The following is a 72,089-nucleotide window of genomic DNA, read 5'->3' as shown; positions in this document are numbered from 1 at the left end:
TGTCTGCAGGCTTTCTCAAAGGCTCGCAGAAACGTGTCCAAGACCCTGTCCTTTTCTATCACGGGAAAATGCTCTGGCTGGGGCTTCGGACTCTGGGCGCTGTGGGACTCACTGCTCTGGGCTGTGGGGGCATCCCCCCCCGCTGGAGCATCTCCAGTTCATGGGCCCTCTGCGCTTGGGCCTCAGCTCTCTGGGCCTGGCGCTCGGCTCTCTCTATAGCTTGCTGGATCAGCAGCAGACGTCTGTCCGTATCTGCAGCGGGGCAGTGCTGTAGGGCCAGTTCCAGATAGTGGTCCCCTACTTCCTGGCTGCAGGTAAGGCCGGCCTGCACCAGCTGGACCTCCGCAGCTGCACTATCAGCACTGGTGCTGCCTCCTACATCCACTGGGCCCAGGCTCGCCTCCCATTGCACCAGATCCACGATCAACTGGTCTCTGGTTTTGTCGGCAGCGTCAATCTGGTTTGCAGTGCACAGGGCCATAAGGGCATCCTTGTTCAGCCGCTTATAATAGGCTTCTTCCCGCGTAGCTATGGTTGCCAAATAAAAGATAGGATAGAAAAACAAAGAGAAGAGAGGGGATACTTGCAAGTACACACAGTTGTCTCAGGACTAGTAAACACTGAGTCTATTCTCCAAAACCTATGACGCAGGATCCCTGCAGGAATAGTGCAGGTTTTTAGTGAAAAGAATGATTGCTCAAACCAGATCACTAATGACCTATTATTATCCCACCGCTGCCACCAATATGTCACAATCCCGCTGCTGACACCGGTATCTCACGGACGGAGGGATGTGACGCACTGCCGACACACGGCTATCACAGGCACAGGGGGGGCTTATCTTAGTTATCCCACCGCTGGCACCATGTGATAAAAACAGCAAGCTAGTCTTGCCCTAACAATTTATCGCAGGGGGTTATTTTGGATGTCCCACCACTGCTAACAATCTTCCACGAACTGCGGGGATTTATGTATATCCCACTTTTTCAGTTCCACTTTGGAACTCGCAGCTCTCCAGCGCCCCCCTTACTCTCAGGTCAGTCAGGGAACTACACCAGGGATAATGGGTCGCCGGCCGGCTGCTTCAATGAGGTCTGGCCACCCGGCACGCTGCAGTGAGGGAATTATAAAACGCTCTGGCCGCAGCCACCCCAATTTAGCTTATAAAACCACTTCTGTCACTCTCAGCAGTGCCCAGGGCCCAGACCACACGTTGCCGCCACCAGCTCCAGATTTCTCTGCTTAAGTTATAAATAGAGTTGAGCGATACCGTCCGATACTTCAAAGTATCGGATCGGAATGGATCGGCCGATCTTTAAAAAAAGTATCGGTATCGCCGATTCCGATACCGGAAGTCCCATTCAAGTCTATGGGACTTCCGGTATCGGAATAAGAAAAACCCTGTTTTTGCCTTGTACAGCCTCTCTGGGGTCTGTACGGGCCTTTCGGGGGGCTGTGCCGGCCTGCCAGGGGGTCTGTGCAGGCTCCGGTGGTCTGTGCCGGCCTGCCGGGGGGCTGTGCCGGCCTGCCGGTGGTCTGTGCAGGCTCCGGTGGGCTGTGCCGGCCTGCCGGGGGGCTGTGCCGGCCTGCCGGTGGTCTGTGCAGGCTCCGGGGGGCTGTGCCGGCCTGCCGGGGGGCTGTGCCGGCCTGCCGGGGGGCTGTGCAGGCTTCGGGGGTCTGTGCAGGCATCGTCCGATGGGACTACAAGTCCCATCGGGCGATGCCTGCTACCATGACAGTGATTGACACATTAGCCAATGATGGGACAGTAGTAGTCCCATCATCCGGCTAATGTGTTGAATGTAAAAAAAAAAAAAAAAAAAAAAATTACATGCTACATACATACAACATGCATACTACATACATGCTACATTCATACTACATACTACATACATGCTACATTCATACTACATAAATACTACATGCAACATACATGCTACATATATACTACATACATACTACATATATACTACATGCATGCTACATACATACTGCATGCTACATACATACTACATGCTACATACATACCACATATATACTACATACATACTACATGCATGCTACATACATACCACATACATACTACATACATACTACATACTACATACATACTACATGCATGCTACATGCATGCTACATGCTACATACATAACACATATATACTACATGCATGCTACATACATACTACATACATACCACATACATACTACATGCATGCTACATACATACTACATGCATGCTACATACATACTACATGCTACATACATACTACATATATACTACATGCATGCTACATACATACTACATGCTACATACATACTACATATATACTACATGCATGCTACATACATACTACATGCTACATACATACTACATATATACTACATGCATGCTACATACATACTACATGCTACATACATACTACATATATACTACATGCATGCTACATACATACTACATGCTACATACATACTACATATATACTACATGCATGCTACATACATACTACATGCTACATACATACTACATATATACTACATGCATGCTACATACATACTACATGCTACATACATACTACATATATACTACATGCATGCTACATACTACATGCTACATACATACTACATATATACTACATGCATGCTACATACTACATGCTACATACATACTACATATATACTACATGCATGCTACATACATACTACATACATACTACATGCATGCTACATACATACTACATGCTACATACATACCACATACATACTACATATATACTACATGCATGCTACATACATACTGCATGCTACATGCATGCTACATACATACTACATACATACTGCATGCTACATACATACCACATATATACTACATACATACAATACATTCATACAATACATACATAGACATACAGTACATATAACATAGAGTAACATACTTACCAATACTTGTCACATTGTTCCCCGAAGCCATTGTCTTTTCCGCAATAAATATTAACATAACAAACCACAAAAATACTCACCCACGATCCGAAGCAGTCCACGAGTGTGTCCCACGACGATCTTGGGTAGAGAACTGCAGCATCAGCTGATGCTGCCGTTCTCTACGGGCTGCAGGAATCCAATGACGGAAGGTAGGTATCCTTCCGCACTGTATTCCTCCGCCACTTAAAAAAAAAAAAAGTCCCTAGTCTCACTTTATGCCATTGCTGTGTGGGAATTTCCCACGCAGCAATGGCATAAAGTGAGACTAGGGACTTTTTTTTTTTTAAGTGGCGGAGGAATACAGTGCGGAAGGATACCTACCTTCCGTCATTGGATTCCTGCAGCCCGTAGAGAACGGCAGCATCATCTGATGCTGCAGTTCTCTACCCAAGATCGTCATGGGACACACTCGTGGACTGCTTCGGATCGTGGGTGAGTATTTTTGTGGTTTGTTATGTTAATATTTATTCCGGAAAAGACAATGGCTTCGGGGAACAATGTGACAAGTATTGGTAAGTATGTTACTCTATGTTATATGTACTGTATGTCTATGTATGTATTGTATGAATGTATTGTATGTAGTATATATGATGTATGTATGTAGCATGTAGTATGTATGTAGTATGTATGTAGCATGCATGTAGCATGCAGTATGTATGTAGCATGCATATAGTATATATGTAGTATGTATGTAGCATGCATGTAGTATATATGTAGTATGTATGTAGCATGTAGCATGTATGTAGTATGTATGTGGTATGTATGTAGCATGTAGTATGTATGTAGCATGCATCTAGTATATATGTAGTATGTATGTAGCATGTAGTATGTATGTAGTATGTATGTAGTATGTATGTGGTATGTATGTAGCATGTAGTATGTATGTAGCATGCATGTAGTATGTATGTAGCATGCATGTAGCATGCATGTAGTATGTATGTAGCATGTATGTAGTATGTATGTAGTATGTATGTAGCATGCATGTAGTATGTATGTAGTATGTATGTAGTATGTATGTAGTATGCAGTATGTATGTAGCATGTATGTAGCATGTATGTAGTATGTATGTAGTATATATGTAGTATGTATGTAGCATGTAGTATGTATGTAGCATGTAGTATGTATGTAGCATGCATGTAGTATATATGTAGTATGTATGTAGTATGTATGTAGCATGCATGTAGTATATATGTAGTATGTATGTAGCATGTAGTATGTATGTAGCATGTAGTATGTATGTAGCATGCATGTAGTATGTATGTAGTATGTATGTAGTATTTTTTTTTTTTTTTTTTTTTTTTACATTTAACACATTAGCCGGATGATGGGACTACTACTGTCCCATCATTGGCTAATGTGTCAATCACTGTCATGGTAGCAGGCATCGCCAGATGGGACTTGTAGTCCCATCGGACGATGCTTGCACAGACCCCCGGACATCAGCACAGCCCCCCGGCAGGCCGGCACAGCCCCCCGGCAGGCCGGTACAGACCCCCGGCAGGCCGACACAGCCCCCCGGCAGGCCGGTACAGACCCCCACAGGGTGCACAGACCACCGGCAGGCCGGCACAGCCCCCCGGCAGGCCGGTACAGACCCCGGGCAGTCCACACAGCCCCCCGGCAGGCCGGCAGAGACCCCCGGAAGGCCCAAAATGACGGCGCATCATGATGCGCACACACCGCGCATCATGATGACGTCAGGCTGTCAATCAACTTTGAACTTCCGATTCCGATGCCGAATTCCGATATTGAAAAAATATCGGAAGTCGGTATCGGAATTCCGATACAGCAAGTATCGGCCGATACCCGATACTTGCGGTATCGGAATGCTCAACACTAGTTATAAACTTAATAGAAGGGTTCGAAGCCAACCCAATTCAGTAGCGTAATTATCTTAAAGGCACGTGTACATTCGTTTTTAGAACATGAAGACAGACTAATAAATTTTATAATTTATTCCCCAAGGGGGCAGTGATTACACAGATAAAAGATGTTACAAAGTTGAGACAGTATGTATGTACAATGCAAATAAAAAATAAATAGGATTAACATAGAAAATCAACACTTACAGTTGCTTAATGGTCTTTAGGCTAGCCATGTGGGGAGGAGGCGGGGCCACACATCACCCTGCATCTGGGGTCCTTTAGGCATGAAAACCTCCAGATCGAATGACCAACCCCAGGGAGGGAATGCCTTATAGCTCTGGGTCCGTGACATCACGAAAGGGGAGGTCTAGGGATGTTCCTCCCCCTGCTCTAGGAGTTACAATTCTGACTACAAAACTTATAATGACTATATCTCGCAGAGGGTACCTCGTATAAACACGCACATGGTATCATTTTCCTTAGTTTATCGCAGACAATAATTAAAGACCAAACATGCAGTAATTATGTCACACTGTTTAGGAGAAATTCAGATCTCGGTTTCTGGGGGTGCTAGAACCGTGCAAATTATGGGCCAGAATACTGGGTCGATGCATTTTGCAGAAAAGTAATTTTCATATCTCTGCCATGTACGAGGTGCGCGCTATGGCTTCTTTTAATATTTCCCATACCTGAATTGGCCGCATGGCAGGGAACAAAGGAAATCCTTTTCCTGGCTGTGCAGGGAGGGGGAAAGCGGGAGAGAGAGAGCTGGCACAGGAAATATCTGGTGTAGGGTTACAAGCAGGCAGAGGAGACACACACAGCTGCTAAGGAGGGGAGGGGGGTCACATCTGCAGCATGTGACAAAAAGTATAATCTGTAGTGTAACAATGGGAGATTCTGGAATGTTCCAGCGAGGTCATATTTTACTTATCATTACACCAGCGATGCCTTGCGACAATAACCCCAGATGATGTAGCATCACGCGAGACCGCTACGTCATCAAAGGTCATTGTCGCAAGGCATCACTGGGAACGGGGCTTGCCGGGAGCGTCGCTGAGGCCTGGGAAGGCTGCGGGGGCCACCAGAAGGTGAGAATATCACGGTTTTTTATTTTAATTCCTTTTTTAAGAGGAATATTGTACCCAGGGCCTGGAGGAGAGTCTCCTCTCCTCCAGACCCTCGGTACCATCCACACTTTCCTTTGTGTGCGGAATCCCCGCGATTCCGCAAAAAGAATGAGCATGCTGCAGATTTTTCCGCGATGTGATTCCGCCGCGAAAAAATACGCAACATTAGCACAGCATGTGCGGAATGCCATTGAATTCAATGAGTTGCGGATTTTTAGCGTTTTCATGGCAAAAACGCTAAAAATCCGCAACGTGTGCACATAGCCTAAATATGGTTTGGAGCACTTTGAGGGGTGCAGTTTTTAGAATGGTGTCACTTTTGTTTATTTTCTGTCATGTAGACCTCTCAAAGTCATTTCAAAGATAATGTGGTCCCTAAAAAAATGGTTTTGTGGTAAAAAAGAGAAATCTCTGGTCAACTTTTAATGCTTATAACTTCCTATAGTCCAGTGAAAATACGGTTTGACCCGGAACAAATTCCAAGAAAGCGTTTTATGATTTTTTTTATTACTATTATATGTGGGGAACAACATATTAAAAGTTTTCCAAAAATTGATCACCACAAAGGTCCTAATTATGACGTCATAAGACGATGACATCCATCGCACTAAAAATAACGAATATTTCCCTATTTCAAAGCTGTAGCTTTAGGTTACAGAAGAGTTTGCATTTTGTATACTATATATTTTTATATTAACTACATGGACAGGCGAGGTCATGACGTCATCAATAACGTCATGACATATATGTACATTTCTAGAAATTATAGAATTAATACACAGTGCATTTTAAGACCTACTTCATTACTGAATAAGCGTGTCAGGTCAATAGTCACTATTTTCATCATCAGACACTGCTTCCTCACTCATATTGTCACAATGTCCTTCTTGACATGGTCCGCATACCCGTGAACAGGTAAGTCCGTGTCTTTTGCAAGTGCACCGAAGTGTACTACAACCACGAGAACAATTGCAGTGAATTATTTTCAGAAGTGTTTCTGGTGCGAGTGAAGTATCCATCATCACTGGAACTAGACTGTTGTTCTGCAATTCCCATCCCCATTCAGTAGTGTCCATGGCCTCACCATTGTCCATCCAATGCATCACTTGGAGGTAACTCCAAAGGGCATGATACTTTGTTGCAGAGGAGGTCGGTGGCAGTTGTTCAGGTGTAACAAAGATTTTGGCTGAACCAACTTTTTTGCAGACAGTAGAATACCTCATTGCAGACAGATTGTCTCCAGGTTTGCCCCCGAACAATGCCACCATCGCTTTACACCCACCGTCTTCAATCTTAGCTCTGGTTTTGTTAGGTGTGGAAAAGATTTTAGCACAGCTATTTAAGACTGAGTCTCCCTTCAAAACCTTGTGTAGACCGACTTTTTTTCCGATTCCAAAAACCGCGGAAGTGGTATCGCAACCCGTGAATGCATGAAGGAACAGAAGACTGCTGCAGACATGGTTTCCCAGGAACTTCTTCATAACCTTAATGTCATATACTGTTGCAGAACTCCCTTTATCCGAGTAGAAATAAAGCTTGTTGCCATCGCTGGTTGACGCGTGATGAAGTAACAACACCAAAAGATCTGTATCTTCGCCAGTGAGACTAGTACTTTTGTTGGATGACATTGACACTGCTGCCTTAACAATCTCCACATCTGCATCCCCCTCTGATTGTATTACGTGGCAACCTCTGTCATTCATGCGCTGGGAAATGAGATTGATAAGAGACTGTTTGTTCTCCACATTCTAAAGGAAGTCCTCCTTTTTCCAGACAAATTTCGTTCCTTCAGCAATGTTCACTTTGCTACTTGTTCGTTTTTTGCGCCGTCGCTGATGGGTAATGTCCTTAGTGTTTGGTCCTCCAATGTAACCATCAAATACTATCGTAGCCTTACCATAGTGCTTTAGTGTGAAAGATGCATAGTCTTCAGCGATTGAACAATATGTCTTTCCTTCTGACCACTTCAGTTGATGGAGAAGAGAACCTCCGTCAAGAACATAATGTTCCACTTCTGGTACATCCTTGAGTACTGCGTCATCTGAACTCTGTTCTTTTATAGCAGCCATCAGTTGTGCTTTGTTTGGTTTGCGTAAGAGATGTTTTGCCTCAAAGAGGGATGGTGGGTATGGTGAAAGTTCATAGGCCATCACCTCATCAAGGGAAAGATCAGCAGTTTCGAGACACCACAAGAAACCTTTGGAACAAAAGAGCGGGGTCTATTGTTTTGTCCTTAGCAACATCAATAGCCTCACTGGATGCCAGGGTCTTGGCTTTCATTGACCGCTTGTACTTAACTGAAAACAGTGATTGACCCTCCATTGTTGCCACTCTTTCTCTGCCAATGGTGAACAGGTTATGGACATTCACATCCTTATTTGCATTGACATCGGTGATAATGTTGCGAAGAGACACTTCATCAGAAAAGGCGAAAAGGTCTCGAGTTTATCTGCAATTTTCTCCAGGTCTTCACAATCTCTTCTCGTCCTTGACGTTCTTGCCTCCTTGTGTTGTTCACTGGTGACAAAGCTCTGGCGAGTGAAACCCTGCATTGCATCACTATAGGAAGAGGACACTGGCACAGAGTCCACAAGGCCCTCTGATGTTCGAACATTCCACGTACTCTGGTGAGTCCTTCAGTTTTTAGGGAGCGCATCAGAGCTTGCTCGATGATTAGGTCGCAACCCAGGCCTGCCCAGTACTGATCAGTCCGCCTTACAACATGCAAGCCATTCATAAATCTATGGAAGACTGATGGCATATCATCTTCCAGAGTGGTCATAGACTGGAGGTAAAGGTAGGCGGCCTTCACATAGTTCCCATGCCCAGCAGCTGCAAGGATGGGCAAACATTCGGCTACAGCATGAAGGTGCATCAGCCAGGATCCTGTACGATCGGCCTCGATAAGCTCCCTTGCAATTCCAACCATCTGTTGGTAATTCAGCCATAGTTTACTGGTGCGAGAGTGAGCGGATAATCCATTTCTTTTGGTGGACAAGAGGTGGACAATTTCACTAAGGCAGGTAGAAGTGATGACCGAATTCAAGTCACTCTCCCCGTCAGTGTCCGAGCATACAACTGCTCAAGTTCTTGCAATAGGTCTGCAAAACCGGGATGGTCGCAAAGTACTTTGTCTGCAGCTTGCTGAGTAAGACACTGATCAAGGAGGAGATGGCCACGAACTGCACGCTGAACTGCCTTTCCAGTCATGATGTGTTGCACAGCATTGTCACCGTAAATTGTTCCCAAGATCTCTTTGATTCCACTCCCATCCATCAACGTTCCTATGGCACCCATAAGATTCATCAATGTGTGGAAGCTCCCGAGCATCAGGACAACATCTCGAACCGGGATGTCTTCAGGCACCTCGTCTTTGATTTCTGATGCTTTCCAGTAGAGTGGCTGATCAAATATAACAACTGCAGTGGATCGGTGTTTATCAGCAAGGTTGCACAGATACTCAAGAGTAAAGAAGATGCATGACTTGTCTCCGGAATACATGTCAATGAGGGGCAGGAAGATTACCGAAGATGACCCTGGATGATCACAGTCTTCCATTCCAGCTCGGTGCAGGCTGTTTGAAGGGTAAAGACATCTCCCACAATACAGCAACACGATGGTCAATGGCGTCGAGAAATGGCAAGGGCTTGAATTTTATGTTTCGGTGAGTGTGTTTTGCGAAACGGTATTCCCTTACATCAACTCTGCTTTGTTCAACTATCTCCAAGTCTGCAGTCTTCCGTCTGAGAACAGTGCGACTGACCTTCCTTCCTGGAGTCACAGTGGCTACCATCCCCATGCCGTGGAAAGTCCCCTTCCCATCTAACATGATGATATTATGATCGACGTTGTCCGCAGCGAACAGCAGTGCCGTATCCAGTCTGTCTATGGTACCACTGAGTACATCCTGGCCAACAGAAGTGGCAGCGTTTTTCCTCGAATCGCTGAACTTCCGAATATGATGAACAATATCCCATGGATGAGAGACTGTCTACAAGAAATCGAGACCTGAAATGATGATGGAGCTGGACTGCTAACCCAAGCTGCAATGGAGCTACTACAGCCCTGGGACGTACAGCCTGAACAACTGATTGTCCAATGCTTGTGACCTTCCTGTGAATGTCCTTTCCAACGAAGAGGGTTTGAAGCAAGCAAAGCAAACTCAGGGGGAGATAATCTAAGGCAGACTGACATTCAAGCGAAGAAGTCTTCGGATATTCATCGGTTGAAGATGGGATCTTAGACTTGATATCGCTCTTGATTAGTTTGGCCGCAGTCTCTATGATGGCTCTCTTCTGGGCTTCTTCATCCGTTTCCTGACTACGGAAATAGTCCCTCAAGATTATTCTGGTCTTTTCACGGAACGTTACAATGTTAGGCAACCCTTCACTCTCTGCTATGAATAGCGAATTGCCATACCTCTCCTCCAGCCTATATCTCAGCCTTTTATTACTATAGGCAGCACTGTCTCCTTCTACAAGATACTCCGTCATTTTCTTTGCAAGATCTGTGACAGTCAGTTGCTCTTCATCGAAATGCACACATTCTCAAGAACGCTTGCTCTTGGTCCATGTTCATTGGCCTCCCTAGGATCCAGTAGACACCCGTGTACCTCTCTTGGCAGGTGAACGACGAACGGAAGTAGCTTTCTTATGCAAGTCTATTTGCTTCTTGTTTATGTAGTTCATACGACATCTCTTGTGCACCACTGCTCCAGCAGCTACCACAGTGCTAACGCCCCTCTCAATACTGGCTTTATTGATCCCTTCACCTCCTTTCGCACCAATCACCACTCTTTCTCCATCATCTTCTACTTCATGGCTGCATAAGGGGCAAGTTTCTTGACTTTCCATCATTCTCAGCTCTGTAAAAGAAGATAAATAAATCGCTAAATAATAAATATAATAATAGTAGTAATTGTAAAAGAAATATGACAGACACTGAAAGGCGAGTCGCATTTAACATTTTACAGCTTTGGCGGCCATATTCTTTGACGTCACATTTGGACCCTTTGTGGTAACCCTATCTTGGTAAACTTTTAGTATGTTTTTCCCTACATGTAATAATACCAAAAAAACAATAAAACGCTTTCTTGGAATTTGTTCAGGGTAAAGGATTTTTTTTTCATATTTTGACTGGACTACTAACAAAAAAAATTTGTTTAAAAAATTTACCCCTTCACGACCTTTGACGCCACGTAGGCGTCATGAAAAGTCGTGCCAGAACGACCCATGACGCCTATGTGGCGTCATGACTTTAAAGCCCCCCTGCGGGTCGGGTGACCGGGGTCACTGAAAGGTCACCCGACCCGCAGATACAGGGGGCTTTGTTCTTCGACACAGGGGGCGTGGCTTCGCCCCCACGTGGCTACGATCGCTCTGATTGGCTGTTAAAAGTGAAACAGCCAATCAGAGCGATAGTAATATTTCATCAATGAAAATTGATGAAATATTACAATCCAGCCATGGCCGATGCTGCTGAAGCATCGGTCATGGCTGGAGACACCGATTCCACCCCCCCCACCGGCGATCGCCCCCCCCGCAACTGAATGACAGCGGCGATTTGCCGCCGCTATCATCATCTGCCCCCCTCCCATTCCCTCTGCTCCACGCCAGCTTCCGATAACCCCCTCACCCCATGTCACCTCCCCCGGCACCTTCTAAGTCCCCCTGTCGCTCCCGGTGTCCGGCGGGTCCGGTTCATGGGCGCCGCCATCTTGAAAATGGCGGGCGCATGCGCAGTGCGCCCGCCCGAATCTGCCGGCTGCAGATTCCATTCTTTCATTTTGATCACTCTCACAGTGATCAAAATGAAAGAAAAAGTAAATAACCCCCCGATTATCACCCCCATAGGTAGGCACAACTAATAAAGTAAAGAAAATATTTTTATTTTTCCATTAGGGTTAGGGTTGAAACGAGGGTTAGGGTTAGGGTTGAAAAGAGGGTTAGGGTTAGGGTTGGAAAGAGGGTTAGGGTTGGAAAGAGGGTTAGGGTTAGGGTTGGAAAGAGGGTTAGGGTTGGAAAGAGGGTTAGGGTTAGGGTTGGAAAGAGGGTTAGGGTTGGAAAGAGGGTTAGGGTTAGGGTTGGAAAGAGGGTTAGGGTTAGGATTGGAAAGAGGGTTAGGGTTGGAAAGAGGGTTAGGGTTGAATTAGGGTTAGGGTTGGAATTAGGTTTAGAATTAGGGTTAGGGTTGGAATTAGGGTTAGCGTTGGAATTAGGGTTAGGCTTGTGGTTAGGGATGTGTTAGGGTTAGGGCTGTGGTTAGGGGTGTGTTGGGGTTAGGGTTGGAGTTAGAATTGAGGGGTTTCCACTGTTTAGGCACATCAGGGGGTCTCCAAACGCGACATGGTGCAACCATTGATTCCAGCCAATTTTGCGTTCAAAAAGTCAAACGGTGCACCCTCCCTTCCAAGCCCTGACATATGCCCAAACAGTGGTTTACCCCAACATATGGGGTATCAGCGTACTCAGGAAAAATTGCACAACAACTTTTGGGGACTAATTTCCCGTGTTACCCTTGGGAAAATAAAAAATTGGGGGCTAAAAAATTATTTTTGCGGAAAAAAATGATTTTTTCATTTTCACGTCTCTGCATTATAAACTTCTGTGAAGCACTTGGGGGTTCAAAGTGCTCACAACACATCTTACATACGTTCCTTGGAAGGTCTAGTTTCCAAAATGGGGTCACTTGTGGGTCCACTGTTTAGGCACATCAGGGGCTCTGCAAACGTAATTACGACCGCAGACTATTCCATCAAAGTCTGCATTTCAAAACGTCACTACTTCCATTCCGAGCCCTGACGTGTGCCCAAACAATGGTTCCCCCCCACATATGGGGTACCAGCGTACTCAGGACAAACTGGACAACAACTTTTGGGGTCCAATTTCTCCTGTTACCCTTGTGAAAATAAAAAATTGAGAGCTAAAAAATCATTTTTGAGGAAAAAAAAATTATTTTTTATTTTCATGGCTCTGCGTTATAATCTTCTGTGAAGCACTTGGGGGTTCAGTGTGCTCACTACACATCTAGGCAACTTCCTTATGGGGTATAGTTTCCAAAATGGGGTCACTTGTGGGGGGTTTCAACAGTTTAGGTACATCAAGGGCTCTGCAAATGTAACATGACGCCCGCAGACCATGCCATCAAAGTCAGCATTTCAAAATGTCACTACTTCCCTTCCGAGCCCTGACGTGTGCCCAAACAGTGGTTCCCCCCCACATATGGGGTACCAGCGTACTCAGGACAAACTGTACAACAACTTTTGTGGTCCAATTTCTCCTGTTACCCTTGTGAAAATAAAAAATAGCGTGCTAAAAAATCTTTTTTGAGGAAAAAAAATGATTTTTTATTTTCACTGCTCTACGTTATAAACTTTTGTGAAGCATTTGGGGGTTCAAAGTGCTCCCTACACATCTAAATAAGTTCCTTAAGGGGTCTAGTTTCCAAAATGGTGTCACTTGTGGGGGAGCTCCAATGTTTAGGTACACAGGGGCTCTCCAAACGCGACATGGTGTCCGATAACGATTGGAGCGAATTTTTCATTCAAAAAGTCAAATAGCGCTCCTTCACTTACGGACCCTGCCATGCGCCCAAAGAGTGGTTTATGACCACATATAAGGTATCTGTGCAATCAGGAGAAATTGCCCAACACATTTTAGGATCCATTTTATCCTGTTGTCCATGTGAAAATGAAAAAATTGAGACCAAAAGAAAATTTTTGTGAAAAAAAAGTACTTTTTTTTTTTACCGATCAATTTGTGAAGCACCTGGGGGGTTCAAAGTGATCACTATGCATGTAGATAAGTTCCTTGGGGGGTCTAGTTTCCAAAATGGGGTCACTTGTGGGGAAGCTCCAGTGCTTAGGCGCACAGCGACTCTCCAAACGCGACATGGCAAGCGCTAAATATTCCAGCATATTTTCCATTCAAAAAGTCAAATGTGCTCCTTCCCTTCCGAGCCCTGCCGTGCGCCCAAACAGTGGTTTATGACCACATATGAGGTATCAGTGTACTCAGGAGAAATTGCCCAACAAATTTTAGGATCCATTTTATCCTGTAGCCCATGAGAAAATGAAAAATATTAATGATAAAAGAAAATTTGTGGTGCAAAAAATAAAATGTCCATTTTTTCCTTCCACGTTGCTTTAGTTCCTGTGAAGCACCTGAAGGGTTAATAATCTCCTAGAATGTAGTTTTGAGTAGCTTGAGGGGTGTAGTTTTTAGAATGTTGTCACTTTTGGGTATTTTCTGCCATATAGACCCCTCAAAGTGACTTCAAATGTGAGGTGGTCCCTAAAAAAAATGGTTTTGTAAATATTGTTGTAAAAATGAGAAATCGCTGGTCAACTTTTAACCCTTATAACTTCCTAACAAAAAAAAAAATAGTTTCCAAAATTGTGCTGATGTAAAGTAGACATGTGGGAAATGTTATTTAGTAACTATTTTGTGTCACATCACTCTCTGGTTTGACAGAATAAAAATTCAAAATTTGAAAATTGCGAAATTTTCAAAATTTTCGCCAAATTTCTGTTTTTTTCACAAATAAACGCAAAAATTACATGAAGCCCAATATGTCACGAAAAAACAATCTCAGAATCGCTAAGATGCGTTGAAGTGTTCCAGAGTTATTACCTCATAAAGGGACACTGGTCAGAATTGCAAAAAATGGCCAGGTCATTAAGGTCAAAATAGGCTGGGTCATGAAGGGGTTAAATCACAAAGATATGTCACACAAAATTAACATTTCCAACATGTCTACTTTACATCAGCACAGTTTTGGAACCAAATTTTTTACTTGTTAGGAAGTTATAAGGGTTAAAACCTGACCAGCGATTTCTCATTTTTACAACACCATTTTTTTTTAGGGACCACATCACATTTGAAGTCACTTTGAGGGGTCAATATGATAGAAAATACCCAAAAGTGACACCATTCTAAAAAATGCACCCAAGAAGGTGCTCAAACCACATTCAAGAAGTTTATTAACCCTTCAGGTGCTTCACAGGAATTTTTGGAATGTTTACATAAAATGAACATTTAACTTTTTTTCGCAAACAATTTACTTCAGATCCAATTGTTTTTATTTTACCAAGGGTAACAGGAGAAATTGGACCCCAAAAGTTGTTGTGCAATTTGTCCTGAGTACACTGATACCCCATATGTGGGGGTAAACCACTGTTTTGGAGCACGGCAGAGCTCGGAAAGGAAGGAGCGCAGTTTGACTTTTCAATGTAAAATTGGCTGATATTGAGATTGGACGCCATGCCACATTTGAAGAGCCCCTGCTGTGCCTGAACAGTGGAAACCCCCCCACAAGTGACACCATTTTGGAAACTAGACCCCCTAAAGACTTTTCTAGATGTGTGGTGATCACTTTGAACCCCCAAGAGCTTCACAGAATTTTATAATGTACAGCCGCAAAAATAAAAAATCATATTTTTTTTACAAAAATGATTATTTTCACCCCCAATTTTTTGTTTTCCCAAGGGCAACAGGAGAAATTGGACCCCAAAAGTTGTTGTCCAATTTGTCCTGAGTATGCCAACGCCCCATATGTGGGGGTAAATCACTGTTTGGGCACACAGCAGAGCTCCGAAGGGAAGGCGCACCGTTTGACTTTTTCAACGCAGAATTGGCTGGAATTGAGATGGGATGCCATGTTGCGTTTGGAGAGCCCCTGATGTGCCTAAACAGTGGAAACCCCCCAATTCCAACTCCAACCCTAATCCCCACACCCCTAACCCTGATCAGAGCCCTAACCATAACCCTAACTACAAACCTAACCCTAACACACCCCTAACCCTAATCCCAACCCTAACCCCAACTCTAGCCCCAACCCTAACTTTCCCTTTCTATTCCGATTTTTGGGAGATGTAATGAGCAAAAACCAGCAATTCATGAATTTCTTTTGGGGGGTGTTTACACCGTTCCACGTGTGGTAAAATTGATAAGGCAGTTTTATTGTTCGGGTCAGTATGATTACAGGGATACCTCATTTATATCATTTTTTATGTTTTGGCACTTTCATACAATAAAAACTATTTTATATAAAAAATAATTATTTTTCCATCACTTTATTCTGAGAGCTATAACTTTTTTCTGCCGCAGTGTAACTGTATTGGCGCGCTGTGCATGCCAATACAGTGAGTGTAGAGTAGCTCTGGGTGGACCCCCTCAGAACGCGGGGCCCAGGGTGACCGCACCCTCTGCCCCACCCCGGTAGCTACACTACTGTATCAGACCTATTGACCAAATCAGGTTTTTGTGTTTGGCAAAGTTTTTTTTTTCTTATATAACAATAAGTATAACAAAATTAGAAATCTTACAATTTTCACACTGGCCACTGGGACAATTTTAGACTTGTACTTCTAGTTCATGATAGAAGACTTTCCAGCAGTCTCATTATCACCACGGGAAGAATTACATTAACAGGTAACACCTCTATACAAGGCTGACAACACAGAATCCCCCATTCACAATGGGGTATGTCACAGCTGTCACGACCTTCAAAATGATCTTTGCACACGTTCATTAAATGCTTCAATATAAAAGATAGAGTTTGAGTCAGTCTTTTGCTGCTAACAGCAAAAATGACAGTATGGCCAGTTCTCAAAGTGTCCCAGGAGCCATTTTTCAACATAACGCCTAGCAGCATATTGCTTGGGCTACTGTGAACAGCTTGTGGCCTGCAGCATCTCTGGACTTGTCTCCCATCACACACATCTATGACATCATTGGTTAGCAATTGCATAGGCCACTGCCAGCAGCGGATCTTGATGATTTTCATGCCCAAATGCATTCAGTGCAAAACATTCCTCAGACAACCATTAATACCAGACAAGGCTCTAAGTGCGGGGACTTTTGCACATGGTGCTCATGCTACATACTGGTTTAATCGAGATATTTCATAAACTTTATTTCCACTTTTTCATCATTTCTTGTGATTTCCATAATTCAACAATTTTTCCTTCATGGTGTTGTAATTTCAATGTTGAGTAGTCTCAATTGTGACACGAAAAAAAAAAATTAACATAAAAACTTGATTTAATAGAAGTTTGATTTTAACTCGCCATCTTTCTTTTGCTTCCCCCCCTTCCTTTTTTTGTAGAGAGGAGGCTCTGCTCATAACTGCAGCAAGCTTCATGTGGGCCAGGTAATCCTAGAGGTGAATGGAGTCTCCTTACAAGATAAAGAACATCGTGAGGCTGCCAGGATCATTGCTGAAGCTTTCAAGACCAAAGAAAAGAATTACATGGACTTTCTGGTCACAGAGTTCAATGTCTCACTATAGTGGCTACTTGTGATATCCAAGTAAAAGCGTGTAACCCAGCCAGGGGGCCACGAGAAACACGTACTACATGCTAATGTGTATACTGAGTAGCTGCCATTTGTGTGCCCTTGCTACATACGTGGTTCTGCTGTCCAACATGTGGCTTATATACTCCCGTTTATACTATATATGTGATGTCTGCTTACCGCTGGAGCAGACAGCAGTGAAGGAAAGCCTATATTGGAGATGAACGATGGATACCTACTACGTATACGATAAATAGAAAGTGGACGAGGCAGGTCTATGGAGCAAATCAACATCATGGTGGCAAGGGAAAACATGACACCTAGAAGAAAATATCTATATCACCTTTACAGATAACTTGTCTATTATTTCCTGGTATTGTGGAATTAGGGAAACACTGATCTAGCTCCTGATGATAATGAATAAGTGCCAGTTACTTGCTACTTATCAGTCACTTGTTCCTTATCATCAGGATGATGCCCAGCAGTGTCTTTACACCTTGATGCCACAACTACAGTAGTGCTGTCACTAAGAAGACGCTTTATGCAGCTATCCTATGAAACGCAAGCAAAGACAAGACATTTTAAATGTAATTGTGCTGATTCCTCTCTAGACTGATAGATAGCAGTTGGTCGGTGATAGCTTATGGCAGCATACAAATATGGCGGACGTTGTCTCCAGTGCTGCTCTGTGCCTGTTACTTATTAGCCTTTAATGGAGGAGAGTGACTCCCACTCCCATCCTGCTACAGTGTGTGAGTGACGTGCACCCCACGTTGTGACCATTCATGTAATATGTATGTAATTACAGAGCTTGTCACTTTACGTTTTCAATAAACCTCATATTAGAGAAATGATGTGAGCGTGTGGCCATCGCTGAAGCTGAGCACCATATAGACAATGAAGATTACATTGTACTAATGATTTATCATTTGAGGTGAAGCAATCAGAAAGTCAACAATATCGCATCTTCCATAATAGAAAATATTGCCACACATGAACTCACTGGCTAATATATACATATATATACACACATACAAACAAGGAGGCAAAATATGCCATTTTTCTACTTAAAGGCAATCTGTCAGCAAGTTTTTACTCTGTAATCTGAGACCAGCATAATGTAGAGGCAGACCGCCTGATTCCAGCGATGTGTCACTAGGCTGCTTCTTTTAGTTTTCATCAAATCAGTGTTTTATAAGCAGATTATTACTAGAGGACTAGTTGTCTCCTGTCTTGTAGTTCCCCTGCTCTGTGTAACCCCACCCCCCACCACTGATTGCACAGAAAACTGCCAATCTGCCAATCAGTGGTGAGGGCAGGGTTAACCAGGGCTCAGCATTCATAGTACTGCCTGATTATATCAAAATGGCGCCAAGCAGCCTATTAAGTCACACATCACAGGAATCCTGGTCTCTGTCCCTACGTAATGGTTCTTTCAGATTACATTCAGATTAACAAAACCTTGGTGAGAGATTCCCTTTACAGATTTCAGCACAAAGATACTATAGAAAGGGCTATCAGTCTTTGATAAATACATACTCTCACATCTAATAACCTGCACCCTTATATTTTTGAGAATTTTTTTTTTACATCATCTGCAATGCTATTTTTATAGATAGATATTGACTGTATGGGAGTATAATCAGTTGTGTGTATCTGACATCTGTCTTTCTGCCTGGAGTCTTTCTTTGTTACTCCGTTCTGTAAGGGCACATTGTTCTGTGCCTGGCTGCAAACCCTGTGATACACTGCCCCATCCCCGTTCTGTCCTCATCCCACCAGTACACCCCTCTCCTGCTGGAGCTAGGAGCTATCGATCTGATTGCAGGATGTTTTATCCTCCTACTCTTTATAGTTGTTTCCTTTGAGGCTATGTGCACATGTAGTTTTTTGGTTGTGCGGATTTTGTAGAGAAATCCGCAGGTAAATCCTGTGGTTTATCTGTGGACTAGCCTGCGGTTTTGCCCTGCGGTTTCACACCTCATAATGATAAGGTGTGAAACCGCAGCGGAAACCGCACAAAGAATTGACATGCTGCGGATTGTAACCCGCAGCAAAACCGCATGGAAAAATCCGCAGCGTGTGCACAGCGCTTTTTTTTTTTTTTACATAGGAAATAAAGGTACTGTACAACGCAGCAGAATCTGCTACGGACCCGCAGAGCCAAAACCGCTGCGAATCCGCAGCAGAATCCGCAGCGTGTGCACATACCTCAGACATGTTACCTTGGAGAAATCAATGATTTTCTAGTAGCAAAATCAATTAGATTTTTGATAAATGATTGATGCTATTTCTACCAGACAATTATCGATACGATCATTAGAAAGTAATTGCAAAGATATCTGCCCAGTGTAAAAAGTATCTGAGACCATAAGCAGCTTTACAAGGTAGGATTTCTGTCCACACAAAGCAACATAGGACTTGCTATATCGTCCCTTTTATGGCTCCATCACATTGACCGAAAATTTGCCAAACTAGTGTTAGCAAAAGTTCTAGATCTCAATCACTGGCTCTGGTAAGCATGGCAGCGATCAGATGCCGAGTGAGCTGGAGACTGATTGCATCATTTATGTAGGCCTAAAAATCATCATCGTCAGCAGTACATCTCCCCATGTTCACATCACGTCTCATCATCAGTGGCTCTGTCGAGGCTTACGGCTGAAGCCCTAAGAATCAGGATCTGGACGTTTGTGCTGACGGGGTAAATGACTTTAATGATGGAGATGGAGTCACTTTGTGTTCTGTCGAACATCACTTTCGTCAGTATCCGCCTTTTTGAAGAGGTCACCAAAGCACTGTCGACCACCACTTTACGGCACTTTTTCTCTGAAGATGCTTCGACAGGTCACCCTGAACGGTGGTCATCTGGAGTTGATTCCCTACCCCATTTAAACTGCTTTAGCCAAAACGTAGGAGGAAGCTCCATCATCACCATATACAGCAATCATCCTTTCATCGATTTCTTTAGGCTTCTTTTCTCTAACACTAACAGAACATGCTGGGGTAGATAACTTATTGAACATCACTGGTACAAGAACTTTCTACGTTCACCCTCAGGAGTCTTTGGGGCAATAATCTTTTTATCAGCCATTTTTCTGGATTTGCGTTACGCTCATAAATCTGTTTATCTGCTACATACTAGATGCTTCATGTAACTGTGATATGTCGTACTTTCTACATATCCACTGATATTTCCACTGAATCCTGGAGGCTGTAGCTTTATGATACAAAAGTGTAAATGTCCATAAAGTGAAAAGCACCGAGAATTAACCACGTTATTGACCTTCACTATAGTCTACAGGGTTTACTGTTCTGTGCACTCATCAATGAGGTGGAGGTTGTGGCAGCAGTAAAATCAGAGTATAGAAAGAGAAAGAAAGCGCTCATTGAAGTCTACATTAAGGCTGGAGTCACACACAACGTAGAAAAATACAGACCGTATTGTACGGCCGTAATACGCATAAATGGTCCCTAAACAGTGCTCCGTATGTCATCCGTTCTCAGGGTGTGGCCGCGTATTTTTCTCATGTAAGCATCCGTATGTAATCCATATGGCATCCGTATACCGTTTTTTTCTCGCAGGCTTGAAAAATGGACATATAATGGAGCCCAATGACAGGTTTTCAAACACAAACGAAAGAATAGATATAGACACATAGAATGCATATATAGAGTTGTGGCCAAAAGTATTGACACCCCTGCAATTTTGTCAGATAATACTCAGTTTCTTCCTGAAAATGATTGCAAACACAAATTCTTTGGTATTATTATCTTCATTTTAGTTTGTCTTAAATGAAAAAACACAAAAGAGAATGAAGCAAAAAGCAAAACATTGATCATTTCACACAAAACTCCAAAAATGGGCCAGACAAAAGTATTGACACCCTCAGCCTACTACTTGGTTGCACAACCTTTAGCCAAAATAACTGCGACCAACCGCTTCCGGTAACCATCAATGAGTTTCTTACAATGCTCTGCTGGAATTTTAGACCATTCATCTTTGGCAAACTGCTCCAGGTCCCTGATATTTGAAGGGTGCCTTTTCCAAACTGCCATTTTTAGATCTCTCCCCAGGTGTTCTATGGGATTCAGGTCTGGACTCATTGCTGGCCACCTTAGAAGTCTCCAGTGCTTTCTCTCAAACCATTTTCTAGTGCTTTTTGAAGTGTGTTTTGGGTCATTGTCCTGCTGGAAGGTCCATGACCTCTGAGGGAGACCCAGCTTTTTCACACTGGGCCCTACATTATGCTGCAAAATTTGTTGGTAGTCTTCAGACTTCATAATGCCATGCACACGGTCAAGCAGTCCAGTGCCAGAGGCAGCAAAGCAACCCCAAAACATCAGGGAACCTCCACCATGTTTGACTGTAGGGACCGTGTTCTTTTCTTTGAATGTCTCTTTTTTTCTCCTGTAGCTCTGTGTTGATGCCTTTGCCCAAAAAGCTCTACTTTTGTCTCATCTGACCAGAGAACATTCTTCCAAAACGTTTTAGGCTTTTTCAGGTAAGTTTTGGCAAACTCCAGCCTGGCTTTTTTATGCCTCGGGGTAAAAAGTGGGGTCTTCCTGGGTCTCCTACCATACAGTCCCTTTTCATTCAGACGCCGACGGTTAGTACAGGCTGACACTGTTGTACCCTTGGACTGCAGGGCAGCTTGAACTTGTTTGGATGTTAATCGAGGTTCTTTATCCAACATCTGCACAATCTTGCGTTGAAATCTCTTGTCAATTTTTCTTTTCCGTCCACATCTAGGGAGGTTAGCCACAGTGCCATGGGCTTTAAACTTCTTGATGACACTGCGCACGATAGACACAGGAACATTCAGGTCTTTGGAGATGGACTTGTAGCCTTGAGATTGCTCATGCTTCTCCACAATTTGGTTTTGCAAATCCTCAGACAGTTCTTTGGCCTTCTTTCTTTTCTCCATGCTCAATATGGTACACACAAGGACACAGGACAGAGGTTGAGTCAACTTTAATCCATGTCAACTGGCTGCAAGTGTGATTTAGTTATTGCCAACACCTGTTAGGTGCCACAGGTAAGTTACAGGTGCTGTTAATTACACAAATTAGAGAAGCATCACATGGTTTTTCGAACAGTGCCAATACTTTTGTCCACCCTCTTTTTTATGTTTGGTGTGGAATTATATCCAATTTGGCTTTAGGACAATTCTTTTTGTGTTTTTTCATTTAAGACAAATTAAATGAAGATAATAATAACAAAGAATTTGTGTTTGCAATCATTTTCAGGAAGAAACTGAGTATTATCTGACAAAATTGCAGGGGTGCCAATACTTTTGGCCACAACTGTAGCTAGGTCGGGTAAGGAAGATCTGTGAGATGAGGAAAGATGATCAGTTCAGATTTGTCCATATTGAGCTTAAGGAAGCGAGAGGAGAAGAAGGAGGATATGGCTGATAGACACTCTGGGATTCTGGACAGCAGAGAGGTGACGTCTGGGTCAGAGAGGTAGATCTGAGTGTCATCAGCATAAAGGTGGTACTGGAATCCGTGGGACTTTATGGTAATCCGTTTGGTCCGGTCCAATGGGCATTGCCTCTGTTCGGTCACTCCACCCCTCCTCGGCTTACTGTACGCATTCTTTGCCGTGAATATCGGAGATCGCGTACAGATTTTGCACGTGTGCATTGAAATGGTATCTCAAGCGTGCGCAGTATACTTTGCCCAACTGCGGGCAAAGCCGAAAAGCAGTAGTGCTCATGCGTGTCTGACGCCTTCTTTGGTGCCATGTCTAATCATTGGTGGCAGTGTGCTTTAAATACCATATGAAGCTATGCGCCGGATATGTGGGGGGGAGGGAGAGTGATCGCGCGTAGTAAAGCAGCCAGAACATGTTTGAGACACTGGGGTAGCGGTGCACACGCAGAAATGCCTATGTGACGGGTTCGGGCGCGTGCATAGCTGACACCGAATTAACTGATGTTTTTAGCTGGTACCCAAAAAAGTGGTGACAGGTTCCCTTTAAAGGGAACCTGTCAGTTATTTTGGCCGCTATAAGATGTGGCCGCCACCTTTCAGGGCTTAGCTACAGAATTCTATAATGCTGAAGATAAGCCCCCGACCGACGTGCAAGTGAAGAAAAATGCCGCCCTCCTGCTTGGTTCATGGCTCCCCAGCATCGCGCTCTGGCGCAGGCTTACTTATCTGCCCTGTTGAGGGCAGAGCAAAGTACTGCAGTGAGCAGGTGCTGGGAAAGGTGGAAAAGATGGGATGCACCGGACCCAGACCTACGACACCCATCGGACCGGACCGACCCCCAGGTGAGTATAATAAAACATATTTTTCTTATGTTTTAGGTTGGATCGGGGGTTTATCTACAGCATTATAAAATGCTGTAGATAAGCCCTGAGAGTATAGCGGCCAAAACAGGTGACAAGTTCCCTTTAGCACAGTCACTTAGTATGTAGTGTACTCATTTATTATGTATAACACCATCCTTAGTTACATAGTTTCCTCTTTTGTTATGTATAACACCGTCCCTTATTACATACCATCCTCTCTAGTTATATATGGTGCCATCCCTTATATAGCTTCACCCTGCTGTTATGTACAGTTCTGTCTCTTACATAATGTATTCTTGTTATTTTTGTTATTCACAGTGCCCTCTTTTATTACATAGTCCGCTCTCTTGTTAGATATAAAATGACTGCTGATGGAGGAGCCGGTGACCAGACTACCAGTCCATTATCTCCTCCATTAGAAAAGAAGCTTTCCCATGCTCTATCAGCCATCATTGCATTATATCTCTAACAAGAGAGGACGGTATGTAATAATAAACAGGGCTCTATATAATCCAATATGTAAGGGACGGTGCTGTACATAACAAGAGAGGGCACTATATAAGGGACAGCTTTATACAAAATACAGGAGACTATGTAATGTATAAACATGTATGTTGTGTGGCTATATATATATATATATGTGTGTGTCATGATCCAAGGTGGATCTGCCGACTCCATGCTGCCAGACTGCATCCTGCCGACTATGCCAAAATGTAAAGGTTCATCGTATGCAGTGAACAACAGGAGACAAAAAAGGGGTTAACAAAGTTTACGTGACCAATTAACTGATATGTATACAAGGAAACCTTCCGCGCAGGGAGGTGTTGAGACAGACAGTCAAATATACAAAATAGCACAACAAAAGAGTAAAAGTGAAGATAAAGACTTATCGATTGAAGATCTTATTGGAGAACGGTTGGAACTGTTCCTGACGGCGTCACAGTCCGTGAACAAAGTCTTTGGCTCAGTGATGTAAGAAAGAGATGCACTGTCTCCTGACTGTGCCGAAGTATCCCGATCCGTTGGTCTTGGGGTCGTTGTACTTGGAAAGGGGAACAGCCTGTAAAGGGCTAGCATCAGCGTCGGTAGCTGAGGAGAGGGAGTCAACCTTCATCCTGCTCTGAAATCGCCTTCCCGCCAAGTCTCCTGTCTTCCCATGCTCCGTTCCTTTTAAGTCCCCCATGCCCCCTTCACTCAGGTGCTCGAACTTCTCCCACCCAGTCAAGTCAGGCACGTCAGGCAAGTCATCCCCCTGTAACAGCGGTGACGGCCCTGATAGTTCCGGCTCCAGAGCGTATTTCTGTCCGATGACGTTAGTCCTGTTCACCCCCTTACAAAGTGTCAACAGGCTCTGCTGAAACTAATTTGTTTGAGTTAGAAACAGCACACCACCGCAGAGTTGTGGAAAAGTGTAACAGAGCAGACAGATCTGTGGCTATCACCACTGAACCTACAACCAGGCATGGTCATGTGTGATAATGGCCGTAACCTGGTAGAGGCACTGAAGCTTGGCAAGCTTGATGTTCATGAAGGAGTCACAAAAACATATTCTTACTAATAATATATTCTATTTCTTGCTTAAATTGTTTTATTGAACATTTTCTAATACACACATTATGAAAGCTAGCTAACTATGTTCCTTCCTATTGTGAAATGACTCTTGTGGACAGCCCATACTACATGAAGTATACAGCTATCCTGCATAGATCATGGGATGTCGGACATCCATTCCTGGCTGCCTTATAGTTGCCATTTCGTCTAAGCATTCACACAATCTTTATTACAGCACACACGCACATACATTCTTATCTATCTAATGGGATGACGACAGATGTCCACACCTGCACTATGTACCTGCTGATCCTGAAATGACTCTTGTGGACGTCCCATACTACATGAAGTAAAGAGGTAGTCTGCATAGATCAAGGGATGTCAGACATCCGGCACCTCCCATCTTCTAACAGTGACGTCCTCTTCTTTGCTTCCCGTGGCGGCACCGGTGCAGGTGCACTGTTCTGTCCTGTTGAGGGCAGAGCAGAGTACTGCGGTGCACAGGCGCCGGACCTCTCTGACCTTTCCCGAGATCTGCGCACTGCAGAACTCTGCTCTGCCCTCAACAGGGCAGAGCAGCGCGCCTGCGCAGGAGCAACGACGGGAAGCAAAGAAGAGGATGTCACCGTTAGAAGATGGGAGGCGCGGGACCGGACCACGACACCCATCGGACCAAAACCGGACCCGGACCGCCCCTGGGTGAGTATAAGCTAACTCGTTTTTCTTCTCTTTCAGGTTATATCGGGGGCTTATCTACAGCATTACAGAATGCTGTAGATATGCCCCTGATGGCGGTGCCAGCAGCTGATACTCGAAAAATGGGGTGACAGATTCCCTTTAAAGTATACACACACACACATTCATTCTTACCTATCTAATAGGATGACGACAGCTGTCCAGACCTGCATCCCTCCACCAGAACCTCCACAGTACCGTATGTACTCGTGTATAAGCAGAGTTGCATGCATACCAGGACAGCGATGGGGGAGCCCTTGCATACCAGGTCAGGGATGGGGGAGCCTGTATATACCAGGACAGAGATGAGGGGACAATGCATACCCGGCTTATACTGGAATTACTAAGTTTACCCAGTTTTCCGTGGCAAAATTAGGTGCCTCGTCTTATACTCGGGTCGGCTTATACTTGAGTATATACGGTAAACTGTTGGGGTGCAGCTGTGGAGACCCTATTTTCAGAGATGATGTCCTCCACCCAAGTCTCAAAAGGCTGAAAGGGTCTTCAGGAGAAGTGGGTAGTCGAGCGAGGCTATCAGACGGTCATCTCTGAAGCTGTAGTGTCATCCTTCCTATGGATAAAATCACAGGCGGATATACTATTGGTCCTCTTCTGTCTGTGTCAGCCAGTGATTCCAATGTATAACTCATTTCCTGCAATGAGAAACACAGCACATTAATAATTTTCAGGCAATCAAGATGAATACAATCAATCCTATCCCTACCACTATGGGCTCTAGCAAAGATAAGAGTATGTTGTTTAACCAAACTCCGATAAACTCCATCCAGGAGAAGGGATTTTTGTTGCAGCTCCTTTACCATATCCATGTTTCTCTCAATAGAATCATGTGCATCTTCAATCCAGAAGCACCTATTACAGCACAAGTTCCACCTTCAATTGCTAACAGGTAGTCAAAACCATTTCTGTCCTGAAGGGCTACCTTCCTAATCTGAGCAACCCGCTCATTAAGAGCATGAATAGAACTTATGGTTTCATTAACTATTCATTGCATTATATTATTATATTTATTTGGCTTATTTACTAGTTCTACTCCCCAACCTGTCCGGGATATTTAGAGTCCTGAGGTGACATTTGTGCCTCAGTCATCCTGTCTATATCCTCCTGTTTTATTTTTTGGAGTGATCAGGAGTTCACCATCCACTCCACAATAAACTCTCCCTCCCACAGGAGTAGATATCTCTCCCCATATACCAGGGGTAGGATGGGAAAAGACAAATTCAGGAGTGGTGGCCCTAACATGGGGTTCATTATATTTTGGATATGTTAGGAGTACTAACATTCACATTCATTCACACATACATATCCAGAGGTATTAGTGACAATTCATACCTGCTTCAGGTTCTTAGAATTTGCACTCACGACATGAAATTTGAGTAGTGAAAGCAAATGAGAAAATAGGGTTCTCACCCGTTTATGACAGAGCAATGCACCTACATGTAATGAGTGAGCACAGCACTAACCATCAGATAAGTAGCACACTTTATATAGTTAAACACAGCTAAAAATCCGACTCACCCCCTCCCAAGGAGCAACGTCAAGAATGTTCGTGAGGTGAGAAGAGAAAGTCAATTATCGTCTTTCAGCTTGGCTCAGATGGCACCTAATCATGGACCAAGAAATAAAATATTTGGTGACATCACAAGTAATAACTGATGGGGACAAAACCAACAACCAAAACATTAATGAGAAGACAAATAAGAGCCAATGCGGGTGGCACCAACAACCATAACATTCTGTGACATCACATGACGAATCTAATGGGTGGGTAATCAACAATTTCAACATTCTGTGACCTCCCAAGTGGTGGCTGTTACTACCGGCTTCCATTGAAGTGCATTGCCCAAAATACAAACAATATGAATCCTACCAATATGGGGGAATATTTGAATAGATTTTCTATATATGGAGCTAATATGTACTGTATATACATCCGGGTTTTACAAGGTTTTCACAAAATTAGTTGGATTTATATCTTTGATCTGGATTGTATATCACGATATGTCTCAATAACACCCAACAATTACATAATTATATCCAGGCTACATGCGTTCGCTTTACAGAATATGATCACGTTCATCTCCCAGATTTGTATGATTTTAAAACAATATATTGGCCAAAAATTGGGAAGGTGTTGTGTTCCAGTTATGGCTGAGGAGATTCTCTCCATTATTACTATGCTATGGATGTGATCAGCAAGAAAGTCAGAAACCAGTGAGATGTGATGGAGAGTCGGTAAATCACTGTCTTTTCTGTACTGGGATACATAGGATGTGATGGGATTTATCTCTCTTTACTATTGCAAGAAATGCTGTAAAATATGGATGTCACCTAATCTGAGGGGCTCAGTATTTTGGACCTGCTTGTATTATATACAATAAAGGCCCCTTAATGAATAAAAAGTAAGTGAGAATTAGATGATAGAAAAGAATGAAGGACACAACAAGAGGCGACATAGAGCCGACTTACCTCTCTCCCCAGTAACTGCAATCCTCAAATGGAATGTCGGCTCTGCAGTTCCTTAAACGATGAGTGTGATGTCATAAGGCTAGGTGGTGGAGCCAGAAACCACAGCATTCCGTGACATCATCAGCAGGAGCAGCAGCTGCTGTTTAAAGGGACCAGACCAAGACATGCAGCCAATTCATTAGCTTATAGATGAAATGGACCTTTTTCCCAGAGCCATAGCTTTTTTATTTTTTTTTGGTCAAAATTGCCATGTGAGGGCTTGTTTTTTGCATGACGAGTTGTTCTTTTGAACGACACCACTGGTTTTAACATATTGTGTACTGAATAACGGGAAAAAAATTCCAAGTGCGGTGAAATTGCAAAAAAAGTGCAATCCCACAGTTGGTTTTTTTTGGGTATCTTTTACCATGTTCATTAAATGCTAAAACTGACCTGCCATTATGATTCTCCAGGTGAATATGAGTTCATAGACACCAAAACATGTCTAGGTTCTTTTTTATTTAAGTGGTGGTCTCCATTTTTCGTGATATGGGGCTGATTCTGGTAAGCGCAAGTTAAATGCCGCTGTCAGAGGTTAACGGCAGCATTTAACTAATTAACAGCTGCGGTTGGATTGCGATTCCACCCATGGCTGTTGCGGGCACATGTCAGCTGTATAGATCAGCTGACACATGCCCGGAAAGGCACGAGCTCAGCACCGAAGCCCTCACCATACAAGGGGTATCCGACATTGGCATACTATTACACCTAATGTCGGAAAGGGGTTAACTAGAGGCACCCGGTTATTTATGTTCCAACCCCATGGATACAGTCAAACACCTTGGTCGCCTCAGAAAGAACTTTTTGAATCAGGGCTACCATCCAAGAACAATTTGAAACCAAATTACAAAAACCACCAGAACATCAAGGAATCATCTCCTACATTACAAAGCTAATATAGAAAATAATCAGGTGCCTCTATTAGTCACCCACAATCCAAATCTGGAAGTGCTAAGGGGACCGGCACGGAAATTACAAACTTTACTACGAAAAGATGCCCAATTACAATCCATTGTTTCAGATCCCCCACTGCTGTGTTTTAGGCAGCCCCAAATCTAAGGGTACCGTTACACCTAGCGACTCACCAGCGATCCCGACCAGCGATATGACGCTGTCAGGATCGCTGGTGAATCGCTGGGTGGTCGCTAGTGAGCTGCCACTCAGGCAGATCTCACCAGCGACATTGCAGGGGACGGGGATCGCTACTTACCTGTCAGACGCGGCGATCCTGCGTCCCCCCGCCCGGCTCCACGCGTCGCTCGTCGGCGCCACAGGAAGCGCCGCAGGAAGTGACCGACGAGGAATGGTCCAGGAGCTTCTCGCGCGATCAGCGATAACCAGCGGGGAGCCGGTCGGAGGTAAGTATCACATGCAGCGATATCGCTAGCAATATCGCTGCAACGTCACAAAATCGGTGACTTTACAGCGATATTGCTAGCGATATCGCAGTGTGTAACGGGGGCTTAAGAAGCATTATTGTCAGAAGCTCCCTGTCCTCTCCAACAGCTGCAGGAACCTTTCCTTGCAATCAGAAAAAATGTAAAACCTGTCCATTTCAAATGTGCATCATGTCAATTTATCTTGCCGCTATGCCGTTATATGTAGATTTTTCACATAAAATTGCAGTGGATGTGAGAAATCCTCAGGTAAAAAATGAATGTAATCTGCACATGACTTTATCAATAAAGTTTGTTAAAGCCAAATACCAGGAGGTATCACAAAAAGCATGACATACCAAGAACAGACAAAAAGCATAACGTCAAAAACGCAATAAAAATGCATGTAAAAAATGCAACGAAAAAATGCAAATAACCTAATTTATATAAGTTCAGAAATGCTGGAGAAAATCTGCAACATCAAAAACTCACCAAATACTCATGTAGGAACGTAGCCTTAATGCAGGCCCGGATTACTAATCTGCAAGGCCGGGCAGATGCCCGGTAGGCTGGCGGCTCTATAATACAAAGTGGACCGCCAGCCCTTTAACCCCTTCACGACCTATGACGCCTACGTAGGAGTCATGAAAAGCAGTGCCCAAACGACCTATGACGCCTACGTAGGCGTCATGCTATAAATAGCCCCCCTGCGGGTCGGGTGACCGGGGTCACTGAAAGGTCACCCGACCCGCACACAAAGGACCCTTCAGAGTTAACACCTGGGGGTGTGGCTTAGCCCCCACGTGCCTACGATCGCTCTGATTGGCTGTTAAAAGTGAAACTGCCAATCATTGCGATTGTAATATTTCACCAATGAAAATTGGTGAAATATTACAATCCAGCCATGGCCGATGCTGAAATAGCCCCTTATCACCCCCATAGGTAGGGACAAATAATAAAATATATATATTTTTTTTTCCATTAGGGTTAGGTCAAGGGCTAGGGTTAGGGCTAGGGTTAGGGCTAGGGTTAGGGTTAGGGTTGGACTAAGGGTTAGGGTTGGACTAGGGGTTAGGGTTGGACTAGGGGTTAGGGTTGGACTAGGGGTTAGGGTTGGACTAGGGGTTAGGGTTGGACTAAGGGTTAGGGTTGGACTAAGGGTTAGGGTTGGACTAAGGGTTAGGGTTGAATTTAGGGTTAGGGTTGAATTTAGGGTTAGGGTTGGAATTGGGATTAGGGTTGGGGTTGGGATTACGGTTAGGCTTGTGGTTAGGGTTAGAGTTGGGATTTCGTTAGGGCTGTGTTGGGATTAGGGTTGTGGTTAGGGTTATGATTAGGGTTGGGATTAGGGTTAGGGGTGTGTTGGCGTTAGGGTTGGAGATAGAATTGAGGGGTTTCCACTGTTTAGGCACATCAGGGGCTCTCCAAACGCGACATGGAGCCACCATTTATTCCAGCCAATTTTGCGTTCAAAAAGTCAAACGGTGCTCCCTCCATTTCAAGCCCCGACGTGTGCCCAAACAGTGGTGTGCCCCCACTTATGGGGTATCAGGGTACTCAGGAAAAATTGCACAACAACTTTGGGGGTCTAATTTCTCCTGTTACCCTTGGGAAAATAAAAATATGGGGGCTAAAATAATTATTTTTGTGGAAAAAAAAGATTTTTTATTTTCACGGTTCTGCGTTATAAACTTCTGTGAAGCACTTGGGGGTTCAACGTGCTCACCACACATCTAGATAAGTTCCTTGGGGGGTCTAGTTTCCAAAATGGGGTCACTTGTGGGGGGTTTCCACTGTTTAGGTACATCAGGGGCTCTGCAAACGTAACATGACGCCCACAGACCATTCCATCAAGTCGGCATTTCAAAACGTCACTACTTCCATTCCGAGCCCCAACGTGTCCCCGAACAGTGGTCCCCCCCATATATGGGGTACCAGCGTACTCAGGACAAACTGGACAACAACTTTTGGGGTCCAATTTATCCTGTTACCCTTGTGAAAATAAAAAATAGTGGGCTAAAAATCACTTTTTGAGGAAAAAAAAATATTTTTTTATTTTCACAGCTCTGCGTTATAAACTTCTGTGAAGCACTTGGGGGTTCAACGTGCTCACCACACATCTAGATAAGTTCCTTGGGGGGTCTAGTTTCCAAAATGGGGTCACTTGTGGGGGGTTTCCACTGTTTAGGTACATCAGGGGCTCTGCAAACATAACATGACGCCCACAGACCATTCCATCAAGTCGGCATTTCAAAACGTCACTACTTCCCTTCTGAGCCCCAACGTGTGCCCAAACAGTGGTCCCCCCCACATATGTGGTACCAGCGTACTCAGGACAAGCTGGTCCAATTTATCCTGTTACCTTTGTGAAAATAAAAAATAGCAGGCTAAAAATTTATTTTTTGAGGGAAAAAAAATATTTTTATTTTAACGGCTCTGCGTTATAAACTTCTGTGTAGCACCTGGGAGTTCAAAGTGCTCACTATGCATCTAGATAAGTTCCTTAGGGGGTCTAGTTTCCAAAATGGGGTCATTTGTGGGGGAGCTCCAAAGTTTACGCACACAGGGGCTCTGCAAACACAACATGGTGTCCGCTAACGATTGGAGCTAATTTTCCATTCAAAAAGTCAAATGACGCTCCTTCCCTTCTGAGTCATGCCGTGCGCTCAAACAGTGGTTTTCTCCCACATATGGGGTACCAGTGTACTCAGGACAAACTGGACAACAACTTTTGGGGTCCAATTTATCCTGTTACCCTTGGGAAAATAAAAAATAGCGGGCTAAAAAATCATTTTTGAGGAAAAAAAATTATTTTTTTATTTTCACTGCTTTGCGTTATAAACTTCTGTGAAGCACTTGGGGGTTCAAAGTGCTCACCACACATCTAGATAAGTTCCTTCGGGGGTCTAGTTTCCAAAATGGGGTCACTTGTGGGGGAGCTCCAATGTTTAGGCACACAGGGGCTCTCCAAATGCGACATGGTGTCCGCTAACGATTGGAGCTAATTTTCCAATCAAAAAGTCACATGGCGCTCCTTCCCTTCCGGGCCTTGCGGTGCGCCCAAACAGTGGTTTATGACCACATATGAGATATTGATGTACTCAGGAGAAATTGCCCAACAAATTTTAGGATCCATTTTATCCTGTTGCCCATGTGAAAATGAAAAAACTGAGGCCAAATAAAATTTTTGTGAAAAAAAAAAGTACTTTTTTTTTTTACAGATCAATTTGTGAAGCACCTGGGGGTTCAAAGTGCATACTATGCATCTAGATAAGTTCCTTGGAGGGTCTAGTTTCCAAAATGGGCTCACTTGTGGGGGAGCTCCAATGTTTAGGCACACAGGTACTCTTAAAACAAGACATGGCAACCGCTAAACATTCAAGCATATTTTACATTCAAAAAGTAAAATGGCGCTCCTTGCCTTCTGAGACCTGCCGTGCGCCCAAACAGTGGTTTATGACCACATATGAGGTATCAGTGGACTCAGGAGAAATTGCCCAACAAATTTTAGGATACATTTTATCCTGTTACCCATGTGAAAATGAAAAAACTGATGCTAAAATAAAATTTTGGTTGGAAAAATTAAAATGTCCATTTTTTCATTCCATGTTGCTTTAGTTCCTGTGAAGCACCTGAAGGGTTAATAATCTTCTTGAATGTAGTTTTGAGTAGCTTGAGGGGTGGAGTTTTTAGAATGGTGACACTTTTGGGTATTTTCTGCCATATAGACCCCTCAAAGTGACTTAAAATGTGTGGTGGTCCCTAAAAAAAATGGTTTTGTAAATTTTGTTGTAAAAATGAGAAATTGCTGGTCAACTTTTAACCCTTATAACTTCCTAACTTCCTAACGAAAAAAAATGTTGTTTCCAAAATTGTGCTGATGTAAAGTAGACATGTGGGAAATGTTATTTATTAACTATTTTGTGTCACATAACTCTCTGGTTTAACAGAATAAAAATTCAAAATTTGAAAATTGCAAAATTTTTCAAAATTTTCGCCAAATTTCCATTTTTTTCACAAATAAACGCAAAAATTATCGACCTAAATATACCACTATCATGAAGCCCAATATGTCACGAAAAAACAATCTCGGAATCGCTAGGATGCGTTGAAGCGTTCGTGAGTTATTACCTCATAAAGGGACATTGGTCAGAATTGCAAAAAATGGCCAGGTCATTAAGGTCAAAATAGGCTGGGTCATGAAGGGGTTAAAACAGGTTTGGGGAACCTCCGGCCTGCGGACAGGTCCCCGGAATATGCAATGCTCCGGTGGCAGCCATATCCTGCCAGCTGCCGGTCGTTTTACCAAGTGCACGCAGCGTTCATTACAGAATGCTGCCTGCACATGAATGATGACATCATCGGGGTGGGCGGGGTTAGCGTCGCGGCAGGAGGGGTTAGCGCCCAATGCTTCGATCATACGCTCTGTGGCATCATTCACATGTGGGTCTTCAAATATCTCTCTTTAGGAGAGTGAGAGGCACAACAAAGTAAAGCAAAATTCACTGATCGGGGTGAGGAGTGTTATAGTTTGTGGGCTGGTGGGGTTTGTGTGGCAGGACTGCTTTTCTGTCTCAGTCCTCCCCTGAGCAGACCTGATACATTTCTATCAGTGAAGTATGATTATTGAATTTATTAATATCAGTCAGATGGTGTAAATGTCTATGACCCCCCTTTAGTTACCCAGGCTCCATGTTGTGTCCTGTTCCCTGTCCTGCAGTCTGATGTCTATACACAGATAATGGTGAATGTTTTCGGGACTGGTTGTTACGGGACTAGCAGACGTTATTATGTTCAGCTCCTTCTGTTTGTGCCACTGTATCCCTTTCTGTATTGTGTGCTCCGTGTTAATCTCTTTTATCCGCTCATGTCACTAATCCTTTCACCTATCCCATGATGCTGACTGACAGGACGTCTTCTCTCTTGTAGCCGGGCCTGCTTGAACCTTCTGCTGCCTTAGTGCGTGTAATGAAAACTGCCCCTACCTTGGGAATAGCTATTGAAGGAGGCGCCAGGACGCGACAACCTCTGCCTCGTATTGTAACTATACAGGTATAACCATGGCTATCACCATCTGCCACTGCTCTACTAAACACTAAATTCACAGCAATAATCAAATTGAAAAATAAACAATTATTTAAAGTTTTATGAATTTCTAGTAATATCTGACTATGGCTGGTTTCACATTTGTGTCTGTGTTTGATCCGCATAGATCCGCATGCATCATGCGTACATACATTTAACAGGGTGTACGCAGGGACATGCGTTTGCATGCGTTCTCATGCTTTCGTGTACGCATGCGTTGTTTCACGGTGTGCGGTGGTGCGCAGCGAACACAACATGTTGCATTTTTTGAGGCGTCAAAAATCCATCAAATATGCGCATTCATGAGCATGCGGATGAGTGCGTCAAAAAATGCATTACTGTCTATGGGAATGTATGCATACGCAAGGACATGCGTACGCATACGTTGGATACGCATGCATTATTCAAAATACATATAGAAATCCCATGAGACACGCCCATTTTTGTCTGGTGTCATATCGAACGCATGCTCGTAAACAACGTAAACGCATGCAAAAACAAATACAAACGCATGCACACGCAGCATTTTTTCCCGTCATGTGTAAGATGATGCGCATAAAAATGCTGCGTAAACATGCGATTGCATGCGTTTGCGCATGTGGATGATACACTGCAGACTCAAACGCTAATGTGAACCTAGCCTATGCCAAAGACAATATGGCCACCATGGGCACTCCCACAGATGTTGCAACCACATTTCTGGGATGCCTTATTAGAAAACATGTGTCTATTATTTTCTCCACGACATGCACTATATATGGCAACAGAGTTGTCCTTATCTTGACCACCATACACCGTAACAACAGCTCGCTTCTCACGGTCCGAAGTACCACACACAAGTCCCAAAGATTGTATCCTGGAGTATAATAAGTAAATGGGGGGCGTAGATCTCTCAGGTCCCCAAACTGTACAGTGCCTTACCACAAGCTAAAGTATGGTACAAAAAATTGGCCGTGCACCTTGTACAGACGGCACTGTACAAGGCTTTTGTGCTGTTTGGATCTGCAGCCAATACGGGGACCTTCCTTCAGTTTCAGGAGGTAGTCATCAAGGCCCTAATGTTCGACACTCAGGAAGTTGAGGGTCCCAGTAATTCTGAGACTGATGGTGTCCAAATCGTCCCAGATCAACATTTTCCAGCAGAGGTTCCCCAAACAGCGAAGAAGGGAAGATCACAAAAAAGGTGCATAGTACGCTCATGCACAAGTAAAAGCAATATTATAATTTCTATAACTGTGCCTCTAAATAATGCCTTGGAAGGTCTAGTTTAGGCACATCAGGGGCTCTCCAAATGCGACATGGCATCCAATCTCAAATCCAGCCAATTTTGCACTGAAAAGTCAAACGGCGCTCCGTCCCTTCCAAGCTCTGCCATGCGCCCAAACAGTGGTTTAACTGCATATATGGGGTATTTGCGTACTCAGGACAAATTGGCTCTCCAAATGCGACATGGTGTGCACCACAGTCTGTGCTCCAAACCATCACTCCCTCACTTCCGAGTCCTGCTGTGCATCCAAATAGTAGTTTTCCACCACATATGGGGTATCAGTGTACTCAGGAAAAATTGCACAACAATTTTTGTGGTCTATTTTCTGCTACACTTGAAAAAATAAAAAAATGGGTCTAAAAAATACTTTTCTGCAAAAAATGTAATTTTATTTTTTTAATTTTCACAACTCAATTTTACAAATTTTGGTGAAGCACCTGGGGGTTCAAGGTGCTAACACACATCTACGTACATTCCTTGTGGGGGGGTTTCCACTGTATAGGCACATCAGGGGCTCTCCAAGCGCGACATGGAGTCCACTCTCGATTCCAGCTAATTTTGCATTCACAAAAGTAGAATGGCACTCCTTCCCTTCCGAGCCCTGCTATGCGCCCAAACAGTGGTTTTCCCCCACATGTGGGGTATCGACATACTCAGGAGAATTTGCACAACAAATGTTGAGGTCCATTAACTTACATTACCATTGTAAAAATAAAAAAATGGGTCTAAAGTAAAATTTTTGTGAAAAAAGTTAAATGATCATTTTTGCCTTCCACATTTCTTCAGTTCCTGTGAAGCACCTGAAGGGTTAATAAACTTCTTAAGGCTATGTGCACACATGTGGAATTGCCGCGGAAATTCCGCAATTCCCTGCCGTGGGAAATACGCATGCAGAATTCCCGCAAAAACAAGCGTTTTGCAAGCGTAATTAGCTTGCAGAATGCTAGCGTTTTCCAAGAGATCTGTAGCATCGCTTGGAGAACTGATTGACAGGTTGGTCACACTTGTCAAACAGTGCTTGACAAGTGTGACCAACTTTTTACTATTGATGCTGCCTATGCAGCATCAATTGTAAAAAGATATAATGTTAAAAATAATTTAAAAAAAAAAAAATAATCGTGACCTTCCGGCGGCCCCTGCAGCCTTCACGATCCTCGCAATGTACCCGGCAACTCCTGTTCCCAGCTGTCACGATCCCGCCGCTGACACCGGTATGTCACGGACAGAGGGATGTGGCGCACTGCCGACACACGGCTATCACAGGCACAGGGGGGCTTATCTTAGTAATCCCACCGCTGGCACCATGTGATAAAAACAGCAAGCTAGTCTTGCCCTAACAATTTATCGCAGGGGGTTATTTTGGATGTCCCACCACTGCTAACAATCTTCCACGAACTGCGGGGATTTATATATATCCCACTTTTTCAGTTTCACTTTGGAACTCGCAGCTCTCCGGTGCCCCCCTTACCCTCAGGTCAGTCAGGGAACTACACCTGGGATAATGGGTCACCGGCCGGCTGCTTCAATGAGGTCTGGCCACCCGGCACACTGCAGTGAGGGAATTATAAAACGTTCTGGCCGCAGCCACCCCAATTTAGCTTATAAAACCCCTTCAGTCACTCTCAGCAGTGCCCAGGGCCCAGGCCACACGTTGCCGTGACCAGCTCCAGAATTCTCTGCTTAAGTTATAAACTTAATAGAGGGGTTCAACGCCAACCCAATTCAGCAGCGTAATTATCTTAAAGACATGTGTACATTCGTTCTTAGAGCATGAAGACAGACTAATACATTTTATAATTTATTCCCCAAAAGGGGGGCAGTGATTACACAGATAAAATATGTTACAACGTTGAGACAGTAGGTATGTACAATGCAAATATAAAATAAATGGCATTAACATAGAAAATCAACACTTCCAGTTGCTTAATGGTCTTTAGGCTAGCCATGTGGGGAGGAGGCGGGGCCACACATCGCCCTGCATCTGGGGTCCTTTAGGCATGAAAACCTCCAGATCGAATGACCAACCCCAGGGAGGGAATGCTTTATAGCTCTGGGTCCGTGACATCACGAAAGGGGAGGTCTAGGGATGTTCCTCCCCCTGCTCTAGGAGTTACAATTCTGACTACAAAACTTATAATGACTATATCTCGCAGAGGATACCTCGTATAAACACGCACATGGTATCATTTTCCTTAGTTTATCGCAGACAATAATTAAACACCAAACATGCAGTAATTATGTCACACCGTTTAGGAGAAATCCAGTTCTCGGTTTCTGGGGGTACTAGAACCGTGCCAATTATGGGCCAGAATACCGGGTCGATGCATTTTGCAGAAATGTAATTTTCATATCGCTGCCGCATATAAGGTGCGCGCTATGGCTTCTTTTAATATTTCCCTTACCTGAATTGGCTGCATGGCAGGGAACAAAAGTAATCCTTTTCCTGGCTGTGCAGGGAGAGGGGAAGGAGGAAAGAGAGAGCTGGCACAGGAAATGTCTGGTGTAGGGTTACAAGCAGGCAGAGGAGACACACAGCTGCTAAGGGGGTCACATCTGCAGCGTGTGACAAGCAGAAGTATAATCTGTAGTGTAACAATGGGAGATTCTGGAATGTTCCAGCGAGGTAATATTTTACTTATCGTTACACCTCCCCCTTTTGAGTGTGCTACGGAGGCATAACCTGTCGGTAATCCACCATGTGCACCTCAGCGGGTTCGACCCGGCGGGACAACCCTTCGGCATTTCCATGCTCGCTGCCCTTTTTGTGTTGTACGGTAAAGTCGTACTGCTGAAGGGCAAGGCTCCAGTGTAGCAACCTTCCGTTGGTTCCGGACACTGTGTGCAGCCAGCTCAGAGGGTTGTGGTCGGTTACCACCGTGAAGATGTGCCCGTACACGTAGGGCTGCAAACGTTGCTGTGCCCACATCATGGCCAGGCACTCCTTCTCGAAGGTGGAGTATGCCACTTCCCTCGGCAAGAGTTTCTGGCTCAAGTACAACACGAGGTGCTCCTGGTTCCCCGAGTCGACCTGGCTGAGCACAGCACCGAGGCCAAACTTGCTGGCATCAGTCTGGACCAGGAACGGGAAACTGCAGTCGACTGCTTTCAACACTGGAGAGTTACACAGGGCTGTTTTTAAAGCTTGGAAGGCCGCCTCGCAGCTGGCCATCCAGTTAACTGTTTGGGGTAGCCTCTGCTTGGTGAGGTCGGTCAAGGGTTTTGCAAGGGCGCTATAGTCCTGTACGAACCACTTATAGTACCCTGCAGTGCCCAAGAAGGACTTCACCTGTTTCTTGGTCCTGGGGGTGGGCCAGGACACGATTGCGTTCACTTTCTCCAGCTCCGGACTCATGGAACCCCCGCCTACCCGATGCCCCAGGTAGTGGACCTCGCTCATGCCCATCTGGCACTTTCCCGGCTTGATGGTCAGGCCTGTCTAGTGAAGACGTTTGAGCACCTCCTGAAGATGCTGAAGGTGTTCCTCCCAGGTGGAAATGAAGACGGCAATGTCATCCAGGTACGCCACCGCGTACTCCTCCAGTCGCCGGAGCAGGTGGTTGACAATCCGCTGGAAAGTGGCAGGGGCATTTTTCATGCCGAAGGGCATGACTGTGGACTCGTACAGTCCAAAGTGGGTGATAAAGGTGGATTTCTCCTACGCCTCAGGGCTCAGGGGAATCTGCCAGTATCCCCGACTCAAATCCATGATGGATATGTATTTTGCTTTCGCCAACCGCTCAAGCAGATACTCGATGCACGGCATCGGGTGTGCATCAGAGGTTGTGATGGCGTTGAGCCCCCTGTAGTCCACACAGAACCGGGTGGTCCGATCCTTTTTAGGCACGAGGACTACAGGTGAGGCCCACGCACTTTTTGACCGTCAAATCACCCCCAGCTGTAACATCTCATTGATCTCTTGGCGCATGACCTGTTGCACCTCCTCAGAGATCCGATGTGTTCACTGGAGTGGGGCGTTATTCCCGGTGTCCACCTCATGAACCGCTAACTCTGTCCTCCCAGGTCGGTTGGTGAACACGGCCCAGAAGGGATCCAGGGTATCCAACAACTGCGACCCCTGGGGTACGGTTAAGGAGGCACTTACCTCCATGTCCTCAATGCACCCATTGGCCTTGGCTGGGGCCAGCATGTCCAGAAGGGGATCTTCCTCCCCATCCTCGGGCAGGTTGCAGACCAGTAGGACACAGGCTTCACGTTCGTGATGAGCCTTCAGCATGTTGACGTGAAAGGCCTTGCGCCTACCCCGAGCATGGTCAAGCGTGACCACGTAGATGACCGGATTGAGCTGTAGGTGGACGACGTATGGGCCTTCCCAGGCTGCCTAAAGCTTATCCGTTGGTACGGGGACCAGAACCCACACCTTTTGACCCATCTGGTAGGTCTGCTCCTGGCCGTTCTGGTCGTACCAGTGCTTCTGGTCAGCCTGAGCCTGTGTCATATTGTCATGCACCAACTGCGTCAAGGTCTGCATCTTGTCACGGAAGCGCATGACATATTCCACGATGGACACTTCTGTGGGGTTTGGCTCACCTTCCCAGGATTCTCTTATCAACCCAAGGGCTCCCCGGACTCGCCTGCCAAACAGGAGCTCCAAGGGGAGAACCCCGTCGAGGCCTGCAGAACTTCTCTGTAAGCGAACAGCAGGTGTGGGAGGTAACGCTCCCAGTCGTGCCCTTGGGTCTCAACCAGCATGCGGAGCATCTGTTTGAGGGTACCGTTGAAGCCTTCACACAAACCATTGGTGTATGGGTGATACGCACTCGATACCAGGTGCTTCACCTGCATTTTCTCACAGAGACCCTCCATTAGGCAAGACAGCAATTGGGTCCCTTGATTGGTAAGCATCTCCCCGGGAAATCCTACCCTTGAAAAGATGGTCACCAGTGCATCAGCCACCTTATCCGCCCTGGTTGATGACAGAGCTACTGCCTCTGGGTACCGGGTAGCGTAGTCTACCACGGTGAGAATGTATTGCTTTCCAGAGCTGCTGGGGATGGCCACAGGGCCTACAATGTCCACCGCGATTCTCTGGAAAGGCTCCTCTATCACTGGCAAAGGGATAAGGGGAGCCTTAAGAGCAGACCCCGCCTTACCCACTCTTTGACAGGTGGTACAGGTGTGGCAGTAGGTTGTTACGTCTGTCCCCATCTTGGTCCAATAGAAGTGTTGAAACAGCCATGCCTTAGTTTTGCTGACCCCCAAGTTTCCAGCGAGTGGAATCTCATGGACAATCCGCAACAACTCAGTTTTGAACTGATAGGGGACGACCAGCTGTGTTTCCCTCAACCACTCCTTCTGGGATTTTCTGGGTACTGTCTCCCGGTACAACCTTCCTCATTCCCAGAACACCCTCTCCTTATCAGACTCGGAGGTAGGCGCCTTGGCGTGGTCTCTCAATTTCTCCAGGCTCGCATCTGAGTGCAGAGCGGCCTGGAACTCCTGGCTGGAGGCAGCCAGAAGTGACGTCAGGGTCCCTTCCTCACTGGTACCCTCTGGAACCTGCTCTTGGCTGTTTACCTGGGGATTTCTACAGACCCACCAGCCGGTGCTGCTATGGGCTCTACCTCCCCTGTTATGAATGAGTCACCGGAGGAGGAAAAAACAAAAACACAAGCTAAGTCCAGAAAACCGGAGAAGTTGGTAGCTAGCGGATTGCAGACCCCTGATCCTATTCACCACAACTAACAGTAGCCGTGGGGGGTTCCTACGGTGCCCTAGACCCCTCAACACAGCCGGAGAGTTAAATAAGCCTAAAGAAAGAAAGGGGAAATCTAAACTGCCCCAGAGCAGACCCCAAAGCAATAGACAGCCCCCAACATGTATTTCGGTGAAAAACAGATGAAAACACAAACACAGACAGAAAGACAGGCTGAGCAAACAATGGGGCCCAACTAACTAGGTAGGAAAGGACAGAAAAGATGCTGGCTGCAATCAGCAAAAAAACCCTGCCAAAAATTATGTCCAACACGTCTGATAGAAAAGGCCCTGAAGTCACTAGACTTCAAAATCACTATATCAGCACTCAGGTATATTCTGAAGACAGAGCAAAGAGATCAACTGATCAGAGACAAAAAATGGAGGTCAGCCCGTCCCAACCAGGGCAGGCTGAACACAAACACTAAGTAAACAGACAAAATCTCATGGAAAAATAGCAGAACAAAAACTTAGCTTTTAGTAGACAGGAACTAAACTGGATGCCAGAGCTCAGAGCAGAAAGGATCACCAGCAACCCTGCAAGGGCGTCGGCTGCCTCTTTGGTCAGACCTCATCTGGAATATTGTGTCCAGTTTTGGGCACCACATTTTAAAAAAGACATCAACAAACTGGAGCAAGTTCAGAAAAGAGCGACCAGAATGGTGACCGGTCTGCAAACCCTGTCTTATGAGGAAAGGTTGCAGGATTTGGGAATGTTTAGTTTGCAAAAGAGAAGACTGAGAGGAGACTTAATAGCTGTCTACAAATATCTAAAGGGCTGTCACATTGTAGAAGGATCAACTTTATTCTCATTTGCACAAGGAAAGACTAGAAGCAATGGGATGAAACTGAATGGGAGGAGACACAGATTAGATATTAGAAAAAACTTTTTGACAGTTAGAGTGATCAATGAGTGGAACAGGCTGCCACGAGAAGTGGTGAGTTCTCCTTCAATGGAAGTCTTCAAACAGAGGCTGGACAGACATCTGACTGGGATGATTTAGCGAATCCTGCTTTGAGCAGGGGGTTGGACCAGATGGCCCAGGAGGTCCCTTCCAACTCTACGATTCTATGATTCTATGATATCCACTCAGAAATTCCGGATGTCCAATCACACTCCACCTGTTCAGATGAAAGGTTCTTCCCATCAAGATCAATTTCACTACCTCCTTCCACCAGCAGAGGGAATTCATCAGACATCAGAGGTGAAGGAGAAAATGAACTCATAACACTCCCCATACACCCCCAACACTTCAGGAGCGGTGCTACTCATGGGCCAGTTACCTTCCTCGGTGGCACTGGTCAGTTGCATGGCATCACCTCTCTCACGGTTCCCATGCACCTCCCCATTTCCTTGAGAACCGACGCTTGCTCCTGTTAGGGGTTCCTCAGCCTTCTCACTGCGCAGAGTGACGGGGCTGAGCACTTCGGTACCTGTGGACACATCTAACGTTTCAAAGAAATGGTTAACAGGTTCAGTTGGCACAGATACATCATCAGCAGCATCAGTCCTAGGAAAAGAATGGTTATCAGATTTCTTTGGTACATTTACATCACCATCAACATCATTCATGGGGAGAGAATGGTTATTAGTTGCATCATTACTCGTCAAGGCATTAGCAGGTAACACATTCAGTTTCCCATCATCATCATCAGGATTAACGTCACCCTTATTATCAGATTGGGGAGGGGTGTCAGGGACGTAGTAGGCAACCATCCTCCCCAAATCAGTCCCCAATAAAACATCAGTGGGCAGGTTCTCGGACACTCCCACTTCCCTCACCCCGCTCCCAGCACCCCAATCAAGAAACACCCAAGCCACTGGCAAGGGACAGCGGGTACCCCCGATCCCGGTGACAGTCAGAGTTTTCCATTCAATAAACTCTTCAGGGGCCGTCAGTCCAGGACGGATGAGGGTTCGTTCAGCCCCGGTGTCCTTGAGGCCTTTAGCAAAATGGGCCCCCACCTGGACGTGCTGAACGTTGTCGTCAATCCTCCCAACCACACCTCCCACCACAAGAACAGAGGCGTTGGGCCCAGAGACCTTGGCTGGGGGGGTGTTCTGCTTTTCCGCACAGGTGGCACTGATATGACCAGTCCGTCTGCAGTTGTAACACTGGCGACTGTCAGTAGTAGGCCTGGTTTCGGCAACAGGGACAGGGCCTCCGGAGTGATGGCTGGCAGGGGCACTGGGGTTGGTTGCAGGCTTACCCCCTCTCCAGCTGGCGGTGACTGGCCTCCGTGTCTCTGGCTTCCGGTTGGCCTCATAGTTGTCGGCGATCTGCGCGGCTTTGTCCGCATTCGTTGGTTCTCGGTCCAGGATGAACTGTCGGACCTCAGCTGGGCAGAGATGCAAGAACTGGTCTTTTATCATCAGGTCCTTCAGCAGCTCAAAGGAATCAACTGATAGTCCATGGATCCACTGGTTAAATTGGGTCCTGAGTCCTTGCACCACATCGCTATAGCTATCGTGTGGGCCACGTTGGAGGTTCCGGAACTTTTTTCGGTATACCTCAGGGGTCAGCCGGTATTTGGTAATCAGGGCCTGCTTGATGGTATCATAGTCATCATCGTCTTCTGGCCGCAGAGAAGCAAACACCTCCAGAGCTTTGCCTTTCAGCCCTGGGGTCAGATACCTGGCCCATTGGTCCTTATCCAGCCGGTACTGTCTGCAGGCTTTCTCAAAGGCTCGCAGAAACGTGTCCAAGACCCTGTCCTTTTCTATCACGGGAAAATGCTCTGGCTGGGGCTTCGGACTCTGGGCGCTGTGGGGCTCACTGCTCTGGGCTGTGGGGGCATCCCCCCCGCTGGAGCATCTCCAGTTCATAGGCCCTCTGCGCTTGGGCCTCGGCTCTCTGGGCCTGGCACTCGGCTCTCTCTATAGCTTGCTGGATCAGCAGCAGACGTCTGTCCGTATCTGCAGCGGGGCAGTGCTGTAGGGCCAGTTCCAGATAGTGGTCCCCTACTTCCTGGCTGCAGGCAAGGCCGGCCTGCACCAGCTGGACCTCCGCAGCTGCACTATCAGCACTGGTGCTGCCTCCTACATCCACTGGGCCCAGGCTCGCCTCCCATTGCACCAGATCCACGATCAACTGGTCTCTGGTTTTGTCGGCAGCGTCAATCTGGTTTGCAGTGCACAGGGCCATAAGGGCATCCTTGTTCAGCCGCTTATAATAGGCTTCTTCCCGCGTAGCTATGGTTGCCAAATAAAAGATAGGATAGAAAAACAAAGAGAAGAGAGGGGATACTTGCAAGTACACACAGTTGTCTCAGGACTAGTAAACACTGAGTCTATTCTCCAAAACCTATGACGCAGGATCCCCGCAGGAATAGTGCAGGTTTTTAGTGAAAAGAATGATTGCTCAAACCAGATCACTAATGACCTATGATTATCCCACCGCTGCCACCAATATGTCACAATCCCGCTGCTGACACCGGTATCTCACGGACGGAGGGATGTGATGCACTGCCGACACACGGCTATCACAGGCACAGGGGGGGCTTATCTTAGTTATCCCACCGCTGGCACCATGTGATAAAAACAGCAAGCTAGTCTTGCCCTAACAATTTATCGCAGGGGGTTATTTTGGATGTCCCACCACTGCTAACAATCTTCCACGAACTGCGGGGATTTATGTATATCCCACTTTTTCAGTTCCACTTTGGAACTCGCAGCTCTCCAGCGCCCCCCTTACTCTCAGGTCAGATGGGTCGCCGGCCGGCTGCTTCAATGAGGTCTGGCCACCCGGCACGCTGCAGTGAGGGAATTATAAAATGCTCTGGCCGCAGCCACCCCAATTTAGCTTATAAAACCACTTCTGTCACTCTCAGCAGTGCCCAGGGCCAAGACCACACGTTGCCGCCACCAGCTCCAGATTTCTCTGCTTAAGTTATAAACTTAATAGAAGGGTTCGAAGCCAACCCAATTCAGTAGCGTAATTATCTTAAAGGCACGTGTACATTCGTTCTTAGAACATGAAGACAGACTAATAAATTTTATAATTTATTCCCCAAGGGGGCAGTGATTACACAGATAAAAGATGTTACAAAGTTGAGACAGTATGTATGTACAATGCAAATATAAAATAAATAGGATTAACATAGAAAATCAACACTTACAGTTGCTTAATGGTCTTTAGGCTAGCCATGTGGGGAGGAGGCGGGGCCACACGTCACCCTGCATCTGGGGTCCATTAGGCATGAAAACCTCCAGATCGAATGACCAACCCCAGGGAGGGAATGCCTTATAGCTCTGGGTCCGTGACATCACGAAAGGGGAGGTCTAGGGATGTTCCTCCCCCTGCTCTAGGAGTTACAATTCTGACTACAAAACTTATAATGACTATATCTCGCAGAGGGTACCTCGTATAAACACGCACATGGTATCATTTTCCTTAGTTTATCGCAGACAATAATTAAAGACCAAACATGCAGTAATTATGTCACACTGTTTAGGAGAAATTCAGATCTCGGTTTCTGGGGGTGCTAGAACCGTGCAAATTATGGGCCAGAATACTGGATCGATGCATTTTGCAGATAAGTAATTTTCATATCTCTGCCATGTACGAGGTGCGCGCTATGGCTTCTTTTAATATTTCCCATACCTGAATTGGCCGCATGGCAGGGAACAAAGTAAATCCTTTTCCTGGCTGTGCAGGGAGGGGGGAAGGGGGAGAGAGAGAGCTGGCACAGGAAATATCTGGTGTAGGGTTACAAGCAGGCAGAGGAGACACACACAGCTGCTAAGGGGGGGAGGGGGGTCACATCTGCAGCATGTGACAAGAAGTATAATCTGTAGTGTAACAATGGGAGATTCTGGAATGTTCCAGCGAGGTCATATTTTACTTATCATTACACCAGCGATGCCTTGCGACAATAACCCCAGATGATGTAGCATCACGCGAGACCGCTACGTCATCAAAGGTCATTGTCGCAAGGCATCACTGGGAACGGGGCTTGCCGGGAGCGTCGCTGAGGCCTGGGAAGGCTGCTGGGGCCACCGGAAGGTGAGAATATCACGTTTTTTTATTTTAATTCCTTTTTTAAGAGGAATATTGTACCCAGGGCCTGGAGGAGAGTCTCCTCTCCTCCAGACCCTCGGTACCATCCACACTTTCCTTTGTGTGCGGAATCCCCGCGATTCCGCAAAAAGAATGAGCATGCTGCAGATTTTTCCGCGATGTGATTCCGCCGCGAAAAAATACGCAACATTAGCACAGCATGTGCGGAATGCCATTGAATTCAATGAGTTGCGGATTTTGTGTTTTCATGGCAAAAACGCTAAAAATCCGCAACGTGTGCACATAGCCTAAATATGGTTTGGAGCACTTTGAGGGGTGCAGTTTTTAGAATGGTGTCACTTTTGTTTATTTTCTGTCATGTAGACCTCTCAAAGTCATTTCAAAGATAATGTGGTCCCTAAAAAAATGGTTTTGTTGTAAAAAAGAGAAATCTCTGGTCAACTTTTAACGCTTATAACTTCCTATAGTCCAGTGAAAATACGGTTTGACCCGGAACAAATTCCAAGAAAGCGTCTTATGATTTTTTTTATTACTATTATATGTGGGGAACAACATATTAAAAGTTTTCCAGAAATTGATCACCACAAAGGTCCTAATTATGACATCATAAGACGATGACATCCATCGCACTAAAAATAACGACTATTTCCCTATTTCAAAGCTGTAGCTTTAGGTTACAGAAGAGTTTGCATTTTGTATACTATATATTTTTATATTAACTACATGGACAGGCGAGGTCATGACGTCATCAATAACGTCATGACATATATGTACATTTCTAGAAATTATAGAATTAATACACAGTGCATTTTAAGACCTACTTCATTACTGAATAAGCGTGTCAGGTCAATAGTCACTATTTTCATCATCAGACACTGCTTCCTCACTCATATTGTCACAATGTCCTTCTTGACATGGTCCGCATACCCGTGAACAGGTAAGTCCGTGTCTTTTGCAAGTGCACCGAAGTGTACTACAACCACGAGAACAATTGCAGTGAATTATTTTCAAAAGTGTTTCTGGACAGTAGAATACCTCATTGCAGACAGATTGTCTCCAGGCTTGCCCCCGAACAATGCCACCATCGCTTTACACCCACCGTCTTCAATCTTAGCTCTGGTTTTGTTAGGTGTGGAAAAGATTTTAGCACAGCTATTTAAGACCGAGTCTCCCTTCAAAACCTTGTGTAGACCGACTTTTTTTCCGATTCCAAAAACCGCGGAAGTGGTATCGCAACCCGTGAATGCATGAAGGAACAGAAGACTGCTGCAGACATGGTTTCCCAGGAACTTCTTCATAACCTTAATGTCGTATACTGTTGCAGAACTCCCTTTATCCGAGTAGAAATAAAGCTTGTTGCCATCGCTGGTTGACGCGTGATGAAGTAACAACACCAAAAGATCTGTATCTTCGCCAGTGAGACTAGTACTTTTGTTGGATGACATTGACACTGCTGCCTTAACAATCTCCACATCTGCATCCCCCTCTGATTGTATTACGCGGCAACCTCTGTCATTCATGCGCTGGGAAATTAGATTGATAAGAGACTGTTTGTTCTCCACATTCTAAAGGAAGTCCTCCTTTTTCCAGACAAATTTCGTTCCTTCAGCAATGTTCACTTTGCTACTTGTTCGTTTTTTGCGCCGTCGCTGATGGGTAATGTCCTTAGTGTTTGGTCCTCCAATGTAACCATCAAATACTATCGTAGCCTTACCATAGTGCTTTAGTGTGAAAGATGCATAGTCTTCAGCGATTGAACAATATGTCTTTCCTTCTGACCACTTCAGTCGATGGAGAAGAGAACCTCCGTCAAGAACATAATGTTCCACTTCTGGTACATCCTTGAGTACTGCGTCATCTGAACTCTGTTCTTTTATAGCAGCCATCAGTTGTGCTTTGTTTGGTTTGTGTAAGAGATGTTTTGCCTCAAAGAGGGATGGTGGGTATGGTGAAAGTTCATAGGCCATCACCTCATCAAGGGAAAGATCAGCAGTTTCGAGACACCACAAGAAACCTTTGGAACAAAAGAGCGGGGTCTATTGTTTTGTCCTTAGCAACATCAATAGCCTCACTGGATGCCAGGGTCTTGGCTTTCATTGACCGCTTGTACTTAACTGAAAACAGTGATTGACCCTCCATTGTTGCCATTCTTTCTCTGCCAATGGTGAACAGGTTATGGACATTCACATCCTTATTTGCATTGACATCGGTGATAATGTTGCGAAGAGACACTTCATCAGAAAAGGTGAAAAGGTCTCGAGTTTATCTGCAATTTTCTCCAGGTCTTCACGATCTCTTCTCGGCCTTGACGTTCTTGCCTCCTTGTGTTGTTCACTGGTGACAAAGCTCTGGCGAGTGAAACCCTGCATTGCATCACTATAAGAAGAGGACACTGGCACAGAGTCCACAAGGCCCTCTGATGTTCGAACATTCCATGTACTCTGGTGAGTCCTTCAGTTTTTAGGAAACGCATCAGAGCTTGCTCGATGACTAGGTCGCAACCCAGGCCTGCCCAGTACTGATCAGTCCGCCTTACAACATGCAAGCCATTCATAAATCTATGGAAGACTGATGGCATATCATCTTCCAGAGTGGTCATAGACTGGAGGTAAAGGTAGGCGGCCTTCACATAGTTCCCATGCCCAGCAGCTGCAAGAATGGGCAAACATTCGGCTACAGCATGAAGGTGCATCAGCCAGGATCCTGTACGATCGGCCTCGATAAGCTCCCTTGCAATTCCAACCATCTGTTGGTAATTCAGCCATAGTTTACTGGTGCGAGAGTGAGCGGATAATCCATTTCTTTTGGTGGACAAGAGGTGGACAATTTCACTAAGGCAGGTAGAAGTGATGACCGAATTCAAGTCACTCTCCCCGTCAGTGTCCGAGCATACAACTGCTCAAGTTCTTGCAATAGGTCTGCAAAACCGGGATGGTCGCAAAGTACTTTGTCTGCAGCTTGCTGAGTAAGACACTGATCAAGGAGGAGATGGCCACGAACTGCACGCTGAACTGCCTTTCCAGTCATGATGTGTTGCACAGCATTGTCACCGTAAATTGTTCCCAAGATCTCTTTGATTCCACTCCCATCCATCAACGTTCCTATGGCACCCATAAGATTCATCAATGTGTGGAAGCTCCCGAGCATCAGGACAACATCTCGAACCGGGATGTCTTCAGGCACCTCGTGTTTGATTTCTGACGCTTTCCAGTAGAGTGGCTGATCAAATATAACAACTGCAGTGGATCGGTGTTTATCAGCAAGGTTGCACAGATACTCAAGAGTAAAGAAGATGCATGACTTGTCTCCGGAATACATGTCAATGAGGGGCAGGAAGATTACCGAAGACGACCCTGGATGATCACAGTATTCCATTCCAGCTCGGTGCAGGCTGTTTGAAGCGTAAAGACATCTCCCACAATACAGCAACACGATGGTCAATGGCGTCGAGAAATGGCAAGGGCTTGAATTTTATGTTTCGGCGAGTGTGTTTTGCGAAACGGTATTCCCTTACATCAACTCTGCTTTGTTCAACTATCTCCAAGTCTGCAGTCTTCCGTCTGAGAACAGTGCGACTGACCTTCCTTCCTGGAGTCACAGTGGCTACCATCCCCATGCCGTGGAAAGTACCCTTCCCATCTAACGTGATGATATTATGATCGACGTTGTCCGCAGCGAACAGCAGTGCCGTATCCAGTCTGTCTATGGTACCACTGAGTACATCCTGGCCAACAGAAGTGGCAGCGTTTTTCCTCGAATCGCTGAACTTCCGAATATGATGAACAATATCCCATGGATGAGAGACTGTCTACAAGAAATCGAGACCTGAAATGATGATGGAGCTGGACTGCTAACCCAAGCTGCAATGGAGCTACTACAGCCCTGGGACGTACAGCCTGAACAACTGATTGTCCAATGCTTGTGACCTTCCTGTGAATGTCCTTTCCAATGAAGAGGGTTTGAAGCAAGCAAAGCAAACTCAGGGGGAGATAATCTAAGGCAGACTGACATTCAAGCGAAGAAGTCTTCGGATATTCATCGGTTGAAGATGGGATCTTAGACTTGATATCGCTCTTGATTAGTTTGGCCGCAGTCTCTATGATGGCTCTCTTCTGGGCTTCTTCATCCATTTCCTGACTACGGAAATAGTCCCTCAAGATTATTCTGGTCTTTTCACGGAACGTTACAATGTTAGGCAACCCTTCACTCTCTGCTATGAATAGCGAATTGCCATACCTCTCCTCCAGCCTATATCTCAGCCTTTTATTAATATAGGCAGCACTGTCTCCTTCTACAAGATACTCCGTCATTTTCTTTGCAAGATCTGTGACAGTCAGTTGCTCTTCATCGAAATGCACACATTCTCAAGAACGCTTGCTCTTGGTCCATGTTCATTGGCCTCCCTACCTTCCGCGGTTTCTTTGTAGTAGATCCACCACCATGACGCATAGGAATTTCGTAATTTATCCGAAAGTTAATGTCACATGAACGATGATAGAGACAGTCTGCAGCATGTAAGTCCTTCCCAAAGTACGCGATTCTCCCTTGAATGGTGAATGCTCAGTCATCATTACGCTGTTTGTAATGTGACAAGATGGACCTTACAAATCCATCCGTTTTAACAAAGCTATAGTCATCGAAATCACTACTAGATCTTGTCTTCACCACTTCATGTCCACAGAACAAACACTGCGTCGTGCTATCATAGGATCCAGTAGACACCCGTGTACCTCTCTTGGCAGGTGAACGACGAACGGAAGTAGCTTTCTTATGCAAGTCTATTTGCTTCTTGTTTATGTAGTTCATACGACATCTCTTGTGCACCACTGCTCCAGCAGCTACCACAGTGCTAACGCCCCTCTCAATACTGGCTTTATTGATCCCTTCACCTCCTTTCGCACCAATCACCACTCTTTCTCCGTCATCTTCTACTTCATGGCTGCATAAGGGGCAAGTTTCTTGACTTTCCATCATTCTCAGCTCTGTAAAAGAAGATAAATAAATTGCTAAATAATAAATATAATAATAGTAGTAATTGTAAAAGAAATATGACAGACACTGAAAGGCGAGTCGCATTTAACATTTTACAGCTTTGGCGGCCATATTCTTTGACGTCACATTTGGACCCTTTGTGATAACCCTATCTTGGTAAACTTTTAGTATGTTTTTCCCTACATGTAATAATACCAAAAAAACAATAAAACGCTTTCTTGGAATTTGTTCAGGGTAATGGATTTTTTTTTCATATTTTGACTGGACTACTAACAAAAAAAATTTGTTTCAAAAATTGTTTGGCTGTAAAATAGATATGTGGGAAATTTTATTTATTAACATTTTGTGTGACATAACTCTCTGATTTAACCCCTTACCTACAAATGATGTAATATTCCGTCCATGTGACCATGGACCTAATTACCATGGACGGAATATTACGTCATCGCCATCAGCGGCGCCCACGTGGTGAGCGCCGCTGATCGCGGCCGAGTGTCAGCTAATTATCATAGCTGACACCCGGCACAATGTGTCAGGGGCGGTCACGGACCGCCCCCGACACGTTAACCCCTTGCACACCGCGATCAAACATGATCGCGGTGTACCGGGAGTTAAAGGGAAGCATCGGCAGGGAGGGGGCTCCCTCCTTGCTTCCCTGAGCCCCCCACGGCAGCGCAATGTGCAGCGCTGCTGCGGGGGACTCCTTTCCTGCAGGTCCCCGGATCCAATATGGCGACGGGGACCTCCGGGGGCCTGCAGGAAGCTGGCTTCCTCAGTGCCTGCAAAGCGCAGGCATGAGGAAGCCTGTGCAGTGCCTGTGACAGATCGCTGATCTGTCACAGTGATCTGTGATGTGACAGATCAGCGATCTGTCACAGGACAGTGATGTCCCCCCTGGGACATTGTAATAAAGTTAAAAAAAAATTAAAAAAAAAGTGTAAAAATAATTTTAAAAAAATCGCCAATTAAATTAAAAAAAAAATAAAAAATATTCCCCAATAAATTCATTTTTTGGAAATAAAAAAAAAACAAAACAATAAAAGTACACATATTTGGTATTGCCGCGTCCGTAACGACCCGCCCTATAAAACTGTCCCAATAGTTAACCCCTTAAGTGAACCCCTTAAAAAATAAAAATAAAAAACGAAGCAAAAAATAATGATTTTTTATCATACCGCCGAACAAAAAGTGCAATAACGCGCGATCAAAAAGATGCATATAAATATCCATGGTACCGCTGAAAACGTCATCTTGTCCCGCAAAAAACGAGCCACCATACAGCATCATCAGCGAAAAAATAAAAAAGTTATAGCTTGCAGAATAAAGTGATGCAAAAATAATTATTATTTATATAAAATTGTTTTCATTGCATAAAAGCGCCAAATCATAAAAAAAACACCTAAATGAGGTATCGCTGTAACCGTACTGACCCGAAGAATAAAACCGCCTGATAAATTTTACCGCACCCGGAACGGCGTAAACGCACCACCCAAAAGAAATTCATGAAACGCTGGTTTTTGTAAATTCTGCGTCACAAAAAACGAATTAAAAAGCGATCAAAAAATGTCACATGCCCGAACATGATACCAATAAAAGCGTCAACTTGTCCCGCAAAAAATAAGACCTCACATGACTCGGTGGGTCAAAATATGGAAAAATTATAGCTCTCAATATGTGGTGATGCAAAAACTATTTTTACAATAAAAAGAGTCTTTTAGCGTGCGACAGCTGTCAAACATAAAAACCGCCATAAATAGTAAATCAAACCCCCCGTTATCACCCCCTTAGTTAGGGAAAAATAATAAAATTAAAAAAATGTATTTATTTCCATTTTCCCATTAGGGTTAGGGCTAGGGTTAGGGCTAGGGTTAGGGCTAGGGTTAGGGTTAGGGCTAGGGTTAGGGTTAGGGCTAGGGTTAGGGTTAGAATTGGGGGGTTTCCACTATTTGCGCACATCAGGTGCTCTCCAAACGCAACATGGCATCTGATCTCAATTCCAGCCAATTCTGCGTTGAAAAAGTCAAATGGTGCTCCTTCCCTTCCAAGCTCTGCCATGCACCCAAACAGTGTTTTACCCCCTCATATGGGGTATCAGCCTACTCAGGACAATTTGCAAAACAACTTTTGGGGTCCTATTTCTCCTGTTGCCCTTAGGAAAATAAAAATTTTGGGGCAAAAATATCATTTTTGTGGAAAAAAATTTTTTTGTTATTTTCACACCTGGGCGTTATAAACTTCTGTGAAGCACTTGGGGGTTCAAAGTTCTCACCACACATCTAGATAAGTTCCTTTGGGGGTCTAGTTTCCAAAATGGGGTCATTTGTGGGGGGTTTCCACTGTTTTGGTACATCAGGGGCTTTCCAAACGTGACATGGTGTCTGATCTCAATTCCAGCCAAAAAAGTCAAATGGCGCTGCTTGCCTTCTGAGCTCTGCCATGTGCCCAAATAGTCATTTACACCCACATATGGGGTATCAGCGTACTCAGGACAAATTGCACAATAACTTTTAGGGTCATGTTACCCTTGGGAAAATAAAAATTGGGGGTGAAAAGATCATTTTGTGGAAAAAATATGATTTTTTAATTGTACCGCTGTACATTATAAACTTCTGTGAAGCCCTTGTGGGTTCAAAGTTCTCACCACATATCTAGATAAGTTCCTTAGGGGGTCTAGTTTCAAAAATGGGGTCACTTGTGGGGGGTTTCCACTGTTTAGGTACATCAGGGGCTCTCCAAACGCGACATGGCGTCCGATCAGAATTCCAGTCAATTTTGCATTGAAAAAGTCAAACGGCGCTCCTTCCCTTCTGAGCTCTGCCATGCGCCGAAACAGTGGTTCCCCCCACATATCAGGTATCAGCGTGCTCAGGACAAATTGCACAATAATTTTTGCAGTCCAATTTCTCCTGTTACACTTGGTAAAATAAAAAAAATTGAACCTGAAGTAATTTTTTTTGTGAAAAAAAGTTAAATGTTAATTTTTTTTAAATATTCAAAAAACTCCTGTGACGCACCCGAAGGGTTAATAAACTCCTAGAATGTGTTTTTAAGCACCTTAAGGGGTGCAGTTTTTAGAATGGTGTCACTTTTGGGTATTTTCTATCATATAGACCCCTCAAAGTGGCTTCAAATGTGATGTGGTCCGTAAAAATAAAATGGTGTTGCAAAAATGAGAGATCGCTGGTCAACTTTTAACCCTTATATCTTACTAACAAATAAAAATTTTGGTTCCAAAATTGTGCTGATGTAAAGTAAACATGTGGCAAATGTTACTTATTAACTTTTTTGTGTGCCATATCTCTGTGATTTAAGGGCATAAAAATTAAAAGTTGGAAAATTGCGGAATTTTCAAAATTTTCGCCAAATTTCCGTTTTTCTCATAAATAAACGCAAGTTATATGAATGAAATTTTACCACTAACATGAAGTACAATATGTCACGAGAAAACAATGTCAGAATCACCGGGATCCACGGAAGCGTTTCAGAGTTATGACCTCATAAAGGGACAGTGGTCAGAATTGTAAAAATTGGCCCGGTAGTTAACGTGCAAACCACCCTTGGTAGTGAAGGGGTTAAGGGCATAAAAATAAAAGTTTGAAAATTGCAACATTTTCTAAATTTTTGCCAAATTTCTGATATTTTCATAAATTAACGCGTTATATCAAACAAATTTTTACCACTGTCATGAAGTACAATATGTCACAAGAAAATAGTCTCAGAATCGATGGGATCCAATGAAGAGTTGTAACATTTGGCCTGGTCAGGAAGCTGAAAACAGGCTTCAGGGTGTTTTCTTGCATAGCCTTAACCCCTTTACCCCAAGGGTAGTTTTCATGTTAATGCCCGGGCCAATTTTTACAATTCTGACCACTGTCCCTTTATGAGGTAATAACTCTGAACGCTTCCATGGATCCCGGTGATTCTGACAATGTTTTCTCGTGACATATTGTACTTCATGATAGTGGTAAAATTTCTTTGATATGACTTGCATTTATTTGTCAAAAAAACAGATATTTGGAATTTTGCAATCTTCCATCTTTGAATTTTCATGCCCTTAACCCCTTCACGACCTTTGACGCCACGTAGGCGTCATGAAAAGGCGTGCCAGAACGACCCATGACGCTATGTGGCGTCATGACTTTAAAGCCCCCCTGCGGGTCGGGTGACCGGGGTCACTGAAAGGTCACCCGACCCGCAGATACAGGGGGCTTTGTTCTTCGACACAGGGGGCGTGGCTTCGCCCCCACGTGGCTACGATCGCTCTGATTGGCTGTTAAAAGTGAAACAGCCAATCAGAGCGATAGTAGTATTTCATCAATGAAAATTGATGAAATATTACAATCCAGCCATGGCCGATGCTGCTGTAGCATCGGACATGGCTGGAGACACCGATTCCACCCCCCCACCGGCGATCGCCCCCCCCCCGCAACTGAATGACAGCGGCGATTTGCCGCCGCTGTCATCATCTGCCCCCCTCCCATTCCCTCTGCTCCACGCCAGCTTCCGATAACCCCCTCACCCCATCTCACCTCCCCCGGCACCTTCTAAGTCCCCCTGTCGCTCCCGGTGTCTGGCGGGTCCGGTTCATGGGCGCCGCCGGCTGCAGATTCCATTCTTTCATTTTGATCACTCTCACAGTGATCAAAATGAAAGAAAAAGTAAATAACCCCCCCGATTATCACCCCCATAGGTAGGCACAACTAATAAAGTAAAGAAAATATTTTTATTTTTCCATTAGGGTTAGGGTTAGGGTTGAAACGAGGGTTAGGGTTAGGGTTGAAAAGAGGGTTAGGGTTAGGGTTGGAAAGAGGGTTAGGGTTGGAAAGAGGGTTAGGGTTAGGGTTGGAAAGAGGGTTAGGGTTGGAAAGAGGGTTAGGGTTAGGGTTGGAAAGAGGGTTAGGGTTGGAAAGAGGGTTAGGGTTAGGGTTGGAAAGAGGGTTAGGGTTAGGATTGGAAAGAGGGTTAGGGTTGGAAAGAGGGTTAGGGTTGGAAAGAGGGTTAGGGTTGGAAAGAGGGTTAGGGTTGAATTAGGGTTAGGGTTGGAATTAGGGTTAGGGTTGGAATTAGGGTTAGAATTAGGGTTAGGGTTGGAATTAGGGTTAGCGTTGGAATTAGGGTTAGGCTTGTGGTTAGGGATGTGTTAGGGTTAGGGCTGTGGTTAGGGGTGTGTTGGGGTTAGGGTTGGAGTTAGAATTGAGGGGTTTCCACTGTTTAGGCACATCAGGGGGTCTGCAAACGCGACATGGTGCAACCATTGATTCCAGCCAATTTTGCGTTCAAAAAGTCAAACGGTGCACCCTCCCTTCCAAGCCCTGACATGTGCACAAACAGTGTTTAACCCAACATATGGGGTATCAGCATACTCAGGAAAAATTGCACAACAACTTTTGGGGACTAATTTCCCGTGTTACCCTTGGGAAAATAAAAAATTGGGGGCTAAAAAATTATTTTTGTGGAAAAAAATGATTTTTTCATTTTCACGTCTCTGCATTATAAACTTCTGTGAAGCACTTGGGGGTTCAAAGTGCTCATAACACATCTTACATACGTTCCTTGGAAGGTCTAGTTTCCAAAATGGGGTCACTTGTGGGTCCACTGTTTAGGCACATCAGGGGCTCTGCAAACGTAATTACGACCGCAGACTATTCCATCAAAGTCTGCATTTCAAAACGTCACTACTTCCATTCCGAGCCCTGACGTGTGCCCAAACAATGGTTCCCCCCCACATATGGGGTACCAGCGTACTCAGGACAAACTGGACAACAACTTTTGGGGTCCAATTTCTCCTGTTACCCTTGTGAAAATAAAAAATTGAGAGCTAAAAAATCATTTTTGAGGAAAAAAAAATTATTTTTTATTTTCATGGCTCTGCGTTATAATCTTCTGTGAAGCACTTGGGGGTTCAGTGTGCTCACTACACATCTAGACAACTTCCTTATGGGGTATAGTTTCCAAAATGGGGTCACTTGTGGGGGGTTTCAACAGTTTAGGTACATCAAGGGCTCTGCAAATGTAATATGACGCCCGCAGACCATGCCATCAAAGTCAGCATTTCAAAATGTCACTTCCCTTCCGAGCCCTGACGTGTGCCCAAACAGTGGTTCCCCCCACATATGGGGTACCAGCGTACTCAGGACAAACTGTACAACAACTTTTGTGGTCCAATTTCTCCTGTTACCCTTGTGAAAATAAAAAATAGCGTGCTAAAAAATCTTTTTTGAGGAAAAAAAATGATTTTTTATTTTCACTGCTCTACGTTATAAACTTTTGTGAAGCATTTGGGGGTTCAAAGTGCTCCCTACACATCTAGATAAGTTCCTTAAGGGGTCTAGTTCCCAAAATGGTGTCACTTGTGGGGGAGCTCCAATGTTTAGGTACACAGGGGCTCTCCAAACGCGACATGGTGTCCGATAACGATTGGAGCGAATTTTTCATTCAAAAAGTCAAATAGCGCTCCTTCACTTACGGACCCTGCCGTGCGCCCAAAGAGTGGTTTATGACCACATATAAGGTATCTGTGCACTCAGGAGAAATTGCTCAACACATTTTAGGATCCATTTTATCCTGTTGTCCATGTGAAAATGAAAAAATTGAGACCAAAAGAAAATTTTTGTGAAAAAAAAGTACTTTTTTTTTTTACCGATCAATTTGTGAAGCACCTGGGGGGTTCAAAGTGATCACTATGCATGTAGATAAGTTCCTTGGGGGGTCTAGTTTCCAAAATGGGGTCACTTGTGGGGAAGCTCCAGTGCTTAGGCGCACAGCGACTCTCCAAACGCGACATGGCAAGCGCTAAATATTCCAGCATATTTTCCATTCAAAAAGTCAAATGTGCTCCTTCCCTTCCGAGCCCTGCCGTGCGCCCAAACAGTGGTTTATGACCACATATGAGGTATCAGTGTACTCAGGAGAAATTGCCCAACAAATTTTAGGATCCATTTTATCCTGTAGCCCATGAGAAAATGAAAAATATTAATGATAAAAGAAAATTTGTGGTGCAAAAAATAAAATGTCCATTTTTTCCTTCCACGTTGCTTTAGTTCCTGTGAAGCACCTGAAGGGTTAATAATCTCCTAGAATGTAGTTTTGAGTAGCTTGAGGGGTGTAGTTTTTAGAATGTTGTCACTTTTGGGTATTTTCTGCCATATAGACCCCTCAAAGTGACTTCAAATGTGAGGTGGTCCCTAAAAAAAATGGTTTTGTAAATATTGTTGTAAAAATGAGAAATCGCTGGTCAACTTTTAACCCTTATAACTTCCTAACAAAAAAAAAAATTGTTTCCAAAATTGTGCTGATGTAAAGTAGACATGTGGGAAATGTTATTTAGTAACTATTTTGTGTCACATCACTCTCTGGTTTGACAGAATAAAAATTCAAAATTTGAAAATTGCGAAATTTTCAAAATTTTCGCCAAATTTCTGTTTTTTTCACAAATAAACGCAAAAATTACATGAAGCCCAATATGTCACGAAAAAACAATCTCAGAATCGCTAAGATGCGTTGAAGTGTTCCAGAGTTATTACCTCATAAAGGGACACTGGTCAGAATTGCAAAAAATGGCCAGGTCATTAAGGTCAAAATAGGCTGGGTCATGAAGGGGTTAAATCACAAAGATATGTCACACAAAATTAACATTTCCAACATGTCTACTTTACATCAGCACAGTTTTGGAACCAAATTTTTTACTTGTTAGGAAGTTATAAGGGTTAAAACCTGACCAGCGATTTCTCATTTTTACAACACCATTTTTTTTTAGGGACCACATCACATTTGAAGTCACTTTGAGGGGTCAATATGATAGAAAATACCCAAAAGTGACACCATTCTAAAAAATGCACCCAAGAAGGTGCTCAAACCACATTCAAGAAGTTTATTAACCCTTCAGGTGCTTCACAGGAATTTTTGGAATGTTTACATAAAATGAACATTTAACTTTTTTTCGCAAACAATTTACTTCAGATCCAATTGTTTTTATTTTACCAAGGGTAACAGGAGAAATTGGACCCCAAAAGTTGTTGTGCAATTTGTCCTGAGTACACTGATACCCCATATGTGGGGGTAAACCACTGTTTTGGAGCACGGCAGAGCTCGGAAAGGAAGGAGCGCAGTTTGACTTTTCAATGTAAAATTGGCTGATATTGAGATTGGACGCCATGCCACATTTGAAGAGCCCCTGCTGTGCCTAAACAGTGGAAACCCCCCCACAAGTGACACCATTTTGGAAACTAGACCCCCTAAAGACTTTTCTAGATGTGTGGTGATCACTTTGAACCCCCAAGAGCTTCACAGAATTTTATAATGTACAGCCGCAAAAATAAAAAATCATATTTTTTTTACAAAAATGATTATTTTCACCCCCAATTTTTTGTTTTCCCAAGGGCAACAGGAGAAATTGGACCCCAAAAGTTGTTGTCCAATTTGTCCTGAGTATGCCAACGCCCCATATGTGGGGGTAAATCACTGTTTGGGCACACAGCAGAGCTCCGAAGGGAAGGCGCACCGTTTGACTTTTTCAACGCAGAATTGGCTGGAATTGAGATGGGATGCCATGTTACGTTTGGAGAGCCCCTGATGTGCCTAAACAGTGGAAACCCCCCAATTCCAACTCCAACCCTAATCCCCACACCCCTAACCCTGATCAGAGCCCTAACCATAACCCTAACTACAAACCTAACCCTAACACACCCCTAACCCTAATCCCAACCCTAACCCCAACTCTAGCCCCAACCCTAACTTTCCCTTTCTATTCCGATTTTTGGGAGATGTAATGAGCAAAAACCAGCAATTCATGAATTTCTTTTGGGGGGTGTTTACACCGTTCCACGTGTGGTAAAATTGATAAGGCAGTTTTATTGTTCGGGTCAGTATGATTACAGGGATACCTCATTTATATCATTTTTTATGTTTTGGCACTTTCATACAATAAAAACTATTTTATATAAAAAATAATTATTTTTCCATCACTTTATTCTGAGAGCTATAACTTTTTTCTGCCGCAGTGTAACTGTATTGGCGCGCTGTGCATGCCAATACAGTGACTGTAGAGTAGCTCTGGGTGGACCCCCTCAGAACGCGGGGCCCAGGGTGACCGCACCCTCTGCCCCACCCCGGTAGCTACACTACTGTATCAGACCTATTGACCAAATCAGGTTTTTGTGTTTGGCAAAGTTTTTTTTTTCTTATATAACAATAAGTATAACAAAATTAGAAATCTTACAATTTTCACACTGGCCACTGGGACAATTTTAGACTTGTACTTCTAGTTCATGATAGAAGACTTTCCAGCAGTCTCATTATCACCACGGGAAGAATTACATTAACAGGTAACACCTCTATACAAGGCTGACAACACAGAATCCCCCATTCACAATGGGGTATGTCACAGCTGTCACGACCTTCAAAATGATCTTTGCACACGTTCATTAAATGCTTCAATATAAAAGATAGAGTTTGAGTCAGTCTTTTGCTGCTAACAGCAAAAATGACAGTATGGCCAGTTCTCAAAGGGTCCCAGGAGCCATTTTTCAACATAACGCCTAGCAGCATATTGCTTGGGCTACTGTGAACAGCTTGTGGCCTGCAGCATCTCTGGACTTGTCTCCCATCACACACATCTATGACATCATTGGTTAGCAATTGCATAGGCCACTGCCAGCAGCGGATCTTGATGATTTTCATGCCCAAATGCATTCAGTGCAAAACATTCCTCAGACAACCATTAATACCAGACAAGGCTCTAAGTGCGGGGACTTTTGCACATGGTGCTCATGCTACATACTGGTTTAATCGAGATATTTCATAAACTTTATTTCCACTTTTTCATCATTTCTTGTGATTTCCATAATTCAACAATTTTTCCTTCATGGTGTTGTAATTTCAATGTTGAGTAGTCTCAATTGTGACACGAAAAAAAAAAATTAACATAAAAACTTGATTTAATAGAAGTTTGATTTTAACTCGCCATCTTTCTTTTGCTTCCCCCCCTTCCTTTTTTTGTAGAGAGGAGGCTCTGCTCATAACTGCAGCAAGCTTCATGTGGGCCAGGTAATCCTAGAGGTGAATGGAGTCTCCTTACAAGATAAAGAACATCGTGAGGCTGCCAGGATCATTGCTGAAGCTTTCAAGACCAAAGAAAAGAATTACATGGACTTTCTGGTCACAGAGTTCAATGTCTCACTATAGTGGCTACTTGTGATATCCAAGTAAAAGCGTGTAACCCAGCCAGGGGGCCACGAGAAACACGTACTACATGCTAATGTGTAGACTGAGTAGCTGCCATTTGTGTGCCCTTGCTACATACGTGGTTCTGCTGTCCAACATGTGGCTTATATACTCCCGTTATACTATATATGTGATGTCTGCTTACCGCTGGAGCAGACAGCAGTGAAGGAAAGCCTATATTGGAGATGAACGATGGATACCTACTACGTATACGATAAATAGAAAGTGGACGAGGCAGGTCTATGGAGCAAATCAACATCATGGTGGCAAGGGAAAACATGACACCTAGAAGAAAATATCTATATCACCTTTACAGATAACTTGTCTATTATTTCCTGGTATTGTGGAATTAGGGAAACACTGATCTAGCTCCTGATGATAATGAATAAGTGCCAGTTACTTGCTACTTATCAGTCACTTGTTCCTTATCATCAGGATGATGCCCAGCAGTGTCTTTACACCTTGATGCCACAACTACAGTAGTGCTGTCACTAAGAAGACGCTTTATGCAGCTATCCTATGAAACGCAAGCAAAGACAAGACATTTTAAATGTAATTGTGCTGATTCCTCTCTAGACTGATAGATAGCAGTTGGTCGGTGATAGCTTATGGCAGCATACAAATATGGCGGACGTTGTCTCCAGTGCTGCTCTGTGCCTGTTACTTATTAGCCTTTAATGGAGGAGAGTGACTCCCACTCCCATCCTGCTACAATGTGTGAGTGACGTGCACCCCACGTTGTGACCATTCATGTAATATGTATGTAATTACAGAGCTTGTCACTTTACGTTTTCAATAAACCTCATATTAGAGAAATGATGTGAGCGTGTGGCCATCGCTGAAGCTGAGCACCATATAGACAATGAAGATTACATTGTACTAATGATTTATCATTTGAGGTGAAGCAATCAGAAAGTCAACAATATCGCATCTTCCATAATAGAAAATATCGCCACACATGAACTCACTGGCTAATATATACATATATATATACACACATACAAACAAGGAGGCAAAATATGCCATTTTTCTACTTAAAGGCAATCTGTCAGCAAGTTTTTACTCTGTAATCTGAGACCAGCATAATGTAGAGGCAGACCGCCTGATTCCAGCGATGTGTCACTAGGCTGCTTCTTTTAGTTTTCATCAAATCAGTGTTTTATAAGCAGATTATTACTAGAGGACTAGTTGTCTCCTGTCTTGTAGTTCCCCTGCTCTGTGTAACCCCGCCCCCCACCACTGATTGCACAGAAAACTGCCAATCTGCCAATCAGTGGTGAGGGCAGGGTTAACCAGGGCTCAGCATTCATAGTACTGCCTGATTATATCAAAATGGCGCCAAGCAGCCTATTAAGTCACACATCACAGGAATCCTGGTCTCTGTCCCTACGTAATGGTTCTTTCAGATTACATTCAGATTAACAAAACCTTGGTGAGAGATTCCCTTTACAGATTTCAGCACAAAGATACTATAGAAAGGGCTATCAGTCTTTGATAAATACATACTCTCACATCTAATAACCTGCACCCTTATATTTTTGAGAATTTTTTTTTTACATCATCTGCAATGCTATTTTTATAGATAGATATTGACTGTATGGGAGTATAATCAGTTGTGTGTATCTGACATCTGTCTTTCTGCCTGGAGTCTTTCTTTGTTACTCCGTTCTGTAAGGGCACATTGTTCTGTGCCTGGCTGCAAACCCTGTGATACACTGCCCCATCCCCGTTCTGTCCTCATCCCACCAGTACACCCCTCTCCTGCTGGAGCTAGGAGCTATCGATCTGATTGCAGGATGTTTTATCCTCCTACTCTTTATAGTTGTTTCCTTTGAGGCTATGTGCACATGTAGTTTTTTGGTTGTGCGGATTTTGTAGAGAAATCCGCAGGTAAATCCTGTGGTTTATCTGTGGACTAGCCTGCGGTTTTGCCCTGCGGTTTCACACCTCATAATGATAAGGTGTGAAACCGCAGCGGAAACCGCACAAAGAATTGACATGCTGCGGATTGTAACCCGCAGCAAAACCGCATGGAAAAATCCGCAGCGTGTGCACAGCGCTTTTTTTTTTTTTTACATAGGAAATAAAGGTACTGTACAACGCAGCAGAATCTGCTACGGACCCACAGAGCCAAAACCGCTGCGAATCCGCAGCAGAATCCGCAGCGTGTGCACATACCTCAGACATGTTACCTTGGAGAAATCAATGATTTTCTAGTAGCAAAATCAATTAGATTTTTGATAAATGATTGATGCTATTTCTACCAGACAATTATCGATACGATCATTAGAAAGTAATTGCAAAGATATCTGCCCAGTGTAAAAAGTATCTGAGACCATAAGCAGCTTTACAAGGTAGGATTTCTGTCCACACAAAGCAACATAGGACTTGCTATATCGTCCCTTTTATGGCTCCATCACATTGACCGAAAATTTGCCAAACTAGTGTTAGCAAAAGTTCTAGATCTCAATCACTGGCTCTGGTAATCATGGCAGCGATCAGATGCCGAGTGAGCTGGAGACTGATTGCATCATTTATGTAGGCCTAAAAATCATCATCGTCAGCAGTACATCTCCCCATGTTCACATCACGTCTCATCATCAGTGGCTCTGTCGAAGCCCTAAGAATCAGGATCTGGACGTTTGTGCTGACGGGGTAAATGACTTTAATGATGGAGATGGAGTCACTTTGTGTTCTGTCGAACATCACTTTCGTCAGTATCCGCCTTTTTGAAGAGGTCACCAAAGCACTGTCGACCACCACTTTACGGCACTTTTTCTCTGAAGATGCTTCGACAGGTCACCCTGAACGGTGGTCATCTGGAGTTGATTCCCTACCCCATTTAAACTGCTTTAGCCAAAACGTAGGAGGAAGCTCCATCATCACCATATACAGCAATCATCCTTTCATCGATTTCTTTAGGCTTCTTTTCTCTAACACTAACAGAACATGCTGGGGTAGATAACTTATTGAACATCACTGGTACAAGAACTTTCTACGTTCACCCTCAGGAGTCTTTGGGGCAATAATCTTTTTATCAGCCATTTTTCTGGATTTGCGTTACGCTCATAAATCTGTTTATCTGCTACATACTAGATGCTTCATGTAACTGTGATATGTCGTACTTTCTACATATCCACTGATATTTCCACTGAATCCTGGAGGCTGTAGCTTTATGATACAAAAGTGTAAATGTCCATAAAGTGAAAAGCACCGAGAATTAACCACGTTATTGACCTTCACTATAGTCTACAGGGTTTACTGTTCTGTGCACTCATCAATGAGGTGGAGGTTGTGGCAGCAGTAAAATCAGAGTATAGAAAGAGAAAGAAAGCGCTCATTGAAGTCTACATTAAGGCTGGAGTCACACACAACGTAGAAAAATACAGACCGTATTGTACGGCCGTAATACGCATAAATGGTCCCTAAACAGTGCTCCGTATGTCATCCGTTCTCAGGGTGTGGCCGCGTATTTTTCTCATGTAAGCATCCGTATGTAATCCATATGGCATCCGTATACCGTTTTTTTCTCGCAGGCTTGAAAAATGGACATATAATGGAGCCCAATGACAGGTTTTCAAACACAAACGAAAGAATAGATATAGACACATAGAATGCATATATAGAGTTGTGGCCAAAAGTATTGACACCCCTGCAATTTTGTCAGATAATACTCAGTTTCTTCCTGAAAATGATTGCAAACACAAATTCTTTGGTATTATTATCTTCATTTTAGTTTGTCTTAAATGAAAAAACACAAAAGAGAATGAAGCAAAAAGCAAAACATTGATCATTTCACACAAAACTCCAAAAATGGGCCAGACAAAAGTATTGACACCCTCAGCCTACTACTTGGTTGCACAACCTTTAGCCAAAATAACTGCGACCAACCGCTTCCGGTAACCATCAATGAGTTTCTTACAATGCTCTGCTGGAATTTTAGACCATTCATCTTTGGCAAACTGCTCCAGGTCCCTGATATTTGAAGGGTGCCTTTTCCAAACTGCCATTTTTAGATCTCTCCCCAGGTGTTCTATGGGATTCAGGTCTGGACTCATTGCTGGCCACCTTAGAAGTCTCCAGTGCTTTCTCTCAAACCATTTTCTAGTGCTTTTTGAAGTGTGTTTTGGGTCATTGTCCTGCTGGAAGGTCCATGACCTCTGAGGGAGACCCAGCTTTTTCACACTGGGCCCTACATTATGCTGCAAAATTTGTTGGTAGTCTTCAGACTTCATAATGCCATGCACACGGTCAAGCAGTCCAGTGCCAGAGGCAGCAAAGCAACCCCAAAACATCAGGGAACCTCCACCATGTTTGACTGTAGGGACCGTGTTCTTTTCTTTGAATGTCTCTTTTTTTCTCCTGTAGCTCTGTGTTGATGCCTTTGCCCAAAAAGCTCTACTTTTGTCTCATCTGACCAGAGAACATTCTTCCAAAACGTTTTAGGCTTTTTCAGGTAAGTTTTGGCAAACTCCAGCCTGGCTTTTTTATGCCTCGGGGTAAAAAGTGGGGTCTTCCTGGGTCTCCTACCATACAGTCCCTTTTCATTCAGACGCCGACGGTTAGTACAGGCTGACACTGTTGTACCCTTGGACTGCAGGGCAGCTTGAACTTGTTTGGATGTTAATCGAGGTTCTTTATCCAACATCTGCACAATCTTGCGTTGAAATCTCTTGTCAATTTTTCTTTTCCGTCCACATCTAGGGAGGTTAGCCACAGTGCCATGGGCTTTAAACTTCTTGATGACACTGCGCACGATAGACACAGGAACATTCAGGTCTTTGGAGATGGACTTGTAGCCTTGAGATTGCTCATGCTTCTCCACAATTTGGTTTTGCAAATCCTCAGACAGTTCTTTGGCCTTCTTTCTTTTCTCCATGCTCAATATGGTACACACAAGGACACAGGACAGAGGTTGAGTCAACTTTAATCCATGTCAACTGGCTGCAAGTGTGATTTAGTTATTGCCAACACCTGTTAGGTGCCACAGGTAAGTTACAGGTGCTGTTAATTACACAAATTAGAGAAGCATCACATGGTTTTTCGAACAGTGCCAATACTTTTGTCCACCCTCTTTTTTATGTTTGGTGTGGAATTATATCCAATTTGGCTTTAGGACAATTCTTTTTGTGTTTTTTCATTTAAGACAAATTAAATGAAGATAATAATAACAAAGAATTTGTGTTTGCAATCATTTTCAGGAAGAAACTGAGTATTATCTGACAAAATTGCAGGGGTGCCAATACTTTTGGCCACAACTGTAGCTAGGTCGGGTAAGGAAGATCTGTGAGATGAGGAAAGATGATCAGTTCAGATTTGTCCATATTGAGCTTAAGGAAGCGAGAGGAGAAGAAGGAGGATATGGCTGATAGACACTCTGGGATTCTGGACAGCAGAGAGGTGACGTCTGGGTCAGAGAGGTAGATCTGAGTGTCATCAGCATAAAGGTGGTACTGGAATCCGTGGGACTTTATGGTAATCCGTTTGGTCCGGTCCAATGGGCATTGCCTCTGTTCGGTCACTCCACCCCTCCTCGGCTTACTGTACGCATTCTTTGCCGTGAATATCGGAGATCGCGTACAGATTTTGCACGTGTGCATTGAAATGGTATCTCAAGCGTGCGCAGTATACTTTGCCCAACTGCGGGCAAAGCCGAAAAGCAGTAGTGCTCATGCGTGTCTGACGCCTTCTTTGGTGCCATGTCTAATCATTGGTGGCAGTGTGCTTTAAATACCATATGAAGCTATGCGCCGGATATGTGGGGGGGAGGGAGAGTGATCGCGCGTAGTAAAGCAGCCAGAACATGTTTGAGACACTGGGGTAGCGGTGCACACGCAGAAATGCCTATGTGACGGGTTCGGGCGCGTGCATAGCTGACACCGAATTAACTGATGTTTTTAGCTGGTACCCAAAAAAGTGGTGACAGGTTCCCTTTAAAGGGAACCTGTCAGTTATTTTGGCCGCTATAAGATGTGGCCGCCACCTTTCAGGGCTTAGCTACAGAATTCTATAATGCTGAAGATAAGCCCCCGACCGACGTGCAAGTGAAGAAAAATGCCGCCCTCCTGCTTGGTTCATGGCTCCCCAGCATCGCGCTCTGGCGCAGGCTTACTTATCTGCCCTGTTGAGGGCAGAGCAAAGTACTGCAGTGAGCAGGTGCTGGGAAAGGTGGAAAAGATGGGATGCACCGGACCCAGACCTACGACACCCATCGGACCGGACCGACCCCCAGGTGAGTATAATAAAACATATTTTTCTTATGTTTTAGGTTGGATCGGGGGTTTATCTACAGCATTATAAAATGCTGTAGATAAGCCCTGAGAGTATAGCGGCCAAAACAGGTGACAAGTTCCCTTTAGCACAGTCACTTAGTATGTAGTGTACTCATTTATTATGTATAACACCATCCTTAGTTACATAGTTTCCTCTTTTGTTATGTATAACACCGTCCCTTATTACATACCATCCTCTCTAGTTATATATGGTGCCATCCCTTATATAGCTTCACCCTGCTGTTATGTACAGTTCTGTCTCTTACATAATGTATTCTTGTTATTTTTGTTATTCACAGTGCCCTCTTTTATTACATAGTCCGCTCTCTTGTTAGATATAAAATGACTGCTGATGGAGGAGCCGGTGACCAGACTACCAGTCCATTATCTCCTCCATTAGAAAAGAAGCTTTCCCATGCTCTATCAGCCATCATTGCATTATATCTCTAACAAGAGAGGACGGTATGTAATAATAAACAGGGCTCTATATAATCCAATATGTAAGGGACGGTGCTGTACATAACAAGAGAGGGCACTATATAAGGGACAGCTTTATACAAAATACAGGAGACTATGTAATGTATAAACATGTATGTTGTGTGGCTATATATATATATATATGTGTGTGTCATGATCCAAGGTGGATCTGCCGACTCCATGCTGCCAGACTGCATCCTGCCGACTATGCCAAAATGTAAAGGTTCATCGTATGCAGTGAACAACAGGAGACAAAAAAGGGGTTAACAAAGTTTACGTGACCAATTAACTGATATGTATACAAGGAAACCTTCCGCGCAGGGAGGTGTTGAGACAGACAGTCAAATATACAAAATAGCACAACAAAAGAGTAAAAGTGAAGATAAAGACTTATCGATTGAAGATCTTATTGGAGAACGGTTGGAACTGTTCCTGACGGCGTCACAGTCCGTGAACAAAGTCTTTGGCTCAGTGATGTAAGAAAGAGATGCACTGTCTCCTGACTGTGCCGAAGTATCCCGATCCGTTGGTCTTGGGGTCGTTGTACTTGGAAAGGGGAACAGCCTGTAAAGGGCTAGCATCAGCGTCGGTAGCTGAGGAGAGGGAGTCAACCTTCATCCTGCTCTGAAATCGCCTTCCCGCCAAGTCTCCTGTCTTCCCATGCTCCGTTCCTTTTAAGTCCCCCATGCCCCCTTCACTCAGGTGCTCGAACTTCTCCCACCCAGTCAAGTCAGGCACGTCAGGCAAGTCATCCCCCTGTAACAGCGGTGACGGCCCTGATAGTTCCGGCTCCAGAGCGTATTTCTGTCCGATGACGTTAGTCCTGTTCACCCCCTTACAAAGTGTCAACAGGCTCTGCTGAAACTAATTTGTTTGAGTTAGAAACAGCACACCACCGCAGAGTTGTGGAAAAGTGTAACAGAGCAGACAGATCTGTGGCTATCACCACTGAACCTACAACCAGGCATGGTCATGTGTGATAATGGCCGTAACCTGGTAGAGGCACTGAAGCTTGGCAAGCTTGATGTTCATGAAGGAGTCACAAAAACATATTCTTACTAATAATATATTCTATTTCTTGCTTAAATTGTTTTATTGAACATTTTCTAATACACACATTATGAAAGCTAGCTAACTATGTTCCTTCCTATTGTGAAATGACTCTTGTGGACAGCCCATACTACATGAAGTATACAGCTATCCTGCATAGATCATGGGATGTCGGACATCCATTCCTGGCTGCCTTATAGTTGCCATTTCGTCTAAGCATTCACACAATCTTTATTACAGCACACACGCACATACATTCTTATCTATCTAATGGGATGACGACAGATGTCCACACCTGCACTATGTACCTGCTGATCCTGAAATGACTCTTGTGGACGTCCCATACTACATGAAGTAAAGAGGTAGTCTGCATAGATCAAGGGATGTCAGACATCCGGCACCTCCCATCTTCTAACAGTGACGTCCTCTTCTTTGCTTCCCGTGGCGGCACCGGTGCAGGTGCACTGTTCTGTCCTGTTGAGGGCAGAGCAGAGTACTGCGGTGCACAGGCGCCGGACCTCTCTGACCTTTCCCGAGATCTGCGCACTGCAGAACTCTGCTCTGCCCTCAACAGGGCAGAGCAGCGCGCCTGCGCAGGAGCAACGACGGGAAGCAAAGAAGAGGATGTCACCGTTAGAAGATGGGAGGCGCGGGACCGGACCACGACACCCATCGGACCAAAACCGGACCCGGACCGCCCCTGGGTGAGTATAAGCTAACTCGTTTTTCTTCTCTTTCAGGTTATATCGGGGGCTTATCTACAGCATTACAGAATGCTGTAGATATGCCCCTGATGGCGGTGCCAGCAGCTGATACTCGAAAAATGGGGTGACAGATTCCCTTTAAAGTATACACACACACACATTCATTCTTACCTATCTAATAGGATGACGACAGCTGTCCAGACCTGCATCCCTCCACCAGAACCTCCACAGTACCGTATGTACTCGTGTATAAGCAGAGTTGCATGCATACCAGGACAGCGATGGGGGAGCCCTTGCATACCAGGTCAGGGATGGGGGAGCCTGTATATACCAGGACAGAGATGAGGGGACAATGCATACCCGGCTTATACTGGAATTACTAAGTTTACCCAGTTTTCCGTGGCAAAATTAGGTGCCTCGTCTTATACTCGGGTCGGCTTATACTTGAGTATATACGGTAAACTGTTGGGGTGCAGCTGTGGAGACCCTATTTTCAGAGATGATGTCCTCCACCCAAGTCTCAAAAGGCTGAAAGGGTCTTCAGGAGAAGTGGGTAGTCGAGCGAGGCTATCAGACGGTCATCTCTGAAGCTGTAGTGTCATCCTTCCTATGGATAAAATCACAGGCGGATATACTATTGGTCCTCTTCTGTCTGTGTCAGCCAGTGATTCCAATGTATAACTCATTTCCTGCAATGAGAAACACAGCACATTAATAATTTTCAGGCAATCAAGATGAATACAATCAATCCTATCCCTACCACTATGGGCTCTAGCAAAGATAAGAGTATGTTGTTTAACCAAACTCCGATAAACTCCATCCAGGAGAAGGGATTTTTGTTGCAGCTCCTTTACCATATCCATGTTTCTCTCAATAGAATCATGTGCATCTTCAATCCAGAAGCACCTATTACAGCACAAGTTCCACCTTCAATTGCTAACAGGTAGTCAAAACCATTTCTGTCCTGACGGACTACCTTCCTAATCTGAGCAATCCGCTCATTAAGAGCATGAATAGAACTTATGGTTTCATTAACTATTCATTGCATTATATTATTATATTTATTTGGCTTTTTACTAGTTCTACTCCCCAACCTGTCCGGGATATTTAGAGTCCTGATGGCGGTGCCGGCAGCTGATACCCGAAAAATGGGGTGACAGATTCCCTTTAAAGTATACACACACACACATTCATTCTTACCTATCTAATAGGATGACGACAGCTGTCCAGACCTGCATCCCTCCACCAGAACCTCCACAGTACCGTATGTACTTGTGTATAAGCAGAGTTTTTCAGCACATTTTTTCATGCTGAAAATGCCCCCCTTGGCTTATACATGAGTCATCTGTCCCAGGAGCCATGCATACCAGGATAGGGGATAAAGAGCTATGCATACAAGGACAGGACAGGTTAGCCATGCATACAAAGACAGGATGGGGGGAGCCATGCATACCAGGACAGTGATGGGGAAACCATGCATACAAAGACATGATGGGAGAGCCATGCATACCAGGACAGTGATGGGGAAGCC

The sequence above is a fragment of the Dendrobates tinctorius genome, unplaced genomic scaffold (assembly GCF_039654945.1).
Source record: "Dendrobates tinctorius isolate UK_male_01 unplaced genomic scaffold, ASM3965494v1 ptg000120l, whole genome shotgun sequence".
In the NCBI taxonomy this organism is placed as follows: Eukaryota; Metazoa; Chordata; class Amphibia; order Anura; family Dendrobatidae; genus Dendrobates; species Dendrobates tinctorius.
This window is presented reverse-complemented; position numbering follows the sequence as displayed.